Here is a 72,089-nt window from a genome sequence, read left to right as displayed (position 1 = left end):
CCCATAGAACCAAAATACATTTCTGGTTAGTGTGAGCTCTAATGTTTGCATGAAAAAATGCAAATGTGGAGATTGATAGTGCTAGTTCTCACTCAAGTGGCTAATAACCCCTAGGTAGGTTGGGCATATACTAGAGATGTTCACTGACCCCGTGTTCTGCTTTTGGTTTTGAATCTGGATTAACTTTGTGCTTTGGTTTTGGTTTCGGTTTTGGCAAAACCGCCCTTGCGTGTTTTGTTTTGGTTTTGGATCCCCATTTTTTTTTTCTAAAATCCCTATTTTTTGGGGGGTAAAATCACATATTTTTGCTTTTTTTTTGCCCCCTACATTATTATTAACCTCAATAACACTAATGTCAAGTCATTTGCAGTCAGTTTTGACCACCTCACAGGTCACAATATTATTTTCATACACTTTCAAACAAAGACTGCAGATTTAGAAGACCAAGCCTGCCAGACCTATTATTTGTATTTCAGCAACGACAATTAGCAATGGAGCAATGGAGCTCTCCTGAATGTTACTGTAGACTTTGAAGAACACTGCTACCCCTCCTCTTTCTTTTCTACCTATGACGCTGCTCAACTGCACTAGAGACTCCCAAGAACTGTGCTCCCCCTTCTGTGTCCCTCTGTGAAATGGCGCTGGATCACCGTGGAGGGCGGTACTTATAGAATCCAAAGCTCAAGAGATCCGAGATCCGACAACGTAACGATGACGTTTTGCCTCATTTTCAATTACGAGGGCGCGCGAAAGTACCGAGCCGGCTTGGTCTGGTACTCGGATCTGCTAAGTCCGGGTGTGTTCGGTTCTCGGGGAACCGAGCCTGAGCATCTCTAGTATATACTACACAAATACACCTTACAAATTAGGCAATTATCCGTTAACAATTATCTGTCATTTTAAAATGTATCTGTTAAGTAGGTTTTTTCTTGTACACAAGGCTGCAAATACATACCCAGATATTGAGAAACTGGTTACCTAATCGCTACATGACTGGTGGTGGGTAGGAATACGCAGGCACCGTCACATTGACTTTAACTTATTGGCTTATACGTGCCCTCATACATCTTCTACTAATGACATTGCTTTGCTTCACCAGCTTCCATCTTTGTTTATTGTCATCGCTAGGGGATACCACACAAACTGCACTCTGGATACAATTGTATCACCTGCAGGAAGCGCGTCAGCTCTGTGTCGTATCCCCGTGCAACTTAAAGAAACAGTTTCTCCTGATGATTTAGGTAAGTGTCTGGAAAGCACAGAAGGAAACTTTAAAGAAAATGCAATATATTTGGTAAAGGTTGCAGGAAGCCACAAACAAGCCGTTATATTAAAGTTATCTGAAGAAGGGAAAATTTCTTAACATAGTTTTCTTAGGTAATATTGAAAAGCGGATAAAGTCTGTTTGGTCCATCTATGATGCCTGTTTTATATATTAATGGTTTAAACTCAGGACACACCTGCGGATATCACAGGAATATTTAAATTTCTTTAAGAATATTCCTCTAAAATGACTTTATATTTATATACTTGTTGTATACTTTTTAATTTTGTTTCCCTTTAAATCTGTGGCTGAAGATCTTACACTGCATTTGGAGGGTAATTTTCTACACTCCTGTGAGCTCCAGGACTAAGATCATGGCTGAGATTTCTTTTTCTTGGACTCGATTCAGCTGCAAAGTGTTCAGGGAGCAGCCCGAAGATAAACACATTGCACCGAGCAGGATCCCGCTGTGGGTGAGATGATGGTTAAAATTAGTATACAGGATAATAACACTGGACTTTGCAGAAGGAAGCCAGCAATGTTGTGTATTCTCATCTTGTGTCACAGCGCCCCTACTGGCCACTGTCTGCATTATCAAACCTCTCGCTTGGATGATGTTCTTTTATTATGGTCTGTATTATTAATGACAGACAGTAGTCTCTGTGCACAATGTGCTGTCTGCAGAAATCCTGGCTGTGTGTAAATCACTGCACACTAGCTGCATTAAGAAGATCTGAGCACTTTTGTTTCACATGAAAATAAATTTAATTCTCTAGTTTGCAAACTTTAATGGGGAGTATGGCCCCTTTGTGTCGTACTCGATACGATTGGTGCAGTAACATAAACATACTGATATATGATGTGTGTGATCTTTTATGTCATATTGAACTTTGTGTCATTTCCAATTTACTGACAGCAGCAGCTACAACTTTGTGGTATTACAAGTCCAGAGACCAATATTCCAAATCCAGAACCCAATATTCCAAATCCATAGCCCAATATTCCAAATCCATAGCCCAATATTTCAATTCCAGAGTCAAATATTCCAAATCCAGAGCCCAATATTCCAAGTCCAGAGTCCGATATTCAAAATCCAGTCCAATATTCCAAATCTAGAGCACAATATTCCAAGTCCAGAATCCAAAATTCCAAATCCAGAGTCCAATATTCCAAGTCCAGAGCCCAAATATTCCAAGTCCAGAGTCCAATATTCTAAATTCAGAGTCTAATATTCCAAGTCCAGAGTCCAATATTCCAAATCCAGTCCAATATTCCAAATCCAGTGCACAATATTCCAAGTCCAGAGTCCAATATTCCGAATCAAGTGTACAATATTCCAAGTCCAGAGTCCAAAATTCCAAATCCAGGGTCCAATATTCCCAGTCCAAAGCCCAAATATTCCAAGTCCAGAGTCCGCTATTCCAAATCCAGTCCAATATTCCAAGTCCATAGCCCAATATTTCAATTCCAGAGTCAAATATTCCAAATCCAGAGCCCAATATTCCAAGTCCAGAGTCCGATATTCAAAATCCAGTCCAATATTCCAAATCCATAGCCCAATATTTCAATTCCAGAGTCAAATATTCCAAATCCAGAGCCCAATATTCCAAGTCCAGAGTCCGATATTCAAAATCCAGTCCAATATTCCAAATCTAGAGCACAATATTCCAAGTCCAGAGTCCAAAATTCCAAATCCAGAGTCCAATATTCCAAGTCCAGAGCCCAAATATTCCAAGTCCAGAGTCCGATATTCCAAATCCAGAGTCCAATATTCTAAATTCAGAGTCCAATATTCCAAGTCCAGAGTCCAATATTCCAAATCCAGTCCAATATTCCAAATCCAGAGCACAATATTCCAAGTCCAGAGTCCAATATTCTGAATCAAGTGTACAATATTCCAAGTCCAGAGTCCAAAATTCCAAATCCAGGGTCCAATATTCCCAGTCCAAAGCCCAAATATTCCAAGTCCAGAGTCCGCTATTCCAAATCCAGTCCAATATTCCAAGTCCAGAGCACAATGTTCCAAGTCCAGAGTCCAATATTCCAAATCCGGAGCCTGATATTCCAAATCCAGTGCCAAATATTCCAAATTCAGAGTCCAATATTCCAAATGCAGTGCAAAATTTTCCAAATACAGAGTCCAATAGTCAAAATCCACAGCCCAAATATTCTAAATCCGCAGCCCAAAACACACAACCCCTCCCCCCAGGACACTTATCCCATTGTATCGCTAATCCCTCTGGATCTTTTATCTTCCACCTGGAAAAACAGCTGCTTTTGTTTCACTTTCGTGCTATTTAAATGTATTATTATTTTACGTATTACACTATTTTCACATTTATAATTAGGTATTTTTTTTCTTATGAGTACAAGTGTCAAGGGGCATGGTCAACAGTGTGCAGTACTGTGTGCTGAGTAATGGTAACCACTCATAGGACAGACAGATCAGGTGATATCATCTAATGTCCAAATATGGAATCTAGAACTATCCTTCGGAACTCCCTATACAATATTCCGATACAACTCACTAACAACAGAGTTCATAAAGTTACTAATTTCTATAACAATTAGAACAAAACATTGTTACCAAAAATGACAATCCTTAATACCCCAACACGGAAACAATTCCCCAAACCAATGAACACTCACCTATAACACCTTCACCATAAGCTTGTCACAAAAGTGCAGATTTGGGCAGATAGTTTGGTAATTCTTTATTTTTTTACATTAAATACATAAATCAGTATTTATACTGTACATACAATACATATAAGAGACTTTCATGGTCTATCATATTGTATAAAAATGCTATCATCATCATCATCAACATTTATTTATATAGCGCCAGCAAATTCTGTAGCGCTTTACAATTTACTATCTATTGCACACATACATGTAGTTCAGTCACCGCTTACACCTGACCCGTAGCTGGTGCAAATGATACGGCTAAAACCAGGCGTACTTATGACAAACCCAGAACGTGAATCGGCCGTATCCGCGTTCGCCCCTATTGTACATTGTCTGTATTATTCCGCCCCTCCCCTCCCCTGTTCTACACTTCAAGTAACGTGTCATTTGTGTTCAGACATGAAGTGCAGGTATTTGCGCTCACTGGTGTAATGTCCGTTTCTGAGTATGCGCTGAGCTATTTCATGCAAGATACAGCACAGGGACTACTGAACATGGATCAGGCCCAGTATGTGTATTGATTTCTATGGACTGCAGTCCCTGGTGTTGTACTTTGACTATGAGCCACCATTACCTATGTGTTCTTCCTCAAGAATCCATTATACAGCTATCTACATTTAGTACATAGTACATAGTACATAGCTTTACATGGCTTCAGCTTCTTGTTAATAGATGTGTGAGCCACAGCGAGCAGAACAATACCAGCGGAAAGGACCAGAAATGAAAGTTTTATAGCCTGATTACAAAATTGTAGAAGATTTACATCATAAAACGTTGGACCTTCCAAGCATACATACACCCAACTTCTACACAACAGACATACACACACCCAAATTCTACACAACAGACATACACACACCCAACTTCTACACAACAGACATACACACACCCAACTTCTACACAAGAGACATACACACACCCAACTTCTACACAACAGACATACACACACCCAAATTCTACACAACAGACATACATACACCCAACTTCTACACAACAGACATACACACACCCAAATTCTACACAACAGACATACATACACCCAAATTCTACACAACAGACATACATACACCCAACTTCTACACAACAGACATACACACACCCAAATTCTACACAACAGACATACATACACCCAAATTCTACACAACAGACATACATACACCCAACTTCTACACATCAGACATACACACACCCAAATTCTACACAACAGACATACATACACCCAACTTCTACACAACAGATATACACACACCCAAATTCTACAGAACAGACATACACACACCCAACTTCTACACAAGAGACATACACACACCCAACTTCTACACAACAGACATACACACACCCAACTTCTACACAAGAGACATACACACACCCAACTTCTACACAACAGATATACACACACCCAACTTCTACACAACAGACATACACACACCCAACTTCTACACAACAGACATACATACACCCAACTTCTACACAACAGACATACACACACCCAAATTCTACACAACAGACATACATACACCCAACTTCTACACAACAGACATACACACACCCAAATTCTACACAACAGACATACACACACCCAAATTCTACACAACAGACATACATACACCCAACTTCTACACAACAGACATACCCACACCCAAATTCTACACAACAGACATACACACACCCAACTTCTACACAACAGACATACACACACCTAAATTCTACACAACAGACATACACACACCCAACTTCTACACAACAGATATACACACACCCAACTTCTACACAACAGACATACACACACCCAACTTCTACACAACAGACATACACACACCCAACTTCTACACAACAGACATACACACATCCAACTTCTACACAACAGACATACACACATCCAACTTCTACACAAGAGACATACACACACCCAACTTCTACACAACACACATACACACACCCAACTTCTGCACAACAGACATACACACACCCAAATTCTACACAACAGACATACACAAACCCAAATTCTACACAACAGACATACATACACCCAACTTCTACACAACAGACATACACACACCCAAATTCTACACAACAGACATACACACACCCAACTTCTACACAACAGACATACACACACCTAAATTCTACACAACAGACATACACACACCCAACTTCTACACAACAGATATACACACACCCAACTTCTACACAACAGACATACACCCAACTTCTATGCAACAAACATACACACACCCAACTTCTACACAACAGACATACACACACCCAACATCCACACAACAGACATACACACACCCAACTTCTACACAACAGACATACACACACCCAACTTCTACACAACAGACATACACACACTCAACTTCTACACAACACACATACACACACCCAACTTCTACACAACACACATACACACACCCAACTTCTACACAACAGACATACACACACCCAACTTCTACACAACAGACATACACACACCCAACATCCACACAACAGACATACACACACCCAACTTCTACACAACAGACATACACACACCCAACATCCCAACATCCACACAACAGACATACACACACCCAACTTCTACACAAGAGACAAACACACACCCAACTTCTACACAACAGACATACACACACCCAACGTCCACACAACAGACATACACACACCCAACATCCACACAACAGACATACACACACCCAACATCCACACAACAGACATACACACACCCAACTTCTACACAACAGACATACACACACCCAACTTCTACACAACAGACATACACACACCCAACTTCCACACAACAGACATACACACACCCAACTTCTACACAACAGACATACACACACTCAACTTCTACACAACAGACATACACACCCAACTTCTACACAACAGACATACACACACCCAACTTCCACACAACAGATATAGCTAATGAATATTAAAGTTGTGTATTTCTTCTTGCTATGTACCGTAATTACAGCCGGTCTTTCTAGTGCTGCACAGTTTTGTGATGATCTTGGGGGGATTTTGTTGCTTTGTTGGGCAATTTTGTTTCTCCACTTTTAAAATTGGAGAAGTCTTTTGCGACCTCTCAGGCGTGTTTTTTTTTCTTTGAAACTAATGGAAATTCCAGAAGACGAAAACTTTGGATGTCCAATAGTGTCCCTAGAAAGATAAATCTGCTTATTCGTCAACTTTGTTTATAACGTGTCACATTGACAGAATGGCTGCAGAGAATAAATACAGGGTGATAATTCATATTGCATTGCAGTGGGAAAAGATTTAATGAGTGCTTGGAGAAGTTTAGTCTAGTTAAATGTATATTATACATATACTGTATATCTTCATATCGGCCTTCAGGCTAATGGTCCTACCATAAGACCCTGCTTCTACCAGTCTGGTGATCATGTGACTATGATGTCACCGCGCTTTCTCTGACGTCACCCTTTTGTAATGTATTTGATTTAAAGGGAAGTCAGTGGGGTTGTGTAGAAGACCCAGGAGAGATTTACTATGTCACAATGCTTTTCCCAATGTCAGACTTTGTGATGTTATAGTTGTGAGAGAGAAACATTGTCATATCATATCATTGGGGAAATGAGAACAATGCTTTGCAAACTAAAATAAACAATTGTAAAACTGCCTTGTTTGCTACAAGTATGGGACCTCTGGGACCTTGATGTTCTGTGCTGTTTGCACATCGGAAGGTGGAGAAAAGATTTACTATTATTTTATCGCTGTGGCAGGTGACGTTAACAGAATAGTTATCAAGATGGTACAAAAGGGAGAGTAGGCAAGTCTGAGTTTATCTCTGCTTCCTGTAATAAATGTCTAAATAAAATGCCTTATAAGAAAGGCAAGTAGAGCATACTCTCCAACTCTTCCTTGTTGGCTTCAGGGAGATCCCAGGGGAGGTGGGTGTGCGGGGGCTTGACGAATTGCATAATTTTGGCCCCACCCCCCAAACGATTGTCACAGTTTTGGCCAATTACAGAATGGGGCTGGCCTAAGACGATGCGATATTTGAATCATTAAGCCCCCACCACTTATCTATTGCAGGGGGCAAGAACCGGAAGGTCATCCTGCTCTCCCGGGAGGTCTCCCAGAAATGTGGGAGTCTCTCAGACATTCTGGGAGAGTAGACAACTATGCGTTAAAGAAAAGCAGCCTATGAATCTCTAGAGACTGAAGTGTCTTTTACATTTCTGTCTCCATTACTAAAGTCATGTTGTCTTACCTGTCAGTCTTTGATTAAATCTTGGTCTCCATGAAAATGGCCACCTCCATAGGCATCAATACATGGACATAGGACACAATTTCTGAACTGTGTCATCATGCCACAGATGGTGAAGCCAACCACGTCTTGTACTGGCTCAGCATCAGGGAGAATGCCAGACTCTTCAGGGAGTGAGGGAGATCACCCCTATTTCAGGGAGTCTCCCGGACATTCTGGGAGAGTTGGCAAGTATGAAGCAGAGCATGCTGGGACTTGTAATGTCACAACAGCTGAAAAGTTGCAGATGTCCTGATCTGATCTAATATACATGAGAGGGAGGCGGGGGTGCCGAAGCAGGTACAAAGTCACAGGTGCCCTGGCTTGTCAGCGTAGTGGGAGGAGTCACCAGCCTGGTGTGGCCCTGCCCAACTTTGGTGGCTATGGAAGAAAAAGTCGCTGTATCGGTGCCCATAATTTCTCTTGACGTCCCAGGATATACACAAGGATTCCTTATAATTAATAACCCACCATTTACCGGGCTGCATTTAATTTTAGAGCTGACATAAGTCATTGAAAAAATAAAGAAAATATATACAAAAGAATATCTCTGCCGACTGTACAAACTTCCAAAACACCTTTATATTATGAATGGATAGTGCATTCCTGAGATTTATTAATATAGCAATGCTATTTATTTTAGAGCACCTCAAATTCAAGTTGTGTCAATAATATAATCCATTAATCCGTCTGTACTCAAAAAGCTGCTGCCGCTGTTTCTACAATAACTACTCTGTGTTGACATTTAAGGTCGTTATTGAAGTGGTCATTAATTACTTGGAACCTGGTACCGTGCGTGTTTAGTCCAGGAAGCAGGCAGGAGGGATTAACGCAATAATAATCTGCACCGAGGTTAGTGTGCTATTAACTAATGCACATTAATTAAAATGATTTGCACAAACCATCCCAAGAAATTCTAATTAAAATTATCGGCGTTAGGGGAACTGATTTGCAATTAACAGATAATGGAACAAAGAGGTCTGAGATGGACCAATCGGAGGCTCCGATAATACTTTAATGAACTCACATCATGCCAGCGCACAACTTGGAAATGCCAATTGACAGATGTAGTAACAATGAATTTACCAAAGATAAAGTTAAGTTATTGGAAATATATTCAAAGCTTTATGAAAATATGTTACTCACAGCCACTAGATCCAAAAGACTGTTTGGAGTACGTTTTCTCTAATATAACCAATAATTTATTTTTCTACAGGGAAACACTCTGTAATGCACAAAGCACCTCTTAGACGGTTACGTTATTGCTCATTTGCTATAAACACAATACAAATGAATTCTAAAATGTGTAATTCATCACGCTCAGGATAAAGTGAGATTTGTCCTCTATTGATCGCAGGGTATATTAAGCTGCTTGAAATGCATCTTATAATACAATGACCTATACACAGAAATATCAGGCTTAACAGGAAAACGGCAGCATGGAGAAAATCGATACAATGAACATGTATTATAGCTTTGGTTCATTATTTTCTTCCTGTAAGTACAGTTTCACGTATCTGTACCAGGGGTGTATTTTTCCTGTTAGATTTAAAGCCCAAACGTCTCATTTTCAGTTATTAGTGTTATTTTTATTATTATGTATTTATGAGATGTCACAGATTCCGCAGCGCCGGATACAGAAGCAAGTCACAAATAGATGAGGTAATACGTGTCAGTAGCACAGATGAGTGTGAGTAATACTATGGGGACTCACAGAGTGCAGCAAAAGACATGACAGGATGTACGAGGGAGTCAGACAGTAGACAGACGTGGGACAATATGTAGAGAGGACCCTGACCTTGAGAGCTTACATTCTAGAGGGAGGGGTGAGAGACAGTAGGAACAACTGGGAGAAAATGGAGATGGCAGGTGAGGAAGAGGATGTGATGGATAGAATGGTTAAAAGGTGGTAGGATAGGCGAGGTTGAAAAGGTGATTTGTGAGTGAGCGTTTGATGGACTAAAGGTTGGGGGAGAGTCAAGTGAGGCTGGGTAGGGAGTTCCAAGGATTAGAGACAGCACGGGAGAAGTCTTGGAGGAGAGCATGGGAGGAGGTAATGAGAGGGGAATTGAGGCAGAGAGCGGAGTGACCGGGTAGGTATGTACCTCGAGACAAGGTCAGAGATGTAAGGGGGAGAAGTGTTGGTAAGGGCTTTGCAAGTGAGGGTAAGGAGCTGGAACTGAATTCTGAACCTGATGGGGAGCCAATGAAGGGATTTACGCAGAGGAGGAGCAGAAGAAGTGTAGCAGGAGAGGAAGATGAGCCGAGCCGCAGCATTGAAGATTGAAGATCAGAAATGGGAGAGACAGGAAGACCAGTGAGAAGGAGGTTGCAATAGTCGACGCGATAAATGATGGGTGAATGGACCAGGATTTTGGTTGCTTCCTGAGAGAAAGGGACATATTTTCGAGATGTTACGCAGGAGGAAGGGGCAGGATTTGGTGAGGGACTGGATATGAGAGGTAAAGCTGAGGGCTGAGTCACGGGTGACTCCAAGGCAGTGGGCTTGGGTGACAGGAGAGAGAGATATTCTGTCAACCAAGAGGGAGATATTGGGAAGGATAGTGACATTGGCAGGAGGAAAGATGAGGAGCTCGGATTTGGAGATGTTGAGTTTCAGGAAGCGCTGTGACATCCAGGTAGTTACAGTAGATAGACAGCTGGATACCTGGGTTAGGACAGTGGGAGAGAGGTCAGGGGAGGAAAATAGATGTGTGTGTCATCAGCATAGAGGTGGAACTGATTGAATAAGTTCACCAAGAGAGTTAGGAGCAAACTTAATTGAAATGGTGCAAATTTGTACCTGGACAAACTATATTGCAATGTAAATGGTGCAAGTGCAATTATTTTTAGCATGCAGGGAAAATGCTGGACAAGTTTTTTTTCATACTGCAATTTAGAGTTGAGCTAGGACTTGTCCCCCACCCCTCCCAACTCTAAATCTGTCTGCAGATTTCTAATCCTCTCCATGCTTGCCAAGCCAGCAGGCTGGTGCCAAAGTGCAAAATTATACATTATAGTTGGATTTTCTCATAACTCTAAATCCAAAGTGTCTGCTTGTGGATCAGACCAGCTAGGACATCAATCTAAGGCTATCTGCACACAGGCTTTATCCATTCTGTAGATATGGAATTAATAATATCTGTGTGCATAAGTCCTAGGAGAGTTACTGATTAAATATATTAATAATACTTGGATAATACTCTGGTGCAAACTTAATTGGTTACTTAAGACCTGCTGGAGACCTGGGGAATCCTATTATCAGCTCATTGTAACTTTGGATAACTTGGAAAAATCACTTTATAACCCTGTGGCTATGGGCTGATCTAGCTCTGTAAATGTTCTAATCTAGGACATTGGTTGGTCTAGCTCTGGTCTTGTCCTGTGATCATTATAATGCTCTGAGGCTCACATTGTCCAACATAAGAACACGGAACATCATGGTGAATCTTTCAGGACACTCCTATTTCCTAGTATATTTTCTGTTTTTTCCTAATCCATCTTATTTTACACTCTGTGCATATTACTTGGCAGATTACACCTTGCTGTGCATATTTTTCTTAACTCATCTGGGCACCCCTTACGAGATAACTTAATTTGAAGTTGTGTAATGAACGGCTGACCAAATGTTTCTGTGGGTTGTGGGCACTGCCTAGCAGACAACAGTAAGACAGCATGGTGCTTTCAGAAGCTTGTCAATTTGTCTCCTATATAAAACCCAAAAGGCGTTATATCAGGAACATTTATTCACAATTGTAAATGCTAGCAGGGCTTTTAGTTTAGAACCACAAAGCAGGAAACCACTGTGCCACGAAATATGCAAAAGTCATTGGCACGTAAACCAACACAATCAATTATCGTGGAGCATTTATCAGTTTCACGAACTAAATATCACCATATTCAGTATTAGATCTACCACAAACTGAGATGTTTAACTTCAATAGTATTTTATTGTTGATTTTTCAAAAATTATGGGGTACAGAAAATAAAAAAGGACATGGGGTAAGGGAAAAGCACACACAAAAAAATAAGGGAAGGGGGAGAGGGGTAAAAGGGGGTACATAGTGGGAGGGAACACATTATACAGTTCAGCTTCTAAACCACATTGTGCCCAAACCCAGTTGGTTGAGGTTCCTTCCGATTTTGTGAGATTTACCTTAATCAAGCAGGCACAAAGGAAATACTACTAATGGGAACATTGGGGAACTTCACTAAGTGGAGGTGATGCAGGTAGGAAATTCACAAACTGAGATGTTAATTCAGAGAACACATTATGAAAATGTTCAATGGATGGAATAACTTATTTTTTTAATTGAGATAGACATGGTAAAATAGGTCTTATTTTGCAGGTATTATCTTTTCCTCTTTTCAGTAATATAGGGAAGGCAGATACGGAGACCCGTAACATAACTATATATTTTCTGTTACACTGACGTCATCCTGTGGAGGGAACACTAATTACTGGAGAGACCAGCAGTAGAGGACTGCTGCTCGCTAAAATAATGTTCCCTCACCATGCAGACCCCCTCTCCCCAGCTTGTGCCACTCTGCCCCATCAATAAGCAACCCCTAGCCCACCTCCCCGCCAATCTTCCATCTGTACAGATTTACATGTCTTCCCTTAATAGCAGTATATATTAAAATGCATAGCAGGGAAGTTTTTCCCAAATAACACACCTGGGATAAACCTTTATTCCAAACCAAATAAAGACACGGACACAAAATTAAAGTTGGAATGAATGACGGTATTTATTTATAATTAAACTAATAGGACTGTAAGGCGGACGAGAGCAGGGCAGTCAGGAACGCAAAACCAATAAGGTGGAAAGGTCAGACCATAATACCACCAACCCAGGATCATACCTTATCTATTGGCCGGTGCTAAGATCAAGTCCAACAGCAAGACTACACCCCCAATAAACTCCACCAGTATAAACCATACAAAACTGGCCCAAAGGTCCTACTAACAAAACGGACCAACCATGGTATGACACCATAACCGCAGGGGGGGTAGTGACCTATGACAAGATCACCCAAGCACCATATGCACAGTTACAGACTGCACTGTTCTCCTACTCTCAACAACTACGTTCAAAGTTATGTAACCAATTGTAGGGAGGGCGGGCGGAATCCGGAAGCAGGAAGGGCAGAAGCATCTGCACACTGACTTATAACTGTGTATAAGTCCCAACCCCTTCCTGCACTCATTGGCTGAAACTTACAGGGATCCACAGCTAATAGGTTCTTTGGTAAGTCACTCACCCGCATGATTTTAACTGCGTTTAGTCTGAGGGACACACTTCTCTTAGTCACAAATGGGTGCAACATTAAGTAGATTAATTCCATGGCAGGAAAAAGTTTTCATGAACACTTGCTCCAGACGTGACTGTTGCTGAAGGCAGCTCTGCAAGGTGACAATTTTAAAGGTATTACAATTTCAAATTAAATAGGACAGGAGAAATGACTTTGCTCTAATATGTAAATGTCAATGTTAAATGATAGACCATAGTTGCCAACATTTTTGTATAATCTCCAAGGGCACTTTGCTGCTGGACAGATGTATTTAAATCCATTTTTGACATGGTTACTAAACTTATATATGGTGATAGGGCTGATTTCTATTGCTGCTTATCACTGCGATAGAAAATCACCTATCGCCATAATGATTTAGCTGTCGCCGAGGCCTCTGAGCGATACTCACCTGTCACAGCGACACGGACCCTACGCAGTAAGGATTAATTTACCGCTGTGACGGCCCAGTCTCAGGGGATATACGCCTGTGTGACCCGGCTGACGCATGTTCAGAAATACGCAGTGGAACTGAAAGCCCAGACTTTGGGTTTACATTCCACCAATTCAAAAAACAAACAGTACATTGTAAAAATATAGATACAAATATTTTTTAAAAGCAACCTGAAAATATTTTTAAGATATCGGCCATTGAAAAAAAAAATATTTATTCTAAGAATAAAGCAATTTTTTCATTCATTTTCTTCTGTTATCCCCATCCTGAGATGGCACTGATAGGAGGATTGTACACTTTAATAAATTAACCCTTTGTTATATTTTTTTGCATTTTAAATGATTCACTTTAATATTAACTTATAAAGCTCATGATAGAACACTGATAAATACATTTAATGTGCATTATAAGAAGGAATGTAGTGTACAGTTGGTCAATTCTGAAAATAGGGACAAGTCCAGGGACACATACTGAAGGACTGTGGTGTAAATCAGGGACAGATGGCAGTTATAGGGATATAATAGCTGGGGCACTGGTTGTGGAGGTAATTAGGTAATTAGGACTGGTTACGTCATATGACACGTGGTACAACTGGTTATGTCCTGAAATGAACATAAAACTAGTCACATGGTGCCCTTGGTTCTGCTGTTGCCACGGCGACTGAGCGTCATCACGTGACCACACCCCGCCGCTTCCGGGTTTGAGAGTGCGGTCGTCAAGGTGACGGGTGTCCAGCGTCCACACTACGGGAGCCGGCTGAGGACAGTGCGAGGAAAGAGCGTTCTCCAGGAGGTCTCACAGGTAAGGAGCGGTCCCGGGACATCCCCGGGGTGCTGATCATTAGCCATTAGCTGTGTGTATAACTTAAGTAGGCTGTATAGCTGTATATATCTATCTACGTATATATATATGTATATATATAGATAGATTGTGGAACTACAAATCATAGCATGCCCTACCAGTCTCTGCCTGGTCAGGGCATGCTGAGACTTGTAGTTCCACAACTTTACGAGATCTAAAGGTTACCTGAACCAGGTTTTCTGGAAACCGCTCATAGATGGGCCAAAAGGCTGATGGGAAATGGCAGCTATTAGTATTCCATGATATTATTAGATATTTAATATTAGATTAAGAATATTAGTATTCCAGGGGATTATTAATATTAGATATTTAAAATTAGAAGTTCAGGGGTTAGAGATACAAGAGCTGTAGTAATAAGATGGAGTCCCCAATACTCTGCTGGATTACACTTAAACTGTCTCTGATTATTAACAAATTCATATATATATTATCAGCTGCTGTGAACAATGTGGCTTTTATACTAAGCCAGGGGGAATCATGGTCCATGAAGCCTCAGTACAGAGGAGCACAAACTGTGCTCCTTCCCCACCCCCAGAACAGAGTGTGTGTGTGTGTGTGTGTGTGTGAGATTAGGAAGGTACAATATGAGGCCTCGCACAATACCATCCTGATTTATCATATACCGCTATATTACTAGGAGAAGTGTCTATCATCATCAGATTATTACCTGGTCCATATATACCCATCTGAATCCGGGCACCTGAGATCACTATTTATCAAAGACTCCTATAGTTAGCAAAACAGGGTGATTTCTCTGGCGATATGTCTTATTATCACATCGCTCTATGTATCAAAGGGCTTACCGCTGGTAGTGTTACAGGTGAATGCTCTATCATGTGTATGCATGAGGAAGATCCCATTTTAGGATAGCATTACCACAACAAAGACTCTTTAAAAATGCTTTATTCTTAGAGTAATGCATTTTTTAATACAGTACTGTATCAATTATATTCATGTAGGGTCTGATTCATTAAGGAAACTTAAGTGAAAAAATTAAATAAGTATCTCCTGGACAAAACCATGTTATAATGCAAGGGGTGTATAGTTTTCTATTTTGCACATAAGTTAAATGCTGTCAGTTTTTTCATGGCCTGTAACTATTACAACATTATATATATATATATATATATATATATATATATATATATATAGATATATATATATATATATAATTTTTATTATATAGCTATGGGTGTATGTTTTTTATATATATTTGTTTATATTTTTTGTTAACTAATAGAACTAAAAACCCAAATCTGTGTTTTTGGTCCCATTGCGAATATGTGAGTCGGTAAGATGGCTTTGCACATGCACATAGCGTTTGAGGCTGGCTTAGCGAAGCAGTAAGTTAACTATAGTTTTATAGCTGAATGTTCTCAATAATGGTATATATAAGAATAATACCCCTTTCACACAGAGGTATGGACCCGGGAATAACTCTTGTGTGTCTGTGTGAATGGGGCGACCCGGACCCTCAACCCTGGTAGCGACCAGATTTATTCTCGGATTGGAGACGGATACACTGCTGTCTGGAACATGTTCCCGGGTTATTCAACCTGGGTTCAGTTAAAATCAGCTCATTGGAGGGGCTCAACTTGAAAGTGCTGGGCAGACGCGGATCTAGTGTGAAAGGCGGCGACCCGGGATATGCCCCGGACCAAAGTGCAGTGTGAAGGTTTGCAACATTATCCCGTGTCTGACCCGGCATTTCGGTGAGAAAGGGGTATTACTCTACATTACAGCTACACTTTTACTCAGGCCGTACTATTAATGTTCACTCTGTTAATAATATCATGAAATGCAATTTCCTACCACTTTAGCTGTTCTGTATATATTGCCTTTATGTGATAAGGTGATGTGTTTTCAAAATCCAATACCAGTATACACTCAGTGGTAGATCCAGGGAGAGGTTTGGGCCAAATTATCCTTTAAATGGCATCCTTTGGCATTTGAAATACTGAGAGGTATGTTGTGATGTCCGATGCCTCTGTATAATGTTGATTCTTTTCTCTTCTGCACAATAAACCTTTTATGACAAACCAAACTTATCACTCTAACATTGAAAATAAGGCACGGACACCGTTATAAATTTGGCCAAAAAGTTACAGTTTAATTATAATTCAAAACGAATGGCGGAGAAAGCGAAATGGGAGTTCAGCTAAACAGACTAATACTAAACCGAAACGAGTGGACGGCCAACTGGCCCGGAATCCACTACCACCAAAGATAAAATCCCTTACTGGTGGCATGCGTATAACCTGGTGTCAGAGAAACAGCGCCCCCTCTGGAGTCACTGGGACATGTCCAGAGTACTCTCTTCAAGGGGGAAGTACTGCGGGCAATTACCGAAAGCGTCTTGTATTAGCCGCTGACCGTGGTGCATTCCTGCCAACTGTGCCTCGTCTGTAAGGAGGGAGAAAGAAATTAGTAACATGCATGTATTATACAAAAATGTCAACATTAAAAAAGGGAGGGAGGGATTTTGTGCAACAAAAGAGGCAGAATTTGGAAGGAGGTTTCCTATATAGAAAATCTAAAGTACATCCCCTATGGATCTATTTAGCTGGTGAAAAATGGCCTGACAAAACTTAAGAGAAAAGGGCCTTATAATCACACAAACATATTGCGTTTAAGTGCATTCAACTAGAGGGGCTTCTCTTGTCATACTGCCTAACTAGCTTAAACCATTGGTCAGCTACACTCTCTAGCAGAGTGTACCTAACAATATCTGTTAAGTTGGAGAGTCCTCTCTTCACAAGATGGTCACAGTGCACGCCCTCTGCCATTGCCATCAGGTTTGCATTATACGGTGCATAAAGCTATTTGCGCTGGTCATATGGCCAGATGCTGAAAAACGTTCTTGTCCATTCATCCCGCCATCTTGTTCTTCATTTGCATAGCTGGCCGTTGTCAAGGTCTGACACTGAGATACACTGCTTTTACATGGCGAAAATATATGGAAAAATTAAATAAGGAGGTATTGGGGGAGCACCGAAGGTAAGGGACTGGGGGGGGGAGTCTTGAACTGAATTATTGGGGGAGAGGGTTAAATGTTTGTTCTCTACCATGGAAGACTTAGATGCAAGCGATTGGGCATAGGAATACATTTAATAGACCCTGGGATATGAACCGTGCCTGGTTATATATGGCCTTCTCCATAGAATGCTCTGAGATGAGCTATAAATCAGCGCTGTTAATGTGCCGATTGATTTTAATATGTATTATGTTGTATTGATGGCATCTCTGATATATGTTGAGCTAATGTGCACTATGGGCTATTGATAGAGTCCCCGGCCGTTGAGTATTTTGACTTTAATGTGGATTATTGGCCACTGGATACGTTTATGCTAAGCATGCTGATTTGTATGCTTATTCATCCATTCATCTTGATGCATTGCTGCCACTTCCGATATTTATGCTGACTCTTTGTATTGGATAATAGTGACTGCTCAGTGAATAGGTGGAATTTAATGTGCATTATGGATTATTGATGGTGGTCCAGGAGAGGGGGGGGAGGGGGGCAACCTTCCTTCTATGTAGCCTAAAGCAGAGTGCATTTACCCTGGTATGCCATACAGGAGGTCTTATACATACAGAAATATATATATGTACAGTATGTCTGCTCTGGTTCCAATTTCTGCTTTATCATTTTCCATTTTGCTTCTTGATCCTGATAGAACAGCACAAACTAGGACTCACTCCTCCTGAGATCTGTGATCTATATTTCATAGTGGTCACTAATACACTCTCAGTATTGCATACCGATCTCTAGAATGCTTTCTGTATTGTATAGAGATCACCACTTTGTACTTCGTATTGTACATTGATCAGTACAATGTTTTCTGCATTGTATAGAAGTCACTAGAATGCTTTCTGTATTGTATAGAGGTCACTAGAATGCTTTCTGTATTGTATAGAGGTCACTAGAATGCGTTCTGTATTATATATCATAAGAATGCTCTTGTGTATATGGGTAAATAGATTGTTCCCTGTTGAATATGGGTCACTAAAATTGTCTCTGTATTGTATAGTGCCCAGTAGAGTTGTCTAATTATTGTATATTGGTAATTAGAATGGCCTCTGTATTGTATATTGGTCACTAGAATGCTCTAATTATTGAACATTAGACTGCCCCCTGTTTTGCATATTGGTAGATAGAATGTTCTCTGTTTTGTATAAATCACTAGAATACCTCTGTTTTAAATAGTGATCAGAAGAATGTTCTCTGTATTGTATATTGGTCACTTGAATTCTCTATGTATTGTATATTGTCACTAGAATGTTCCCATTATTGTATGTTGGTCACTAGAATGCTCCCAGTATTGTATATTGGTCACTAGAGTGTTCTCAGTATTGTATATCGGTCTCTAGAATGCTCTCTGTATTGTATATTGGTTACTAGAATGCTCTCTGTATTGTATATTGGTCTCTAGAATGCACTCTGTATTGTATATTGGTCACTAGAATGCTCTCTGTATTGTATATTGGTCACTAGAATGCTCTCTGTATTGTATATTGGTCACTATAATGCTCTTTGTATTGTATATTGGTCTCTAGAATGTTCTCTGCATTGTATATTGGTCACTAGAATGTTGTCAGTATTGTATATTGGTCACTAGAATGTTCTCTGCATTGTATATTGGTCACTAGAATGTTGTCAGTATTGTATATTGGTCACTAGAATGCTCTCCGTATTGTAGATTGGTCAATGAGGATCATAATGTCATGTGCAACCATTTGTTGCTAGTGTTTATCCTTTGTCATCACAACCCCGTCTCCTGCTACACAACGAAGCTATGGGGGACGCAAATTGTGTCATCGGGACCAACAGGATGAGGCCTGATGATACGATTCACATCATAAAGCCGTCGCCTCGACCTTTTTACAAGAAGAGACGCGGGGTCCAAGAGGGTGGCCTACTGCCCTTGGAGTCCGGGAGAATTCCCCCGAAATGTGGGAGTCTTCCTGATGTTCTGGGATAGTATGTGCTTCAGACATCACTGAAATGCAGTTACAGTCATGTCTCACCTCTCAGCTAAGGAGGCTGTAATGTAACAGAGAGGTTGTTATGTAGTCACACCTAAATACATTTCATGGGCCGACTGGAAAGCAGCTAAGACAATATTAGGCAATATTTGCAAATAAAACAGAAAACAAATAAGCCAGAGGTTGGTTAAACCAGGGCTCCAGCTGCGTGGCAATATAAGTAAGAAAAAAGACCAGCGCTGAAAACGTTTTGAGTAATGTACAATGTTGTACTGACAGGTTGAGGACGCAGCTGAGGATCTGCAAAGCTGCCGAGAACAACATAAAGTTTATATAAAAATACCTCCAGCGCCAGACTCAGGCTATGATACACAGATCCACAGTTTGCAATTGAGTTAATTGGTTTTCAGCCAAAACAAAAAACCATACTTGCCAACTTTTCCTCAGCTTCAGGGAAATCCTGGGGAAGGTGGGGGTGGGGCATGATGAATTGCATAATTTTGGCACCGCCCCCTAAACTATTGTCACAATTGTGGGCAATTACAGCAGGGGGCGGAGCTAAGATGTTGCAATATTTGTGTCATTAAGCCCCATCACTTATCTATTGCGGGTGCGAGAACCGGGAGGTTGCCCTGCTCTCCTGGGAGCCCGGGAGGTCTCCCAGAAATGCGGGAGTCTCCTGGACATTCCAGGAGAGTAGGCAACTATGCGTTAAAAGAAAAGCAGCTAATGAATCTCTAGAGACTGAAGTGTATTTTACATTTCTGTCTCCATTACTGAAGTCATGTTGTCTTATCTGTCAGTCTTTGATTAAATCTTGGGGCTAGATTTACTAAACGGCGGGTTTGAAAAAGTGGAGATGTTGCCTATAGCAACCAATCAGATTCTAGCTGTCATTTTGTAGAATGTACTAAATAAATGAAAGCTAGAATCGGATTGGTTGCTATAGGCAACATCTCCACTTTTTCAAACCCGCCGTTTAGTAAATCTAGCCCTTGGTCTCCATGAAAATGGCCACCTCCATAGGCATCAATACATGGACATAGGACACAATTTCTGAACTGTGTACTGGCTCAGCATCAGGGAGAATGCCAGACTCTTCAGGGTGTGAGGGAGATCACCCCTATTTCAGGGAGTCTCCCCGACATGCAGGGAAAGTTGGCCAGTATGCATAAAACTATTTTATACTTTTAGTAGCCACAAAAAAAAAAGATAGAACCACGTGTGTCATTACTATAGATCAGTCCTGGCCACGCCGTGGCTCTCCAGGTGTTGTGAAGCTACAAGCTCCAGCATGATTTACCAGTCCATTACCAGCCAATAGCTGGCAGGTTGTCAGACCTGCAATAGGAACTATGATTCATATAAATGTATTTTTTATATTTACATAACAACCCAAGAGAGAATCTTGTGATAACCGATTTCCTTCCCCTTCACAGATAGATATGGATGTGCCAGAGGGCCCCCTTCCTGACCACTTACAAGCAGAAAAAGTGAGTGTATTACCTTGTCTGTAGGACTGAAATAATCTTTACCATAACCATTTACCGAGGTAAAATTGCAAAACGTTCTATTTTATACAGCTTTTAGTGACTGTCAGAACAGCTTTCTTTACTCAAGGAGCACAGTGTGTAGTCGTTTGCTTCTGAATGCTGCCATATTTGTATACTGTCTAATGTATAAGTCACTGACTAAATAAACTGCTCAGTTAACAATGATCTACGATACAACATATATGGGATTACATCTCACAGAGTTTATAAAGTAAATAATCAGAATTATTCCATTGATTTCCGTTCATCTCTGATGATATATAGCTTAGCACTGTTCACTATAAGAGATTTCTTTAACTGCATTTAATTACAGAAGTCGTATCCAAATAGTTACCAGACTTTTATTATATATTGGGAAAAAGTAATTATCTTTTTTAGACACATTGCCATTCCCCACTATAGCATACATTGTAAAAATCAGATAAATATCAGGTATGGGGGGCATCTGGGATATACCTAATAATTGCCAACTTTTCCTCGTTGGCTTCACGGAGATTCCAGGGGAGGTGGGCGTGCGGGGGCGGGGCTTGACTAATCACATTATTTGGCCCCGTCCCCTAAATGATTGTCACAATTTTGGCCAATTACAAGATGACGAGATATTTGGGTCATTAAGCCCTGCCCCTGTCACTTATCTATTGCGGGGACGAGAACTGGGAGGTTGCCCTGCTCTCTCGGGAGGTCTGCCAGAAATGCGGGAGTCTCAAAGGACATTCCGGGAGAGTAGGCAACTATGCGTTAAAGAAAAGCAGCTAATGAATCTCTAGAGGCTGAAGTGTCTTTTACATTTCTGTCTCCATTACTGAAGTCATGTTGTCTTACCTGTCAGTCTTTGATTAAATCTTGGTCTCCATGAAAATGGCCACCTCCATAGGCATCTTCAGGGAGTGAGGGAGATCACCCCTATTTCAGGGAGTCTCCCTGACATTCAGGGAGAGTTGCCACGTATGATATACCTGAAAAACACCATAATGCTTATGGGTGTGTGGGGAGGTGCTGTATTTAACACATGCTTAAGACAGTATAGTCCAGTGGGCAGCAGGGCAATGACTTTGTTCATTTTATTTACTTTTATTTCGATCTTTACAAATGCAAACATCCTAGAGGCTAATTAAAAAGAGGAAAAATAGATACCATTTTAAATCACATCCACGTATATCGCTAAAGCAGCTTTGACTATAAATTCATCTCCTGTATCCCATAATGCAATGACTCCCGAGCCCGGGCCAATAACAAGACAGTAAGAGAAAGGACAGGGTGCTGTCTTCCTCCAGCAGCAAGCGTTAGTCGTACAGCGATTACACAGTTAACCTAAATCTGCAGCCCCAGCACTTGGAAACCTGCCTCACGGATAATAGAAAATAGCCAGACCGAATCATAAATCTATATGGCAGAAGTCAAATAGATTTAAGATTATAACGACCTTCTGTTAAGTTATGAATCTCGCTGTACACACAAGTGTTAACCCCATCTGCTGTACTACATGCTTAACAAAGCAGAAAAAAGTATTATTTATTATGTGTGCTATTCTATCGCTAGTACACAGGCTTACTAGGCCGTATACCGTGCAGCAATCACAGTGATTACTATATGGAATGATGCTGCAGGCCGCTATCATGGCCTTGGGAAGATGAAATAGTATTTGCATGAAATTCATTTTTACAATACGGATTCTTTAAAATGTGTTGTTTATTTTAAGAACTTATTTATGTAATGGGTTCTGAAAATAAGGCAGTTTCCTCCACATTGGCATTATCCTTTAACATGGTACTGTCACCTAGATCAAGCTGAGGCGGCCATTTTATGGGCAGAACCAATATTTAGCCTATCCGTTCGCTAGGAACTAGTGACATCACTGCGACGTGAGGTATTTTGTGCTTGTATATTGGTTCAGCATACAGAATGGCTGCCTCCACGGTGCCTTGTGCCTCATAGGAACATAGAAATTGACGGCAGATAAGAACCACTTGGCCCATCTATTCTGACCAGTTTTTAACCTATGGTAACCACAAACCCTATTTGATCCTTCGTTCTTTGTAAGGATATCCTTATGTCTATCCCAAACATGTTTAAATTACATCTTTCAGTCTTTCCGGGTAAGTTTTGTGCTGTAGGCCATGCACCATGTTAGTTGCCCTTCTTTGTACAGTCTGTAATGTATTTATATCCTTCTGGAGATATGGCCTCCAGAACTGAACACAGTATTCTAGATGAGGCCGTACCAATGACCTATACAGTGGCATTATTATTACTTCTTTCTTTCTGCTACTGATTTGTTACATTACTTACCTGCCTTTATGTCAGCTGAAATAGTGACTCCTAGATCCCTTTCCTCCTCAGCAGTTTCCATTATAGCGCCATTAATACTATATTTAGCCTTTGGGTTTTTGAGACCCAAATGCATGATTTTGTATTTTTTGGCATTAAACTGTAGTTGCCACTCTCTTGACCATTCCTCTAGTCTACCTAGATCATCAATCATTTGTTTTACCCCTCCTGGTGTGTCTATCCTGTTGCATATCTTTGTGTCATCTGCAAAAAGGCATACATTCCCTTCAATTCCATTTGTTATGTCTCCAATAAAGATATTAAAAAGCACTGGTCCAAGTACAGATCCCTGGAGTACTCCACTGGTAACCTTTCCCTCCTGTGAATGCACTCTACTTACTATAACTCTCTGTTTTCTATTCTGCAACCAGGACCTTATCCATTCAACCATCTTAGAATCCAATCCCAAGCTTTCAAGTTTATTTAACAGTCTGCGATGTGGGACAGTGTCAAAAGCCTTACTAAAATCTAGATAAGCTACAAGCCCCCCTCCTTGATCTATTACTTTAGTCACCCAGTCAAAAAAGTCAATAAGATTTGTTTGACATGATCTCCCCCCAGTAAATCCATGTTGGATCCTGGAAGTTACTGGATTTGAGATATTCTACAACTTTTTCTTTTAAGACTGTTTCCATCAATCTCCCTACTACTGATGTATGGCTCAGTGGTCAATAGTTGCCTCTTCCTTGCTTCCACTTCTGTGCAGTGGGGCTACATTTGCTATTTTCCAGTCGTCTGGATTTACTCCTATAGCTAGTAACTGGTTGAATAATTATGTTAATGGTGTTACCAACTTCCCTCTGAGTTCTTTTAGTATCCATGGATGTATCCCATTTGGCCCCATCGATTTATCCACTTTCGTTTTTGAGAGCTCTGTTAGGACCTTCTGCTTTCTACTTGGAAATTGCAGCAGAATCTCCTTGTTTCAGCTATTTTAAACCAGCAGACAAAAGGCTGATATTAGTCGTGCCTGCACAACACCTCCGCATCGGAGATGAACAAACTCTTCCGGCACGGTTCTTCACCATACATAAAATACATAAAAAAAATAATAATAATTTCTCCACGCTTGAAAGTGCAGACATCAGTTTTCAATCACTGTACGCAATACGGGACAAACTCATTATACAAATATAGTAATGGAGCCCGTCCAGCGTTCAGTGCCGTCAGCTGCGATGCTATCGCTAGACATAAACACTGCTTCATCCTAAATGGCGGCCACCACGTTAAGATATGAATAGGGTACACATTGAAGACAAAAATTTTGCACATGTGTGACTCAGAGGTAAACTGATCCAAGCGTCTCCTGACTCATTACATTATACATGGATGTAAATATACATCGTTATTAAATTTTACCAACCTGTTTGGGATACGTCCTCTCTTTTATTCATTGCATTTTTGACACTTGCTAATCAATTTGCATCGTAGGAAATTAAACTGGCATCACAGCTCGCAGCTCTGAACGCTGGACGGGCTCCATAACTATATTTGTATAATGAGTTTGTCCCGTATTGCGTACAGTGATTGAAAAATGATGTCTGAACTTTGAAGCGTGGAGAAATTATTATTATTATTATTATTTTTTTATGTTTTATGGCGAAGAACCGCGCCGGAAGAGTTTGTTCATCTCCGATGCGGAGGTGTTGTGCAGCCCAATATCAGCCTTTTGTCTGCTGGTTTAAAATAGCTGAAACAAGGAGATTCTGCTGCAATTTCCCAAAATAGAAACAAGCTATTTAAAAATGCGCTGCATAGCAGCAGATGCCGAACCCTTCTTGGCTGAATATTGTCATGTTGTTAAAGAGACTGTTCTGATTATGATTGCACTTTTCCAGCAGTGTGCAGCATTGATTGAGCCAAGATTCGGGGCCGGTGTCAGCGTACTTCAATTCCTGTTTCACTCCAAAAATGGAGAAAATAAGATTTATTTATTTTTTACCCCGTCACTCACAAAATCTGATTGAAAAATATACCAATTGTATCAGGTTTCCAATCCAGATTTTTCTACACTGTTCAAATGCTTTAGCGTACAGCTGCAATTAATATTGGAGGTCGTTGACAAAACAAATGGGCAGTGAAAGTGGGTTTGTGACCTCAAGCAACTATACTTGTGGACAGTGCGTCTAATTCTATAGAACTGGACATGGATTTGCATGGCAGAATTGCATCCATTGCGGAGTATGCAAATGTTGAACACAATGATGCATGGGTCTAACCATACATATGCCGGACTGTGCACCACATCTGCAAACAAAAATTGTTTTGTCAGATGAGATGTTTAACTGATCTGTTAGGAGTAGACATTGTGCATTTCTCAAGTCATTCTTGTTTTTGTTGCATGACGTAGGGTTAATTAGCTAAAGAACATTAGAGGAGGAGGGCGGATTGGTACTTTCTTAATAATTTTAACTATGTACACAAAAACCAATATATATAAAAAAAAAAAGACAGAAGTTTTGTGAGGCAAGTGACAGGCAATGGGCAATAATTTGCTAGAAAGACTGAAACATTGATATAAATTGCGATCAGCAGAGTGTGACAGTAAGTCGTACTTTTTGGGGGTGACTTCACTTATTCAAACTGCAATTATTGGGCAGATGAGATGACTGTAAACTTAAACTTTTCACTCTACGGGACAGTTTTTACATTTACATTGGTTCATGGGCCCATATTACACCATGAAATGCGTCTAGATGAAGCAAAATCTGTCCCAATGCAAATTGCGGCCAATTTCTGCCCTTGTGATCATCAATGATTCTCTCTGAAGCCCCCAGATCCACCTGCAGACGGTCAGTTAGCTCCTGCCTCCTGCCATCATGAAGATCAAAAATGTACTCTTCTCAAAATCGTTGTCATCTTGACACGCCAGCGCATGTGCATATCTGTAAATAGGCATGACGAAACTGGTCTTTGTACTGTACCTTTTATATTTTTTTTCCGGTTGGTAAAAGGTCCCCATAGTTTTATAATCCATAAATGACCATGTTTAGCCTTAGATACATTTCTATTATATCTAACAATGCAAACATAGAAACTGGATAGTTCTATTTTATCTTTTTTTCTCTGTTCATATCAGGCAGTTTTAATTGATGAAAGGGCTGAAACAGACACACCTCTTAATTTATCCAATGAAATGGCGCCACCATTGGTCGAGGGAGCAGTCACCCTTCAACCCAAAGTAGATGACACTGGACCATCAGTAGTTCCAGATGAGACTACTGTAACCTTGGTCCCGTTAAATAAAGTCGTGGAAGATTCCTTACCCACGGAGGATGATTCTTCTCCACTGCCTCATCCACAAGATGTTCCTGCAGTTGTCTCCCAGAAAGAAGACTCTTTAGTCTCTGAGAAAGACGGAGAAAATTCTCCTAAGATAACGGAAGACGAAAGATCATCCGCACCTTCGGAGAACGCTCAAGGACCTGAATCTTATGTGGAAGACACCACAAATCTAATGCCCCAACAAGACGCCAATCAAGAGTATATAAAGACAGGACATATGGAAAATGGACCCAACCCTGGGCTGGACCCAGTAGAGATGGGTATTTTAAATAGCCATAAACAAGCATTTGTTTGTGTTGAAGCAGATGACCAGATAACCCATGAAATTCAAGAAAGCAGTCATGGACACCCAACTGATTTTCCACCAGTAGACGATACAGCACTACTGAACACTACTGAAACTACTGACAAAGAAGAAACAACACAAGTCACAGTATCTTCTACGGAAGATGGAAGTGAACACGTTACTGAAACGGTCAGAGTTCCTACACCTCCAATCTCTCAACAAGAGACCTCTACTTTCGTATCCTCTCAAGAAGCTTCAAGCCTATTCGAGCCCCCTGCACAGGGGGTAAGTGACTTTCTTTCAAACTCTTATTTTAACGATAAGTGAAATTAATAATATTAAGTAACTGACATGATAACATCACTGAACAGTATTATTACTTGAATGCTCAGATAGGTTTAAAGGATTGAAGTATATATTTTGAACTGTGACTTGGGAAGCTGTAGTTATGGCCAAAGATAATGTTAGATGGTATAGTTTACAATGACAAATCCAAAATATATTTAGTGTAGTGTTTTTAGCTATACGTTGCTTTTACTTCCAGAAATCTGTTCTGCTAGGGCACACACAACTTATGTCACGCATATTTATTCGGTACACATGGACCAATCAGAAGAGATTCCTGTCTCCATATACCATTGTTACCCATGCCTCTCAACTGTCAATATTTCGGATGGATCTGCCCTATTAAGCAGGACACAACACTGGTGTGTGACACTACATGTGTGTGGAGGGGGGGAGACTAGCGCTTGCACTTTCAGACGTTGGTCTTAATGGCGGACACGCCCTTCGCAAGTAAATAGAGCAGGCAGAATCCAAAAGATGATGTCATTGCTTTCAACGCCATGCGCTAGAGCGAGCTGGTGTTGGGTCATTGGAACCAATAAGTTCCATCTCTCTATGTGTCATGTTTTCACTAGTGCTTACAATGCCAGTAGAAGCATCATTATTAACGCCAGGAGTGGTCGTACCAAATTATTCTTGAGAGCCCGAGGTACGGTATATCTCATTCAATTCAAGTGTTTGTCCTGCTTCTAAATTAATATACAACTAATATAAATAACTCACCCTGTGTATAGTTGTGAGTTTGTTTGTGTGTATGTTTTCATTGAAATGTGTTTTATGTGAATATAACAACACAAGCAAAAGTGCCAGCACACCGGAGGCAGACATTTTGTGGGCGGGACCAGTATTTATGTGAACACAACTTAACAATGTTCTTGGAAACTGTGACATCACCGAGACACAAGGTGAACTGTGATTGATTGGATGCGATGTCATTCGTGACTCTGTGATGACACTTGTTCTCAGCGACTTGATAAGCTGCTGAACGATGGTTCAGCAAAACAACTGCATTCTCTGTGCGTAGGCAAACGTTAAAGACTTGTAAACCTAAGATACTCATTCATTCAGCGTCTAAAGAAATATTAAGGATCATTTAAGACAGAGATATTTTGTGAGATCATGTGTCTATTGATTTTACACTAAAGCGCATAGATTTTGGGGCCAATTAACTGGTGAAGGGGTATAAAATAGTGAAGCCTTACTGCTCCTGGTGTAAAAATAATACAAAGTAACACATCAAATAAAGACAGTTCCGTTGTTCCCTAACCTCATTAATTAAAGACTTACAGGAAGATAAATCGAGCAGTAATTTAAAAGAAAACGGGAACGGTTTAAATTAATAAAGGGGGTGGTCCTAAACTGGAAGTAGGCGGGGCTTTGTAGCACTGGTTTCGCTATTTCGACATGTGCTGTTTCTGAAGTATACGCAAACCCCCAATGTAGGCTCCTCCCTCTTTTATTGAGTAGTTTCCAAGGACTGAAATCTCTGCGTTCACATTGACATACGTGGTGGAAAAAATCAGACACATTTGCGCAAATATTAAAGCAATGTGGATCCACTTTTTTTGTGATTTATAAATGACCTTGTGACGCAAATAAATATATATGAATTTGTGTTGCAAATTATGCTTCGACGTTCAAGCATCAACACGCAGGGAAATATTGTAATAAAAACTTTACAGTGACATACGTCCCAACATTTTACTCCCTGGCATCGAGACAGGGGGCGTGGCAATGTTACGATGGGGGTGTGGTCACATCCCCCAGAGGGCCGCCACTTAGATACGGTCCTTCCACTCCAAACACTGCAGAGCAGCGGTCAACGGAAGATACATCCGAACACTTCCCAGGCGGGACTGAGCCCTAAAATCAGGACTGTCACGCTGAAAGCGGGACTGTTGGAAGGAATGCTGTGACCATGACAGGTATAAACTCACAGCATGGAGAATTAGCGAGAAGAGATAGAAGAGAGTACACTAGGACTATAAAGAGAGTCTGCACAGTGACAACTTAAGATACAGCGCCACCTACTGTCTCTCCTGAATAGTCAGTGAAGTAATACTTAGCCTGTAGCTGTTGTTATACTGCTAACAATTTGAATCCCAAACAAAGTAAAACAGTTGTTGCAACCAATCTGCACATCTCATATTAATTTGGCGACATCAGGAGTCTGAATGAGGGAAATTTTTAAAATCGTTCCACAGAATATTCGCCTCATTCCGCATTTGTCGCAAAATTTCTCCCGTTTTTTCCTGAAGAAAATGACCTTAAGTGTCCAGCATGAAATTCCTTTGGCCTGAAGTGTTTCCAGTCATAAGCCAACCAAAGAGCAGAATGAGTTGACCATTGTCCTCCCAGCTTTATTCATACACGATAAACGCTGCAACATGCAAACTTTACAAATACAGTGTGGAACGGCGACGCAAAAGCGTTATTCCTATCGCTGGACCTTCGCATGTCTGAGAAATGACCTGTCCCACAGAGAAATTCGATTTACGTCTAATTCGGCTGCAGCTCTGCTCGTATCTCAGTCTGCATTATGGAGAAACAAGCATGTTTGATGGTAATTGAAGTGTCCCTCTTTTTCTGTTTAATGTTGAAGGTCTGATTATTCCCATGACATTATAAAGAGTTGTGTATACCAATGGCCGTGTGATAACACTCCGGTCCTCGCAGATTATGTTTTACCTCCTGGTGCTTCTGACTCCGTGTGCTGTTCTCCAAACTCAAGAAACAAATTTAAGCTCTTTCGATCCAGGGCACAGCCAGGGTTTCGGTTGGCACTTAGCACAGGCCAGAAGCTTATAAAGAGCACTGAGCGTTTTTATCCCATTTATAAAAGTGGCACCAGGAGTTGCTATGTTGTGTCTATTTTACTGCAGCACGTTGTGTGGATGGACGGTACATTACCTCTGTCTATGCTTCTTGGTAATGCCAGTGGAAAAATGATTAGGAAAAATAAAACGGCTTCTCGGCTACATCGCCGACCGGTAACATTTCCATCTCCTTCTAAACTTATCCCCCTGCAGCTAGACCATAAATACTGCATAAAAGCGTTTTATTTCTAAAAAAATAAATACAAATTAAGTAAGTTTTGAAAGTGAATAAAAAAATGTAGCAAATGTCTTTTTAACTTTATATACAAATATAAGTTGCAGGAAGTAAAACATAGAATGGTTAAAGCAACAATTATTGGCTTATTTGTGTAATAAGATTGTGTTTATTGTGGGATTCTTCACTTTCCTATCCTATAGGTTTTTATAACCCACTATACTCAGTAAATACTTTATTCGGTACATCTGTACAACTGCTTATTAATGCAAATATCTAATCAGCCAAAGTGTCAGCAACTCAATGGATAAAGACTAGAGATGCTCACTGACCCCCGTGAACTGGTTTTGGCTTTGGATATGGATTAGCTTCGTGTTTTGGTTTTGGTATTGGATTTTTTAGAAAAAATCCTAAAATATGCTAAAATCACATAATTTTGCTCTTATTTTGTTCTTACATTATTTTTAACCTCAATAACACTAATTTCAAGTCATTTGCAGTCAATTTTGACCAGGTCACAATACTGCAGCGACCTGGCTGGATGGTAAGCGACAGAGCAATGACTCAAACACACGGCAGTTCCTAGCACATCTAGGACACATTGGCACACAGCAGTGGCAGAAAAGAAAAGTGGTGCAAGATGGAATTGTCTTTGGGCCGCCCTTCATCCCACCCACTGTTATGTTGAATCTTAAAAAGGAATCCAAAAATCGCGAGATCCGACGACGTAACGATGACGTTTTGCCTCATTTTCAAATCCGAAAATGCGTGAAAGTGGCTCGGTATTCGGATCTGCTAAGTTCGGGTATGTTCGGTTCTCGGGAAACCGAGCCTGAGCATCTCTAATAAAAACATACAGACGTGGTCAAGAGGAGAATGGAGAGACTGATGGAAAAGGTGACAATGACTCAAATAGCCATGTGGAACAACAGTGATGTGCAGATGACCATCGTTGAACACACAGAACTTCAAACCTTGAAGTGGATGGGCTACAGCAGCAGAAGACCACATTGGGTCCCACTCTTGTCCTCTACAAGCAGGAAACTGAGGCTACAATGGGCACAGGTTCACCAACACTGGGCAGCTGAAGAAGAAACAAATGTTGCTTGGTCTGATGATGGTCTAAGGAATGTTTCCAGCACCTTGATGAATCCAGCATCCGTACCATGAAGATACCAGGCTGTTATAGTGGCAAAGGTGGGTCCTACCCAGTACTAGAATGGCCTACCTAATAAAGTAGCCGCTAAGTGTTCTAATATAGTTCTAATATAGTGGATACAGAGAAACATGACTGGATGAGGAATTTGAGTGGGCAGCAAACTCAGGGTTTGTGAAGGGTGTGTGTGTGTGTGTGTGTGTGGATATATATCATCATCATCACCGTTTATTTATATAGTGCCACTAATTCCGCAGCGCTGTACAGAGAACTCACATCAGTCCCTGCCCCATTGGGGCTTACAGTCTAAATTCCCTAATATACACACACACACAGACAGAGAGCCACACTGACAGAGAGACAGAGACTAGGGTCAATTTGATAGCAGCCAATTAACCTACCAGTATGTTTTTGGAGTGTGAGAGGAAACCGGAGTACCCGGAGGAAACCCACGCAAACAAGGGAGAACATACAAACTGCTCACAGATAAGCCACTGTGCTGCCCAATAAATATATATATATATATGTGTGTGTGTGTGTATGTATGTTGTGTGTGTGTATATATATATATATATATATATATATATATATATATATATATATATATACACACACAGAGAGAGAGAAGGAAAATGTCCTTATGGTTGGATATAAATGGAGAATAAGACAACAATAAAGTGCTGCTTGGGATTAGAAGCCACAAGCATGACATCGAGTGCAGGAAGTCAGTTATTGATACAAACAGAAAATACAGCAAAGCATAATGCAGTATCAATCACAGGGGGGTTTAACTATCCAGATATAACGTGAGACATTGAACTTAGTAGTTTCAAGTTTTTAAATTGGGGAATTGGTAAAATGTGTAACTCAAAATCCAAGACTAGCCATGAATCTGTCAGCGAAGGCTGTTATAGTACCATCACTGCGGTTATTGCCTTTTCAGTAATGCCCACCAAGGCAGCAGTTGTCAGAGTGCTTCTGAGCTTGAACCATCACGACGATTCCTCGGCGGGCATTGCTGCAGAGTGTGTTGCCACCAAAGCTCCACTTTACACAATTATGTCGAAACATAGTTTTCCTGCCGCCAGTTAATGGCAGACTAGTGGTGAACAAGTGCTGGTCCGCCCCCAGCCACCTCCAAAGCACCCTTTCAATGCTGTACACCGCTCGGCACCCGTCCGCCGCTACTCTGCCATTAGAGAAACGTTTTGTAAGTGGTAGGAAAACTAAGTTTCAACGTAATTGGGTGAAGTGGAGCACGGTGGCACCACACTTGGCAGCAATGCCCCCCCGAGGAACCAGTTGTTGTAGGCAACAACCGTAGTGATGGTTCAAGCTAAGAATGACGACAAATGTATCAGGATCCTTTCTTGTGTTTTACCCTGGAAAATATTTGCACAGGGTGTTAGTAAAGACATCTTGATACATGAAGATTTGATTCCAGATCGATAGATTGTAAAGAGATAAACCTGGGTAATTCACTGTAACATTGACCCACATGACAGAAAATCACACGAAAACAAGTTTTGAAATGAAATTTGAACATATTAGTAAACTATCTCATAAGAACTAAAGGCCGGGAGGTTTGTAATCAGATCAGATGTTTAAGTAATTGCATTCTGCCTCGTCCTCTAGACAAACTCTGACTCTGAAAATAATACAGTAGCTGAATTAAAAGATGATGGGATGAGTGTAATCTGTTTAGGGCAATACAGCCCAGAAGCATTTGTACTCTGATCCCCTAGTGCACAAACCTGGTTATGTGCTGATAAATGACAACACGGCACAGGATACAAGTCAATAGATCGCTCAGGAAGAACTCTGATGAGTTGGGGAATCACTTTCACTTGGAATCTGACATTGAGGATAGTTGTGCTGTTTATTACCTGCGGTTTGTAGTCTGAACCAACATTCAGCCTTTTAATTCACTGGGAACTGGTGACATTACTATGACACGAAGCAGGAGGTTTCTAGTGATGTATAGGCGGCAATCTCATGGACATTGTTTGAGTCCAAAAATGAGTTGTGTCTTGTAGGTGTTGGGCCCACTGTAATACATTAGGACTAAGGCTGAGTACACACTACAGATTTTTACCCGATTATCAGACGATAAACGACCGTTCGGCCCGATATCACATTAGTGTGTACGCTCCAATGATGAACGATTATCATTCCAAAGCTACATGAAAAAACAGTCAGCATTTAACTTATGTGCAAAATAGAATACTAATTTGCACCCCTTGCATTGTAACATGGTTTTGTCCAGGAGACTGAAATAAGAAGTTTCTCAAGTTAAGATCCTTAATGAATCAGGCCCTATGTAACTAAAGTACAAGTTTAAGGGGTTTGTTTATAACCAAACAGAAATTGCTTATGTTCATTTTAATTTCTTATCGCAATGCTTAGAAATAAGTTAACGTGGCAATTTTATTAAAATTTACTATTGGGTACAGTGGCTCTGATAGGAGCCTGTCCCAGCGAATAATATATAGTAAAGTGATCGCAGTCGCTGAATTTGCGATGAGGGGAGCACAGAGCCTACCGGGGCGGGATCCAAAGACCCCTCCCTCTTCTGCGCTGCTCTCCCCATAGGTTATACCTGGTGATAGCGGCCGGGATCAGGATCCTTAATAATTATGGCAAAATCGCAGTTGGAGATATCTGCCGCAGTCCTCCATTAATAAATAGCCTCGTTACTATCTCTATGCTGTAATTAGAGGATTATAGGTTGATAAATAGGCCCCTAAATGTTTTACATATTGATAGTGTCAGAATGAGAGATGTTTAAACTGTTGACACCAGTTGAAGATTCGATCAGACTGTCCCGGTTCATTGAACTTTTGCACCAAGCAATCTAGAAATTATATTAAAATTCATGGTATGTATTTTAGAACTGCTAAGCTGCCAACTCCAATTAAAAGTTCAGATTAGTAGTCTAGATTTGCAGCTCGCATTTAATATACATTAAAATAAACCAGAAAGTGTGGGGGGGGGGGGTTTCCCTTTTCATAATATGGCTTTATTTTATAGGATTTTTGAAAGTTGTTTCTTTTTTATTTGCATTGCGAACATTACTGTGTATGGTGGAGATTCAGTTCGGTGCGAGGTGTCTCTGGAATGTCTGCGGAGACACCTGGTGCCGATGTTCTGACCACTCCGTAGAGGTGCGAGAACACATGTCCAGCAGTGTGCGCAGCGCGGTGAACGCACGCCAATTCAATCTTCCCCTATCCGTTCAAATTCACCACTTAAAAAAACATTTTAAAAATACAGCACATTGCAGCCATTTAAGCTCAAACCTGTCCTCCTTCCTTGAATTTAGCTCCTATTTTTTAGACTAAAGTTCGAGATGGCAGAACTACCATTGATGCACAGGTGCCGTGCACCGAGGGCCCATGGAGATAATGGGGCCCACTGCATGTCAGCTGCAGAGGGTCGGGGGCCCTGGTTCCCTCCACCGTGCACTGCGGCCCATGGAGATAATGGGGCCAGCTGCAGAGGGTCGGGGGCCCTGGTTCCCTCCGCCTTGCACCGGGGCCCACATCTCGCTAGTTCCACCTCTGGTTCAAGAATTTATCCGGAATTTTTACTCTTCAGAAATGCCTGGATGCACTTGTTAGATGATCACTTCAAGCACCTCTCTACAATGTCTACATCTGTATTCATAAATGTCAATCGATAATGTTTTATATTGAGTCAATCTTTATTTACCTTGTTTACTGCATTGCTCAGATTATTGTTCTTGCTGAACTGTAAAGAAGGTGCAATATAACAATGGGGAGGGAAATAGCTGCTTTCCTCCTGTTATTGAAATACCAGTCTCCACTTGTCCATGCTGGGCAGGGCTGGCATCAGGGGGGGTACAAGGAGTACAGCAGATGTATTAGGGGAGGGGGCCTTTGCAGCAAAGTAAAGGACGTAGCGGGTTATGTTATGAGGCACCAGTTGCTCCTGAGATGTGAGGACAGCGGTTCCCCTTTTAGGCAGCACATCCACTTCCACTGCCAGGATTATTATTATTATTATTATTATCGTTTATTTGTAAGGCGCCACATGGTTTCCGCAGCGCCGTACACAGTACAAACAGTAGACCATACAGGGCAAAACAGTACAGAACATTAAACATAAAATACCAATACTTCGTAAACTCCGGGCAGGCAAATACAGTAGAGACGGAGCGGAAGAACAGGTATGGAGACAGGAGGAAAGAGGGCCCTGCTCATACGAGCTTACATCCTAAGGGAGGGTGGACAGAATCAGGCACAGAAGGGAGCCAGTGAGGCAAAGGGGAGAACCGAAGAGATGAGAGGTTAAGTGGATGGTTGGTAGGTCTTAAGAAACAGGTAAGTTTTAAGTGCCCGTTTGAAGGAGCACAGGTTAGGTGAGAGACGGATGGAGTGAGGGAGGTTGTTCCAGTGAAGAGGGGCAGCGCGGGAGAAGTCTTGGATTCTAGAGTGGGAAGAGGTGATCAGAGTGGAGGAGAGTCGGCGATCATTGGCTGAGCGCAGGGAGCGTGCAGGAGTGTGAATGGAGAGGAGGTTAGAGATATAAGGGGCAGTAGACTGGGAGAGAGCCTTGTAAGTGGTGGTAAGGAGTTTTAAAAGGATTCTATAGGGGAAGGGGAGCCAGTGTAAGGCAAGACAGAGAGGGGAGGCAGAGGAGGAGCGGCGTGAGAGGAAGATAAGTCTCGCAGCCGCATTGAGTATAGAGCGGAGGGGGGCGAGGGGGGAGCAGGGGAGGCCAGTTAGGAGGAGGTTGCAGTAGTCGAGGCGGGAGATGATGAGAGCATGGATGATAGTTTTGGTGGCCTCTTGAGAGAGGAAGGGACGGATGCGGGCAATGTTACGGAGTTGGAAGCGACAGGCTTGGGCGAGGGATTGGATGTGGGGGGCAAAAGAGAGAGAGGAGTCAAGAGTGACTCCCAGGCAGCGGAGTTGGGTGACAGAGGAGATAGTGGAGTTGCTAACAACAATGGAGAGGTCATGGTGGGAAGGGAATCTGGGTGGGGGAAAGACAATGAGTTCAGTTTTGGAGATGTTAATTTTAAGAAAGCGTGAGGACATCCAGGAGGAGATGGCTGAGAGGCAGTCAGTTACACGAGAGAGGAGGGAGGAGGAAAGATTAGGAGAAGAGATGTATAGTTGAATATCATCAGCATATAGGTGATACTGAAGACCGAATGAGGAGATGAGAGCCCCAAGGGAGGAAGTATACAGTGAAAAGAGTAAAGGGCCAAGAACAGAGCCCTGAGGGACTCCTACAGGGAGAGGGGAGGGGGTGGAGGAAGAACCAGACGTGGGTACAGAGAAGGAGCGGTTAGCAAGATATGAGGTGAACCAGGCATGGACAGGACCAGAGAGGCCGAGAGAGAGAAGAGTTTGCAGCAGGAGGGGATGGTCCACAGTGTCGAAGGCCGCGGAGAGGTCAAGGAGGATAAGTATAGAGAAGTGACCCTTGGATTTGGCTGATAGGAGATCATTAGTGACTTTAGCCAGGGCTGTTTCGGTGGAGTGGAGGGGGCGGTAGGATATGGGGGCCCCATGGCTGCCGCCAATTGCTCCAGTCCCAGCCACCCAGGTACCTGGCTCCCGGTCAGAGATCCAGGCAAAGAGGCTCCTGCAGCATTGCTGACGTCATGTAATTAATAACTTCACAGCGCTGTCGAGAGGAGCCAAAAAGGAGCCAACAAGAAGACGCAGAGGAGTAAGAAAACTACTGTTGGGGTTAGATAGAACTGAGGATGGAGGGGGTGACTGAAGAGAATGGGGGAAGGCCATTGGGTAGATGAAAACTGTGGGTTAAATGAGAGAAGGAAGGAGGGGGATCCTGCTGTTACATTTGTACTGGGCCCCGCAATTTCTGGTGGCAGCCCTGATGCTGGGACTTGTTGTTCAACAGCAGTTGGAGATTCACAGGTTGCCCAAACCTGCAAAAAGATGCTGTTCACAAATGACGGGGAGAGGAGCTTAATAAGAACCCACCGTTGTACGGCTGCCTTAGGCACGTACAATATAGTGGACAAGCACTTGGGTAAATGAAGGCGTATTGAAAACAAGGACTTCCACACAGTGGGGACTAAAGGGTTCATTAGATTATGTATAGGGTCATGTATATAAATGCTAGATAGCCCTGTTTGCTTATAATTATGACTATTCTGGCTGCTTGGATAGTGGGGTGCTTGTTGGGATGCACAGAAGATACCGCAGCCTGCTCACGTTTCATGAGCAAAGGAAGGACAGCCTGGAACTTCTTCAGTAATAGGTCAGACATGGGCAAAAAGACAAACTCTAGGATATGATGGACATACATTAATTGACCTGTGATGTGAGCAGTTTAATAAAAAAAAGATGATCCAAAGAGAACTGCACAGAGCAGGGTAACAGTCATCACCCCTGGTAATGCACTTTTGCAAGCTGAGTGGAACACAGAGCACAGTGCCCTATACACTGCTCCCCCTAACCGGAGCTGCAGGAGCCACAAAATGAAAACTGTTTCCCCCCAAGGCCCCTTCCATTCCGTAATATAAAAACCAATCATGTTTATAGTTTACCAGTTTGAATCGACCGCTGAGATGGGTGTGAGCGGAAAGACCAATAGAAAGATGCTGTCTCCATGATTCCTGCTTCTTATTGGTCCACTTGGTCACTCCCCCCTCCAGGGCGTCACACGGGTCCCAGAGGGCGGTGTGATAGGGGATTTTGTCACTATAACCGTGAATGCTGCTTTAAGGGATGAGCATATAAATATCTGCTTATTATAGGGCAGAGTTTCTATGATAGTAGGTTTTATTATTGGTCTCACTCAGGGCCTGGTTATCCAATAGGCTGACTAGGCTGCAGTGCAAAGATTTTATTGGTGGGGGGGGAGGCAACATTTCTGGGGTGCAACAAAAAATATATATATAAGCCAGTAGTTGTTCTCCACAGTAAAAACAAAAATGTAAGGTTTTAATCTTGACGTATTTCCATGGTAAAGAATGAAGACAATGAGTCATCCTTGGGCAGGCATTGGGGATCAGCGAGTAGGAGAGATAAAGATGGCGACAGGCGCAGGCGTGACAGCCCCCCCCCCCCTCCACCTTCACCCTCAGTAGTGTTCGTTCATCCCTCCGTTCTGCTATTCCGTTCTGATTTTAAAGAAAATGAGTGACAAGAATTGCCATGACCCTTTTTAAAAACCAAGTGGAGCCAAGATTCAAAAGCACTGGAACATAAACATTGGTGGACGGTGACGGAAGCCGGATTTTAAATTAAAGATGAGTTCACTTTTACCTACTGTGTATTAGCCTGGTGTGGAAGCCGAGGGGGGGTGGGGGGGTGGGGGGCGCTATATATGTATTAGCCTAGGACGGCCTGAACCCTACATCAGGCCCTGATCTCACAATCTAGTGTAGGTCCATTGTTTGCTTTCTTTCACCCAGAATCCCTTTATCTTGTCCCAGAATCCTCCTGGTATAATAATCCAATCACAATCCAATGGCTTGAGCTGTGGCTTAATAGCAAGGGACATGTGTGACATCATTGGGGGGCTATTACAACATTGGGAATGAAGAAATAGCAGTTACCATTCCATAAGCTCGTGACCTCTATCACTTTTAATTTAAAGCGGCAATGTCAGGACCTCGCAGGTTAAGTGTTTAAACACTTAACCCGAGAGTGCTTTAAATTAAAAGTGATACAGGCCGCGATGACGTGAAAATCTACTGACGGACACCAGACTAGTCGGTATAACTTCCAGTCCCCATCCTGCTGCGATCGGAGATCTATAGCGTGGGTTTGGAGGTAAGTCTGCTTATATTACAATCGTTTTTTCCCACATTCGGAATTTAAGTGTAGTACTCCTCGGTGTCGTAATTTTCCGCACCGTTAAACAGTACCCAACCCATTATATACAGTGTCATGTGCTAGATACATTTGCACAGAGAACCTATTTCAGCTAAATATCTGTTTAACTACTTCATCTCCATAGCGCACGGCTGATACCGCGCACGACTTTCATCTGGATGCAGAATAATCCTTCAGTAGTTCTGTCATGTTACACAGATGGCCGTTTACCTCTCTCCCTGCCTGTAGGATAATGTCACTCCAGGGAATATTTGTAAATACGTCTCCAGCTGCAATTACAGCCCAGCACTGTCTGCCGACCATCGTTATATAATATATCACCCCTTAGTTCCAGCGCTCCAGCGCGCACCTGATTAACGTGCAACTCACAGGTCTTCACATGATCAAATTATAACAAATATGTTTCAGAAATTAAAGTAAAAGGTTCCGTAGACAAGTAGGATTGAGTTATTGCTGAAGAGTTCATTTGTATCTATTGTTTTCATAGGATTATCCACTAGCACTAGGTAATGTCACAAGTGATTAAAACGCAGGCTTTTAAGTGTGGACTTTAATTGCTGAAGCGCTGACAAATAGTAATTAATGGAGACTAGGAACTAGTGATTGTATTTTTGAGTTCTTATTCATTAGGACATTAGCGATTAGGTTTTGTCTTAAAAACTGGCATTTTTATAGCTGGTGTGACATCCCCATTAGGATTAAAAAGGGTGAAACTGGGTTTTTGGAGGTGATTAGGATGAAAGAATAATTATCAATCAGTGTTTTCAAATAGAAATTACAGAAGGGCCGTTGTAGCACAGGAGGTGGAATATGAGTTTAAACAAAACCTGTAACATTATAAATATTTTTTTTTATTTGTCATGTATTTGTCGAACGGTTGTCATGCATTTAAAGTTAGGGATGCACCAAATCCAGGATTTGGTTCAGATTTTAAAACAAAAAACAGAAGTGCCACATCATCATCATCTAATAATATAGCGCCACTAATTCCGCAGCGTTGTACAGAGAACTCATTCACATCAGTCCCTGCCCCATTGGGGCTTACAGTCTAAATTCCCTAACACACACACACACACACACACACAGACCGAGACTAAGGTTAATTCATTAGCAGCCAATTAACCTACCAGTATGTTTTTGGAGTGTTGGAGGAAACCGGAGCACTCGGAGGAAACCCACGCAAACACAAGGAGATCATACAAACTCCACACAGATAAGGCCATGGTTGGGAATCGAAATAATGACCCCAGTGCTGTGAGGCAGAAGTGCTAACCACTGAGCCACCGTGCTGCCCCACTTTACTGCTGACCTCTTGATAAAGTCTGAAAGGCGAAACGCGTCTAGGTTTTCCTTCTTTGTGGGGACTCTTGTCGCGGCCATGGGATGGTTTCTTCTCATCGGGACAACTGTGGGGTCATTCAGATAAGCTGTGGCTTTTATGTCTATAATGTATGGGCATTATTATTAAAGATTCTCTTTTTTATTTCTACTGGCAGTTCTTCTTTGTTTTATGCTTCATATTTAATATATTTCTGGTATGCCTATATTGATACAGAATGGTGTAGGTGTTTTAATATTAGGACCTACTACACTATATTATCCTTTGTCTGTGAGCTCTAGTTTGTCCTGAGACCCTCTGATGTGATGTGAGAAATTGAGAAGATAGATTCTCCTACAGAAACTGTATACATCAGATAAGCTTCTAATTATTTCATTATGGTACAAGGCTATATTGCAGTGTTGGCTAACCTGTGCCACTCCAGGTGTTTGTGAAACTACAAGTCCCAACATGCTTTGCCAATATATAGCAGCTTATTGCTGGGAGGGTATGCTGGGACTTGTAGTTTCACAACACCTGGATTGTCACAGGTTAGCCAACACTGTTTTTGGATCAGAACTAAGAAAAAAACATTTGTTTTGTTATATGAAATACATTATGTGTCACACTTCTGTTTTTTGTTTTACAAACCTAGGGGTATATATTCTAAACTGCGGGTTTGAAAAAGTGGAGATGTTGCCTATAGCAACCAATCAGATTCTAGTTATCATTTTGTAGAATGTACTAAATAAAATGATAACTAGAATATGATTGGTTGCTATAGGCAACATCTCCACTTTTTCAAATATGCAGTTTAGTAAATATACCCCTAGGTTTTTGCAATTGCAAATAAATACCACTTATTACTTGTCACCTGGTTGGTTATTTTGGACTAAATCACGTGTTATCACTTTAGCGCCTCTATTGCTTATTATTTTTACACTTCGGTTTTAATTTGTTAACAAAATTCAGGTTTGGAAAAACAACTGAATCCTGATTTCCCTGTGATTTTTGCATTCAAGATACAGGTCATATTTGTGAATGGGCGAAAAGCCCTTTTGCCGTGAAAAAAGAGGGCTTATGTTTGTTTTGCTGAACATATAAAATTAATTACTACCAGCAATGACAATTTTTTGTCTGGTGATCAGCTTGCCGGCAGTACGTTTCATCTGCAAATGCTTCCCCGTGTATGAACGATGACCGGCGCCATATCTGTACTGTTATCTCCATCTGAGAATGGCAATAACAGACCTAAAGCATTTATACTTTGAACTTTGCCAGAATATTGGGATCTGGGAGAATAGCCTACTCCTTGCGGAAGAACACCTCAACATTCTGGAGTCTCCCGGACATTCCGGGAGAGATTTAGTGAATTCACACCCATAGTTCACACAAGCCCCGCCTCTTTCAAGGTCTTTAAATCAGGACTGTCCTACTGAATTCTGAACAGTTGGGAGGCACGGCTACTGTGATGGGGAACATCCTCTCCATGCTGTCATCACATTAGGATCATTAATCATTCAGAGGCAGCTATTAGTACAGAATACTGAGAAGGACGAGGGATCAAGCTGGGAAGTGCATTGGAAACCATTTAAGGGAAAAAAAAATATATAGCTGTTGTAGTACCACTTTTGACCAACATGTGGCACTAGAAAACACATTTACTGCAGATAGTTTTGCAGACAGTTATGAAAACGGGTGAACAGGAAAAGATGCTATAACACTCAGCAACCAATCAGATGGCTGCCTTCATTTTCTAATCTACATTTTCTTAAATGTCTCGATTTTCTCTGCTTAACATTTATTAAGTGAAATACTTTGTATTCAGTTTATTTTTGATACCTCATCCCCTTTTCTGCTTTGTACAGATGGGGAGAGATAAAGTTCTAATTACCGAGCTGAGTCACCAAACTAGCGCCGTACCACCCGCCACTCCGATTTACGAGGACCCCTACGAGCGTTCTCTGAAGTACATGGAAAAACACAACATCCTGCAGATATTCCAGGTGAGAGGCACGCGTGTCCTGCAATAATGTAACCAGAATAATATATATATATATATATATATATATATATATATATATATATATATATCTGCATAGATGTTCCTCATATTCCTTGTACACAGAGCAGTGGTTTGTCTGTGGAGCATTACTGCCCCTTAGTGTTATTATTGTATATTGCAACCCTGCATTGTTCTTTTATATAAGGTACTCTGCATGCAAACAAGTAAAGTATAGATTTTATATAAGTTCTTTCCTGCTGCGGTTATTGGGTGTTTGTCTTAACTTACACACATAACTCTCCAAATGTTTCCATCACTTGCTGTGCAAAATGACAAACTCCCAGGATATAAAGGTGATTTAAAAGGGACGTTATCATGATCCAATATATAGAGCACGATTACAACAATGTTATATTAATGTGTTCCCCTCAGTGTTATGGACACGGAATCGCTGTGTGTGCAGATCTGTGCCTCTACAGGAGCAGCCAGGTCTTACTGTCTGATATCTCTTTCTTCAGTCACAGATGTGGGCGGGATCTAAACTATAGACACCACTATTGGTTAATTAGTTATAGTCCCTATTTTTTTGTAGCACAGTGAAAAGTGACAGAAGCAACAGTTAAAATAACAGCTTCAGCTTCAACAATAAAGCAGCAGACACGGAGGCTCTGTGCTTCTCCTTTATTATATTTTCATCCAGAATTTTGATATTTACTTTTCAGGAGATCACAGAAAATCTGGCGTATGAGAAACCAGCGGATCCCTTGGAGTTTATGCTTGAGAAGGTGAGTGATAGACCTATAATGCACTCACTTACATAGCACTCACACTGCGCGTACATAGCACTCGCGCTGCGCGTCCGTAGCACTCGCGCTGCGCGTACATAGCACTCGCGCTGCGCGTACACAGCACTCACGCTGCGCGTACACAGCACTCACGCTGCGCGTACATAGCACTTACTTACTGTAACGAGAACGCGGAGTAGAGGGAGCATTTTTCTTGAAGTTGCTGTAAGTAGCTGTTCTCACTCCGCTCAGAGCTGTTGGAAATCAGGTCTCATTATATACTTAAAAAAATCAGTCCCCATGCACTTCACTAGGAACACCTGCACTACACCTACCTTCCCCCTCTGCTATGCAACACTGGCTAGAGCATCAGTTCACTACACACATTGAGGCCCATCAAGTCTGACAGTACCGTGATGACTCACATTGTGGGTGTATAGTGATTTGATTACTGTTCTGAAGATTGTTGTTATATCCTCTCTTTGTGTGTGTGATTATGGCTTTATCGACAAACTTTACACCTCTTGGAGGGGATTGGGTGTTCTACATGAATGTCTTGTTTTCCATTGTTTTATAGGTCTGAAAACTATTACAGACCTCTTACTATAGCTGCTTGGATTATGTTTTCATTTGCAAACCTGTAGAACTGAGTTCCCTGCTTATATTATTATTAGAGGCTGGGCTTTTTGGTACTTGAACATTGAGTTCAAGTTCGGCTTATGCAACAATAGGAAATAGTAGACAGCAATATTGTTAGCATGTTTGATGTAGGCCCTCCTTGCCCATCCAAAGAAGAAGATCTTTGTTGTCCATCCAGAGAAGAAGATGCAGATCCTCGTTGTCCATCCAGAGAAGAAGATGCAGATCCTCGTGGTCCATCCAGAGAAGAAGATGCAGATCATCGTGGTCCATCCAGAGAAGAAGATGCAGATCCCCAATGTCCATCCAAAGAAGAAGATGTAGATCCTCGTTGTCCATCCAGAGAAGAAGATGCAGATCCTCAATGTCCATCCAGAGAAGGAGATGCAGATCCTCAATGTCCATCCAGAGAAAAAGATGCAGATCCTCAATGTCCATCCAGAGAAGAAGATGCAGATCCTCATTGACCATCCAGAGAAGAAGATGCAGATCCTCATTGACCATCCAGAGAAGAAGATGTAGATCCTCATTGCCCATCCAGAGAAGAAGATGCAGATCCTCGTTGTCCATCCAGAGAAGAAGATGCAGATCCTCATTGCCCATCCAGAGAAGAAGATGCAGATCCTCAATGTCCATCCAGAGAAGATAGTGCTGCACTCTATTGTCCTGAAAGAGAAAAGATTGTTCACTCAAAGAAATGGCAGCGCGGCTGCACAGTGGTTAGCATTGCTACCTCTCTGTGCTGGGGCCTTGGGTTCAATTCCAAGCTAGTCACTGAAAATTTGTATGTTCTCCGCATGTTTACATGAGTTTCCTCCAAGTGCTCCGATTTTCTTCCATGGTCCAAAAATATATGAGTATGTTAATTGGTTTCTAAGCATTTGAATCTGTCAGTCACGACAGCTGAGTTTGGCAAAATAAGACTTTGTTCATAAGATACTGCTCACATCCTGGTACTGGAGAACTTTGGAACTGAGTGTCTTAGTGAGGAGTTCAGGTGCTTCATTAGTGGGTATTTAATGTAATACTTAGGGGGGAGATGGCTTAAAACTATAGATCCCTTTGAGCCCCTAAAGAAAATGAAAACTGTATAGGTAATAGTGTCTGGATAAGGAAAAGTTTAAATGCTATGTGTACATACGCTCAGTGTCTGACTGGGGCATGAAGGGCCCACCGGGGGACTGCAACGCTAGGGACCCACCAGAGGGGGTGTGGCCAGCCATCATAGAGGTGAGACCAGACACTACAGGGGGGAGTGGTCAGCCCATGAACAGTCACCAAAAATCGGGATTGTCTTACTAGACCAGGCTTGGGTAACCTGTGGCACTCCCAATGTTGTGAAACTACAAGCCCCAGCATGCTTTGCCAATATATAGCAGCTTATTGCTGGAAGGGTATGCTGGGACTTGTAGTTTCACAACATCTGGAGTGCCACAGGTTAGTCAAGCCTGCACTAGACTCAGAGCATATGACAGACTGGCCATACTAGTTCTTGTCACTTTTACCACCTATGGCTGCTGGTTTCTTTAGTTGTGGCTTGTCTGGATCTTGGAATGTTGGGGTCCCTATTTGGAAAAAATAATGGGTACATTTAGAAACGCCAACCATCCCTGCTATTAAATCAACAGCACCCACATTTAATAATTAGGCCTCTCTCCAGCCTCAACATTAAAGTAATAGTGCTCACATTTGACAAATAGATCTATTTCCCTCCAACCGACCCCAACATTAAATTAATAGCATTCCCATGTAATAAATAAACCTATTCCCCTTCATCCAAACAGCCCCAGCAATAAATTAATAGCATTTACGTTTAATACATCCATTTCCCACGACCATTCCCTGCATTAAATAATTAATATTCACATTTAATAGATAGCCCTCCTCCCCACACTCAGCCCCACATTCAATTATAGATCCAAACCACCTCAGCATTAAATTAAAGGTCCAATCAACCCCTCCCTATAGTGTTCTCTGTGCAGCCCCCCCCTATAGTTTAGCATAGGCAGCCCCCCTCACTATAGTTTAGCATAGTTAGCCCCCCTATAGTTTAGTATAGATAGGCAGCCCCCCTATGCCACATAGTAGTGCCCCCCAAACAACGTTATGCCACACAGTAGTGCCCCACAACATTATGCCACACAGCAGTGCCCCCAAACAAAGTTATGCCACACAGTAGTGCCCCCAAACAACATTATGCCACACAGTAGTGCCCCCAAACAACATTATGCCACACAGTAGTGCCCCCAAACAATGTTGTGCCCCAATGTTATGCCACACAGTAATACCCAAAATTCACATATGCCATGCTATAGTGTCCCCAATTGATATTATGCCCACAGTAGTGCCCCCCAAATCGCATATTCCATATGCAATAGTGCCCCCAATTCATACACGCACATATATATATATGTATAATATATATATATATATATATATATATATATCTATCATCATCATCATCATCATTTATTTATATAGCGCCAACATATTCCGTTGCGCTTTACAATTGGGGACAAACATAGTAAACTAATAAACAATCTGGGTAAAACAGACAAAGAGGTGAGAAGGCCCTGCTCGCAAGCTTACAATCTATTGGACAATGGGAGTTTGACACATGAGGTTAAGTCTACATTTGCAGTCGGCCAAGCCAGACTGCAAAGGTAAAAGTGACTCATAAGCTAAATGATCCTGTCACACAACAATGGTGATCAAGGGGTAGTTGTATAACGGGTGGTAATAGGGTAATGTACTGAGGTTAAGAGGGTGGTTGACAAATATTATAAGCTTGTCTAAAGAGGTGGGTTTTCAGAGAATGCTTGAAAGCTTGTAGACTAGAGGAGAGTCTTATTGTGCGAGGGAGAGAATTCCATACAGTGGGTGCAGCCTGGAAAAAGTCCTGTAACCGGGAATGGGAGGATGTAATGAGTGTGGATGAGAGACACAGATCTTGTGCAGAACGGAGTTGCCGAGTTGGGAGATATTTTGAGACAAGAGAGGAGATGTATGTTGGTGCAGCTTTGTTGATGGCCTTGTAGGTTAGTAAGAGTATTTTATATTGGATTCGGTAGAAAACAGGCAGCCAGTGTAGAGACATACAGAGTGATTCAACAGAGGAATAACGATTTGCAAGGAAAATCAATCTTTCCGCAGTGTGCAAAATAGATTGTAGGGGTTTGAGTCTGTTTCGGGGAAGGCCAGTAAGGAGGGAATTGCAATAGTCAATGCGGTAGATGATAAGTGCATGAATTAAGGTTTTTGCAGTGTCTTGTGTGAGATATGTGCGAATTCTGGAAATGTTCATTAGATGTATGTAGCAGGATTTAGAAATAGAGTCAATGTGGGGAACAAAGGATTGGTGTGAGTCAAGGATTACACCTAGGCAGCGAGCTTGTGGGGTGGGATTTATGGTCATGTTATCAACAGAGATAGAAATGTCAGGTATGCTCTTGTTGGTGGGTGGGAATATTATTAACTCTGTTTTAGAAAGATTAAGTTTGAGTTGGCGAGAGGACATCCAAGATGATATGGCAGAAAGACAGTCAGTTACACGGGACAACACAGATGTCGAGAGATCAGGAGAGGATAGATACATTTATGTATCATCCGCATAGAGATGATACTGAAATCCAAAGGAACTTATTAGATTTCCAAGAGAAGCGGTATAGATAGAGAATAGCAGAGGACCTAGCACTGAGCCTTGTGGTACTCCAACTGATATAGGAAGTGGAGCAGAGGTGGCCCCAGAGAAGTTAACAGTGAAAGAGCGATTAGATAGGTAGGATGAGAACCAGGGTAGAACAGTGTCTTGAAGACCTAGGGATTGCAGTGTTTGTATGAGGAGAGAGTGGTCAACGGTGTCAAATGCAGCCGAGAGATCCAGGAGAATTAGGAGAGAGTAATGGCGTTTAGTTTTAGCAGTGATCAGATCATTGACAACGTAGTCAAAGCAGTCTCTGTGGAGTGTTTAGAACGAAAGCCAGACTGAAGAGGATCCAACAGGTTGTTTGCAGAAATGAAGCGTGTGCGACGAGTGTAGGCAAGTCTCTCTAGAAGCTTGGAGGGGCACGGCAGCTGAGAGATGGGACGGTAATTTGAGAGAGAGTTTGGATCGAAATCTTGTTTTTTTAGAATAGGAGTAATCACTGCATGCTTGTATAGTGACGGAAAGATGCCAGTAGAGAGCGAGAGATTACAGATTTTAGTTAGAGGTGAGATGAGCACAGGAGACAGGGATCTACCATTTTGCGAGGGAATAGGATCAAGAGGACAGGAGGTAGAGTAGGAGGATAAGAAGAGAGTAGAAATTTCCTCTTCATTTGTGGGGTCAAATGAAGAGAGTATGTCAGAGGTTGGTGGGAAGGAATTGAACCAATTGCTTGTCAAGAAAGAGGATACCAATTCTAGTCTGATCTTGTCAATCTTGTCCTTGAAATAGGAAGCAAGATCCTGGGCACTGATAGTGGACGGAGGGTTTGGGGTGGGAGGATCAGAGTACATGTTAGGTCCACTAGTACACCAATTTTGTGGACCATCTCGGAAACGAGAATATTTGCTGCCATTGTTACGCCATATAATCAGAAAAATAATAAGAAGTTTAACGCTAATTATATCTTCGAAACCAGACCATAATGTTATTTGCTGTATACTGTTTTTTTTTTTTAAACTCTGATATTCAGCTAAACTCCTGTTTATCTTTCTGATTAAAGGGCTTATTTTCATTTCAAAGCCTCTCTTCTCCTCGCTTTGCCGAAATCTTGGGTCTCGGCCATCTGCGAGCAATTGCACGCGCCAGAACTATTCTGAGTATCTCGTTGTGCTCCAGTAATGTTCAGTATCTATTACCAACAGTATATTTTTTAATGTAGCCGCGTTGTCTACAGATTACTTGTAATGTCCTCGTGGAAAAATATTGAGGTTGTCTCGCAGTAAAGACACTAACGAGCTTATTAAACATGCTGCTTTATGTCTAATCCCAGTAGCTACTTTGATATTTACTTTAGGGGTACAAGGTAATAACAGTACAACGGCAATAACCGTATTTTAATTATGGCTGACAAAAAAATCTCGTTCAGGCAGTCTAGAGATTAACTTGGAGAATTGACATCATTTTGTTGCTGCAAATCCCATCCGCGGAGACCGTTTGTAGAAAGGGCTTATTTTTGGGCATGCAATAATAATATTATCTCAGCGTTAGTCATTTATATTGACTTTTGTATCATTTAGTCATATTTCGCCAATAAACAGACATAAGATCCTTGATTACAGCATAGCGAGGCTGCCATTTAGGTCGGGCTGAGGGAATATCATGAAATAAATGCTAATACCTGGCTTTGTAGAGACTACTCAGTAACTGCCTCACAAGTGCAGAACGTAAACTTCATAGGGATATTGTGCTGCGTTACGGGATCATTTTAATTAACATTGGAAGCGCACAATATGTAAGTAATGTGTCAGATGTTAAATCTCATTAAGCCGCCGCGTGCTGTGTAACACCAGAGATATGAACAGAGGGAAGGTTTGTACGATAGAGAGACGATTACCGCTTTGCTTATACAGTAATAGGAACACTGGCAGCTTCCTTTGATACATTTTATATTATTTCCTTCTAATTTTATTGGTGGAATTTCAGTCTAGTTGTTGGCTTTACAACTAGAGGAAGGAACATGTTTATGTAGTTTTCATCTAGTTGACTGTAGGGTCATTTTCTTAGGTTGGACGTAACAGGCATCTGCCTGGGGCGGCTAGCTAGCCAGGGGCTGTGCAGATCGGTGTTTCTCTTGTACAAGTGTAAGGTCCATATCGTTACACAATGAGATGATTTGAGCTTTTTGTTATGTAGCCAGTATCATACCCTACATTGTAGCCACCAGGGCATAATAGTTCTCTGAATTATCTTATTGGGCACAGTCTCCGTGCTCCTTCATCTGGTGAAGCGTATGTTGCGAAATCACATTCGGAATCGGGCAGTTGGTACAGTGTTGTTGTGCGTGGCCAGAAAACCACAGCAGTGCCAGATAGTTATGCTATGGGGACCATCTGTAAGTTCCCAGGACTATCCTAGTGGTGGGCATCAAGCTGCCAGCAACCATAGATCCTTCACCCGAGGCCACTGGCTTCCCTATTGCCCCCCCTGCCTCATTACAGTACATGCCTCCAGTTAACGTGCCTTGTTCTTGACGGGATGCGGTGGGGTCCCAGACACAGATAGACTGTAAGCCTGGTGTGCAATGGTGATGTAACTGCATTACTCCAGGCGCTCCCAGCCTATCAGAGCCTGGGAGCCGCCGCATCGTGGAAGGATGGTGGTCACACTAGGGTGTCCGGACAAACGGAGGGGACTGTCCGGGCTCCCTCGTTTTTCCAAACCCCTTGAAACTGTACTGCCTGTACTCCCCTGATAGCGGCCCTGCTAATGACCACTAATTAGTCACTGATTGATAATTCATTACTGACGAAGGCTATTATGGAGATCATTTTGGAGCTTAAGGATAGTGTTTTGCCCTTTTGAATGTTAGAGGGCCACATGTGCGGCCCTTGTAGTGTATTGAGTTGCCCATCACTGATTTATACAGTGCATCCTTACTGGCATTGACAAAATACAAAGACACGGGGAGTTTGCAGGTACCGCCAAAGCACGGCCTGAATCCCCTCTTCCCTCCGCCTCGGTGGTGGTCCTGCTTAGTTGTAAGTAGACAATTCATTTTCTACAGGAAACTATCTGTATAGGAACGGTGGTAATGCCCATAAGCTGGTCCAACTTTTGCTTTTGTTGTCAGAACTGTATTAAAATCCGATTGGCTGCTATGGGCATTGTCATCTTTTCCATAAAGTTACCTATGAAACAGTTTTCCATAAGTTTCACCCATTATTTTCAGATATGAATATTACTTCTCAAATTTGTATCATTGTGTCACTAGTTGAACCAGCCATCTGTTGACGCAAAACTAAGAAATGTACCCTATGAACTGGGTTGATATTACCAGGGTGAGTCTTCCGACAACTCAAGAAGGTACAAGTCCTGTTGGTGAATATTTTTGAAAGGCCAGGACTCAGAGTCTGCTAAGTGGTGGAATCTCTGCAAAAGTCCATCACAATCAGAGCTTGAATTTGGAGGTTCTGAGACAATTGCTCATCTGCAATTATTCTCTGCTCATATGAATGAGGACAATTGTCCAATAAGCAATTGTACCACCTGCAGCTGCCCCGTAGTTTGTTGGCCACAGAAGTGCAACTTAGGATGAGGTGGAGCAGCTTGATCGAGCCACTCGATTTTACTATCCCAATTATCAAGAGCATCTTTGAAGGTAGCTACCAACTTGACCACAAAGAGTCGTCCTGTATAACCTATGAAATGTTTTATAGCTGACTCCGTTTGTTGAGAGTTTCTAATTGAATTCTTACTTTTATCTGGATATCGTCCAGTGTTACCAGTGATTTTGTGATTTATTAGCGAGAACGTGATTCGTGTTTCTTCAGTGCTCTCTGCTGCAAGTGTCAATGTTGGTATAGGGGAAGAAGCTGTCGTTGCTATCCCAGTTGTCTAGTAACCCACAGCCATCACTCGTGAACAAAACTAAGTGTTGTAAACTTCCACGTTCATAGACCTTTAAATAATGGGTTTTCAGGTCACCGCTCCTCTCATTGTTCCTTGTTTAGGGTTCTCATTCATTTCACCATCAGTGATAGAGCGACTCCAACATCCATTAAAGCAAATATCTATTGAATATCATTAGGTGTGAGTGCGATTATGGACACAAAATAAATCCGGAGAGGGCAATTTGTGTGTCCCTAACTTGTGGTAAACTACAGAACCCGCAAACTCCTCTCACAGAGGCACGTAGGATGCTGGGAGTTGTAGTACGCCTATATCTGTGACATACATATCTGTGAGGACTAAATATACACATTAACTTCTGACCTCTGATTTTGGAAGTTTGCAGACTCCGGTGCCGTCACTGTAACACAATCTAACAGACTGTCCTTATCTGCTCCTAGGTCCAGTCCATGATAGACAGCAAGAAGGAGCAGTGCTGAGCCCCACGGAGTCGGCTGTGGAAGACTTCACTCCATCTGTGGCCTTTACATCCAAGGATCGTGTAACATTACATTGTACTGGTGCTGATTCAGCTGTGTGTGTTTACTGGTGGTGTCAGGGCGTTTACTAGAGGACACGCTACTTATTACAGGAACACACTTGGGTATCTTCAGTGCAAATCTTGACGGCGGGTTTACTGATCTTCCAACATGATCCATTTCACAGACACAAAATGCTCTGCTCCCAAACTTCTCATTGATCATCCTATTGCAGTAACCTGAGGTAATTAAAGTGGACAAGTGACCTGCACAAAGTAGAGGCAGCCATTTTGTGAGCGGAATCGATATTCGGGAGTTTATAGAGTATGATGTCACTAGGAAACAGCACCTCATGAATATAAGTCAGGCCTCATGAATATTGGTCACTGCCTCAGTGATGTCACTGGCTGGCAGCAAATTGATTGGTCAGATAGTGGTACAGCCCACAAAATGTCTGCCTAATGTGTATGTAGGTGATCAGTCACCTTTCTCATCAATGAATGAAGTCTGCCGCGGTTACCACACAAGGAAAATAAAGTGTTAAAATCAGGAGAAGAGAATTTTGTGATGAGAAAATGGGTCATGTTTGAGGGTTCTGGTGATATTCGTAGGTATTTTAATTTTACTGTCCAGTACTGTACAGACATTTTCCATTTCAAGGATTCAAACAAACCATCCGTTCACCACCTATAGCTGTTACTGTCACTCATCATTATGACCATATACAAACGGGTGGCCTGACATAAATACTAGTATCTGTTGGTCCAGCCCTTAAAATGGCTGCCTGCACCGATATCCTCTATGATCAGTCTAGTGCACATCAGCCTAATGAACGCTAATTTTTGCTGTTTTGCCAAACTGGTGTCACCCTTGGTATATCTGTAAACCTCTAGTCACATGATCTCTCTCTCACCCCATTTGTCGAAATCTATAAAATTATATATAATTTTATGCCACACCCCTATCCACTCAAACCACACACCCAAATCGCTTGCCCATGCTTACAAATTGGAAAACTGGACTGCATACCTTGCAATAATCCCTATTTTGGCAGGGCTGCACCCCAGCATGGGCGGGGCCTATCAGAAAGTGGGCACAGGTTTGCTGGAATATAGGCAATGTTGAAGAGATTGGATATGGATATGGCAGATCATGGATGGGGTTGATTTTTGTCCCTGTTTTGCTTTTTTAAATGTTCAGAGGTATGATTGGAAACAGGCTTGTACAACCAGTAGCGTTCCACCAATTGTGGGACTACAAGTGTCAGCATTCCCCATCAACCAGAGGAAGTGAATATTTTGGCTGAAGTGCCCCCCCCCAGAATGGAGAGGTTGTCTATACAACACCTGCAGTGCTCCCTGTCCCTCTATAATCATGTATAATGCATGTTAATAGACAGACACTGATTTTCTCCTCACACCAGGTATCTGTGCTGATAGACTTCACACAGTGTGTTTAATCATGTAGTCATGTGTTGCTCTAATTGTCTTGTACATCAGCTTACTATGCAAACGAGCCTTCTGATTGTGCCGTCTCCGGATTGGCAGCTTATTAGCACATGGAAAGTAGGACATGACAAGCAGAGCGATCACAGCGGTATAATTACGCATCTGATTACTGTACAGGGCTGTTATTGTGTCACTTGTTTAGCTCAATGCAGAAAAATCCAATTATTCTTCAACGTCAATAATAAAAATGACTTACAATGCTTTTATACTGATATATTTGTTCAATAATTCAAGTTTAATTAAACTGAGATCTCTTGTTTGTATTGCTTATTTTTTTCTTTTGCAATCCCAGCGCTGTTGAAATTTACTTATACGAGGAGTAAGCTGTAAGAGGCGGACGTGGGAGTGGTGGGGAATTGCTGATTTTATAGTAAATGGAATAATGGAGTTCATTTAAAAGACACCAGTTGTCTTGATGTATTCTAGTATAAGTAACGCCAACCCATAGAACCTGGGTTTTGTTTTGAGTGTAAAATGCAGAAAAAAAATATATGAATCTATTTTCATTAAGCATTTTAATTCAGGTGCTTTTTCAATGTTGCAAATTACACGTCAGAATACACATTTCAGTGCCAACAGTCTAATGTCTTGCGTATTTATATAAGCCCTAAACCACAGCATTATACAGTATATGTGAGTTCAATTCCCGACCATGACCTTATCTGTGTGGAGTTTGTATGTTCTCCCCGTGTTTGCGTGGGTTTCCTCCGGGTGCTCCGGTTTCCTCCCACACTCCAAAAACATACTGGTAGGTTAATTGGCTGCTAACAAAATTGACCATAGTCGGTGTCTGTGTGTTAGGGAATTTAGACTGTAAGCCCCAATGGGGCAGGGACTGATGTGAGTGAATTCTCTGTACAGCGCTGCGGAATTAGCGGCGCTATATAAATAAATGGTGATGGTGATGATATATGTACACCTATTCCCACAACGCACTGCATCAGATTGTGTTACTATAGAACACACCTGGTTGTCACTATGTGAATAGGACAATACAGATGTGACTGCCTGTGCCGTGCATTGTGGCTGGAACTAAGGAAGCAGTATGTGGCTGCATTGTAGACTCTGCAGTGTTAATCCCATGGGGAGATTTCTCAGCAATGTCAGAGCTTCTGGACTGAGCATCTTGTTTACCCATTGTCCGAGCTGCCTGCTGTTTACTAAAGGTGGAACATATAACTGGAAAGCATCAGATGAGCCAGACACAATGTACATTATTATACATTATGATTATAGAGAGCTGAAAATAATTTCACATTTTGGATCAATTCGTTCAATAGTTAAGTTGGAAAATACTGATAAATCCTCAAAGCTGCAGTACTGCCCATCACCAGCAGGTGGACACGTAGAGCTCATCCTTCTTCCATTGCCTGTATATTGGACACAGTGACTTTCAGATTAAAGACTGAAATACATAGTATTCAATTACTATTTGTGTTTGACATTTAGGATCTGATTTATGTTCGGAAGTTATTTGTGTAGCTTATCTTGCGTGAAATTGCTCTGTGAATGCTCAGAAATGGACATTACGCCAGTTACATACAATACATGTCCACACACAAATGACATGGCAGGGGAGGGAAGGTGCAGACTGACAGTAAGTGGGTAACGACGCAGTTGTGGCCGATTCAAGTCCTGGGATTCCACTAAGTACGTCTGGTTTCAGACATATCATTTGCACCAGCTACAAGGTGGGTGTAAGCGCCGGCTGATAGTGATGACCAACACGGCATAGTATATGTTTTAAAAACTACACGTATGCATGCCGCTAGAGAGCACATGTGTATGAAAGTAAGATAGACCATAACAATGCATTGTATGTGCAGTAGGCATTTTTAATTACATATTTCTATAAATGATTATACTGTTTAGAGTGCTTTTATTTTATATTAGAATTTATTTTTTTATGCGTTCTGATGTGACCTAACATTGTACATACGTAAGTGCGTATCCTGCGGTCTGCTCGGCCTGTCTACATGCGGCAAGCACTGTGTACGTAGGGCAGTACAGTGGCTCAGTGGTTAGCACTTCTGCCTCACAGCACTGGGATCATGAGTTCAGTTCCCAACCATGGCCTTATCTGTGCGGAGTTTGTATGTTCTCCCCGTGTTTGCGTGGGTTTCCTCAGGGTGCTCCGGTTTCCTCCCACACTCCAAAAACATACGAGTAGGTCAATTGGCTGCTAACAAAATTGACCCTAGTCTCTCTGTCAGTCTCTCTGTCTGTGTACGTTAGGGAATTTAGACTGTAAGCTCCAATGGGGCAGGGACTGATGTGAGTGAGTTCTCTGTACAGCGCTGCGGAATTAGTGGCGCTATATAAATAGATGATTATGATGATGATTTGTACGCAGAGCGTACTTCCAAACAGATTAGTATCAAATCGCATCTTGAGATACAGGTGGATTTGAATACGGTCGGAACTACGCATAATTCTCTGCTCTTTTTTTGAAACGCTCCTTACGTGCAGGTTGCGCTTTGACTTGAATCAGGCCCTTATACTGTATGTTTATATGCATGTTACACAGATATACAGGGATGGGGTAGTGTCACGGGCACTAGGAGTCTTTACCCAGTATCACCCGCTGATGGTCTTATCAGAGCAGTAGAGTTGGTATATGATACTCTGATGGCAGGGTGATAATGGAACTGGAAACAGCAGATGGTTAGAGAATGCTCAGAAAGTCTATGACTAGCAGCACTGGTAAACAATAGGTAACTGAACACGAGGATCTGGATGGACAAGGACACGTGAGGGTAGTCAGTGGTCTGCGCACGGCAAGTTGTACCACTGCTATAGTGAGAAGAATGTCCAGGAGTAATAAGGAGGTGGAAGTCAGCGGTCTGCGTATAGCAAGTTGTACCGCTGTCTGTAGTGAAGGAATGGAATCCAGGTGAAGGTAACGGGGAAGTCAGTGGTCTGCGTGTAGCAAGTTGTACCACTGCTTATGTGAGAGGATATATGCAACTGGTGACACAGGGAAACAGGAATCAGTGGTCTGCCTCTAGCAAGTTGTACCACTGAATATATATGTGAGGAAGGACACGAGGAGATAAATGCTATGCAGAGTCGACACGGGTACACTGAACTTGATCCCACGTTGAACTGCACACAATAATAATAATGAATGAACAGCACTGCACAGATAAACAAAGTCACTAGAATAGTCCAGCAAAAGGAAACACAGTCAATAATAGCAATAGTCTCAGAGGATGGAAACTACGGAGGAGAACAACTCAGTCCAGATGGATATGCAATACACCAGCACAGTCAATGAGAAGTATGCATACCGTGGTTCAGATGAGCAGGCTGTTAGGGATAGCTGCAGGGATACCTGAGCGGCAGGGAACAGACGAGATGAGAAGTCCTTGCAGAATGGAAGCGGCAGGTAGGTGCAGCGCACTGTAGGTAGGCCAGCAAGGACGACAAATACTCAGGAAGCAGTAGTATATTGAATAGAACAGCAGGAGACCACGGGAGAGTTGAAGCGATGTAGCAGAGCTGGAAGCAGAGGAGCGTAGACTCGATGCTAACAGGCAAGTTGACACAAACGGACACACTGTAGAAGCAGTAGGCAGCGGGTCAGCTGACGGCAGGTAGAATGCAGACTGGAGCGCTGAGACGAGCAGGACTCTGTAGACACGCTGAAGTAGCTAACAGGGATCAGCTGGAACAGTAGCGATGTAACACAGGAGAGTTTGAAGTAATCTGTAACTGTAGATATACGGAGACAGCGGATAGGAATCAGCTGCTGGAGTCACGATGAAACACAGGAGAGTTTGCAGTAATCTGTAACTGTAGATACACGGAGGCAGCGGATAGGAATCAGCTGCTGAAGACACTAGGAACACGAGAAATAGAAGTGGTCTGGAAACCACAAACGGCAAACAGGAATCAGCATAAGCTGAACACACGAGCAGGCACTGGAACACCTTCAGAGACTCATGAGGAATGAGACTCCAAGATCAGGCAACGTGGTATTGACCACAGGTGCTTAATATAGGGAGTGTTGCCTGATCAGCCAATTAAGTTAAAGGAACAGAACTGAAGGTTAAAAGGGACTGCACATGCGCAGTACCTCATTATAATGGACGGACACGGTTCCTAGCTACCTTAGAAATAGCACTCACAGTCCGGTGAGTGACAGGTAGTTGAAATCACCGATCTAGACCACAAATATGGATTAAGCTGTTTAATATAGAAAGCTTGTATGTTCCATTAAAATTTCAAGTAATGGAGAGACACTTCAGTGGTGTTTCTCTGCAGTGCAATGTAATCTATACACTTAACTGCTATTATTAGTTTGTGTAATAGTCATATACAGAAAGGAGCGTTTTCATGAAAGGAAAAGATGAAGGCAAATTAGATTTATGCTAACCCTAATATATTCAATATGTGTTAGAGCATTAATAGCACTGGTTATAGGTTTAATAGGGAAACAGTCATAGAAAATGGACATTTCTTTGTGTTGTATTAAACCCAATGTTTGTTACTCAACTATAATGACAACAGGGGGACTGGTCCTGTTTTTGATTGTTCTCCGTACACTGTTACAAGTATGATTAAAAACCAGCCTTGTACAGAATTTCCATGAGCACCTCTACAGGATGTTGCATCGTCGGAGTGCTTTGGCGACTATTCCAGAGTTGTGGGTCCCCAGCTTGTTGCCCGACTGCGCTGAATAAGCCGATTGGCCAAACGTCACCACACGTCACTTACTATAGACTCATCACGAGGTCTGTGACAGTGCAAGTGAGACCTAATGGTCATAAGTACTCGAATATCAGAGCTCCAGCTTGTTGCCCCTCTTCTGTTTTACTAGTTAACGCTAGAGAGGGATTTGTTTTAAAATAAAAACATAACTCGAGTCCTGATTTAAGCTGTTTGTACTAGTGATTTGTGCAAATTATTTTCTAGAATAATAGAATATGTCTCATCCCTCAGAAATAAATGTACTGGTCTGTGATATATGCCTGTTATCAATAGATAATAATTCATTATTAGTGTTGTAATAATTCATATTGCAGCCACCATGCTCTGTAAAATAATATTGCTAAACATAAATTTACCACTTGGTGGCAGCAGGAAGACGTGTTATCCTACATCCTTATATATCAGCATTATCCTCTACTGTATGAATATGTAGTGCTGATTAGTTATCCAAAGCTACATTTCTTTGCACCAGGTCACAGTAACAGTACGGATGTCATACAATGGATAGGTGCAGAGAAAAGCGTGGACATCCCATATCCGCCCTGTTCGTTATCAGTTAAAGTACCCTGGGGTAGAGAATGACACCTCCTGATACCTTGTGCCGGTCTCTACTGAAGAGAAGAAAGGGTGTCAGGTCATCTTTGAATAAATAATATATATACTTTTTTGAGCGTGCGCAGAGCTATTGCACGCAAGATACAGCGCGCAAACAGGTGAACGTCCGACCATGCATCAGCCTTTGTGTACAGTCTCTTGTCTTTGCATCTGAGAACATGTTGCAAAATCAATCACTTGTTCACATTGGTATTTTTTGTAAAATAAACAACAATTTGCAGATTAGACAACCTGCATCATCCACCGTTCATCAGGCTTATCGGGAGATAAGACGTTCACTTGCCTCCAGAACAAAAACACATCGTGGCACGGTCACTCGTCACCTAGGTTCACTCCGCTTGCACTGGAGTATTTAGGTTTCTGGTCACTGTGTTCCCTAAATTCTGTCTTCAGAACTACCTCAGGCTGATCCTGCAGAGTAAGGCAGCTCGGAGTCCTTACATGCCGACATGGAATCCTCCCATGCTCTTTGTTACTATGCTCAGCGGCAGGTACCACCGTGCTTGTGGCTGACCAAGAGACTGGAGCCTTAATTAGCACTATTTATTGAACAGTAGCACCACACTGTCATCGTCATAATCAGTTATTTATATAGCGCCACTAATTTCACAGCCCTGTACAGAGAACTCACACTATGCACTTTTCCTGTATCTTCCCTTTGTGTATGGCACATTTTTGTTCTGGGGTTTATGAACGACCCTCTCCCCTATGCATCAGAGGCTCCCACCTTCTGGGAGGAGCTAAAGAACCAGTTCCCCATGGGGAGGTTTGGCCTACCTTTGGAAGAAAGAGGGCAACCGGAGCCTTGCGGTGAAGTGGTCTTTAAGACCCTTGCCCCCTAAGGGACCTTATTGCTCCAGGGATTGGGGACCTCAAGGGGCCTCCGTAGTTTCATCAAAGTGGGGTCTGCTCTACTGTATTAGCCTCTACCACCTCTGATGGGAGGCTATTCCACTGACCCACTAAGCTTGGTGTGAAGTAGTTTTTCCTCACATTTCCTCTGCACCTACTTCCCTCCAGTGTCAGTGCATGTCCTTGTGTTCTAATACTTCTCTTCCACCAGTGTCAGTACATGTCCTCGTGTTCTAATACTTCTCTTCCCCCCAGTGTCAGTACATGTCCTCGTGTTCTAATACTTCTCTTCCCTCCAGTGTCAGTGCATGTCCTCGTGTTCTAATACTTCTCTTCCCTCCAGTGTCAGTACATGTCCTCGTGTTCTAATACTTCTCTTCCCTCCAGTGTCAGTGCATGTCCTCGTGTTCTAATACTTCTCTTCCCTCCAGTGTCAGTGCATGTCCTCGTGTTCTAATACTTCTCTTCCCTCCAGTGTCAGTGCATGTCTTCGTGTTCTAATACTTCTCTTCCCTCCAGTGTCAGTGCATGTCCTCGTGTTCTAATACTTCTCTTCCCTCCAGTGTCAGTGCATGTCCTCGTGTTCTAATACTTCTCTTCCTCCCAGTGTCAGTGCCTGTCCTCGTGTTCTAATACTTCTCTTCCCTTCAGTGTCAGTGCATGTCCTCGTGTTCTAATACTTCTCTTCCCCCCAGTGTCAGTGCATGTCCTCGTGTTCTAATAATTCTCTTCCCTTCAGTGTCAGTGCATGTCCTCGTGTTCTAATACTTCTCTTCCCCCCAGTGTCAGTGCATGTCCTCGTGTTCTAATACTTCTCTTCCCTTCAGTGTCAGTGCATGTCCTCGTGTTCTAATACTTCTCTTCCCCCCAGTGTCAGTGCATGTCCTCGTGTTCTAATACTTCTCTTCCCTCCAGTGTCAGTGCATGTCCTCGTATTCTGATACTTCTCTTCCCCCCAGTGTCAGTGCATGTCCTCGTATTCTGATACTTCTCTTCCCCCCAGTGTCAGTACAAGTCCTCGTGTTCTAATACTTCTCTTCCCCCCAGTGTCAGTACATGTCCTCGTGTTCTAATACTTCTCTTCCTATGAAAAATGTTTCCCTCCTGCACCTTGTTATAACCCTTGATATATATGAAAGTTTCTATCATGTCCCCCCTTTCCCTTCTCTGCTACAAATATACATTTTAAGATCTTTTAGTCTTATCATTTCCATTGCGGAAATAATGACTTCTGACACTGCAAATATTTGACACACAGCATTATAATCCAGCCTAGCGTTAAGGACCAAGTGCGTTCATGCAACGTCAATGTTAGGTACAAATCATCGCTTTTAAGGAATTGTTATTTGACACTTCCTGAAGACCTGAAAAGTCAACAATACAATGCTTGTACAACTGGGCGTTGAAAAACAGAGTTGAAGTGAACATGAAATCTTGCACTTTGTCCTGACTTTAACAGAGCATTAGACACATATCCTCGAATCCTCCCCACAGACTTGTGTGCGATGTTTTAATCAGCGCTACCATAGAACTCTATTGTCTTGTACCGAGCGTTAACACTTTCAGAAGCTGTGTGTGTACAAGGCCAGTGACAGTATCAGTTGCCGAAAGTTGAGGTTGTAGAACTATTTTCTACTCATTTTCTTAACCCAAAAATATTCTTAACTCAAATTTCCTAATGACAGCAACCTTCTAAAAAACAGTATAAATTGTGCTATGGTACCACGTGATAATAAGCGCTACATTTATTGCATGATTGAATTAAACATGAACATTGTGTAATGGAATTGACTGAATCTTTTAACCTTCCTTACAAACAGCAAAATAGGTCACAGAGAATGTTCTCTGGGAATTGCAGACAAACAAAACATACAATTCATTAGTGAGACTTCAGTGCGTAGAATTTAATAGTCTATTATTGAATGAGTTATAATGAAGCAGGACAATTGCAGCTGGCTCTATAAATACTTTATTTGGTGTAATAAAATAAGAGCTTGTGAAATTGTCACCTAATTAGCTATGAATGGAAATTGTAGAACATATGATTCTCCTGGTTGGCGTTTGGTTTATGTCTTCTTTATCACATGTCTCTGCTGGCATCTATCTCTAAATCATTCCTGGACAATCTGTTGCTCTCCAGGTGTTGCGAAACTACAAGTCCCAGCATGCTTTGCAGGTTATAGTTGGAATGGTATGCTGGGACGTGTACTTTCACAATACCTGAAGAGTCACAGGGTGTCAAGACCTGGTCTAGATTAGACCTCCCTTTCTGCAGGGTCATCTTTGACATGGAACCATGCTTTCATCAGGAGCTGTTCCATGTCTGGAAATTAGGATGTGGGGAATGTTTCTTAGATGTGTGTAACGGGACTTGGATACAGATTGGATGGTGGGGGGGGGGAGGCAAAGGACAGCTTTGAGTAAAGGATGACACTGAGGCAGCGAGCTTGAGGTGTAGGGGTTGTGGTTGTGTTGTCAACAGCAATAGAGATATCAGGTGGGTAATATCTGTTGGCTGGTGGGAATATCATTAGCTCAGATATCCAAGAAGAAATGACAGAGAGACATTGAGTAAGGTGGACCAACACAGATGGTGAGAGATGTGGAGAGGATAGATAAATTTGGAAGTGATACTGAAACCCAATTGAGCTTGTAAGTTTTCCAAAAGGAGTGATATATATAGAGAAGAGGAGAGGATCTAGGACAGAGCCTTCTGGTGCTCCAAAAGGACAGAGGAAGCGGAGAAGAGGTGGATCCAGATAAACTCTGAAGGTTTTGTTTGGTTAGTAGCATAAGAACTAGAGATGCTCAGGGTCGGTTCCCTGAGAACCGAACACACCCGAACCTAGCAGATCTGAGTCGCAGCTCTGTACTTTTGCACACCCTCGGAGTTGAAAACGAGGCCAAACGCCATTGTTACGTGTCGAATCTAGCAAGTTTTGGATTCTATAAGTACCGCCCTCCACAGAGATCCAGCCCTATTTCACAGAGGGACACAGAAGGGGTAGCACAGTTCTTGGCAGTAGGTAGAGCAGTTGGGCATGTCATAGGTAGAATAGAAAGAGGAGGGGTAGCAGTGTTCTTCAAAGTCTCCAGAGACATTCAGGAGGGGGAATGTATTTTACTCAAGCACAGTGGAGAACACTTTCCGTGTTGTGCAAGGTGCTGAAACCGTTCAAAGTCACCTGTGAAGTGAGTTTAGACACTGATAGCTTGAGTCAAGTGATTCCCTTAATTAGACTTTTGGAAAAGCAGCTTGAGAAACTGAAGGAGGAGATGAAACAAAGCAATTACGCTAAGTATGTTGGACTGGTAGATCAAGTACTTTATTCGCTTCGCCAGGATCCAAGAATTATCAAAATCTCGGTTTAAGAGCTATGTCTTCTCTTTGTTTCCAACTGACTCAGATCTGAAGAGATGCAAGGAGCTCCTGGTGAGCAAGATGACAGCTCAAGTGTTACGTGACGGGACAGTGTTTTCCTCCTTCAGTTTCTCACTCAACTGCTGCTAGGACAAAAAAAAACTTAGCTTTCCCAAGAGACCCATTGATGATGCAGATGACTCAGCACAACATTTTGACATCTGGGGGTAAGTGAGATGTTGCCTATAGCAAACAATCAGATTCTAGCTTTCATTTCGTAGAATGTGCTAAATAAATTATAGCTAGAATCTGATTGGTTTTTCAAACCCGCTGGAAAACTCTCAGCTTGATACATTTACCCCCTGGTCTTGTCTACTGTAAAAGAATTGACCAGAATTAGTGACACCTCTGCTGTAACTCCACCTGATCCTACTATCAACATCCAAAAAATGGTGGAGGATTATTTTAAATTTTTTTGAACGGTATAAAGACAACAGTTTTATTAAGAAAGAACAACATTGCCTCCAGAAGTCATGTAAGCATGGATGTGTAAATAGACGTGTGTATATATTACCTTCCACTTTGCTGTTATTTCATCAAGTGTTTGTAATCTGCATTTTACATGAAAGGTACCTGACTATATTATAATTTTGTGGGAATTAGAGCGGATTCGAAGCTCAGTGATGAACTTGCTTTTTGCTGTGAATAACAATGGCTCTTTTTAGTGCATTGTCTGGCACCCTGGATTGGTCTGGGTCTGATAAAAGCACACATCCTGGGGGGTCAGCGCTCGTTGCCATGTATTAGCTGTACAATTTTCTCAGTTATCCAAGAAACAGGTAAAGCGATCAAATGAACCATAACTGGTTTCATGATCCATGGACAATTCCATCTTGCACCACTTTTCTTTACTGATACTGCAGTCTTTGTTTGAAAGTGTATGAAAATAATATTGTGACCTGTGAGGTGATCAAAATTGACTTTAAATTAGTGTTATTGAGGTTAATAATAATGTAGGGGGGCGGGGGGGAAAGGCAAAAATATGTGATTTTAGAAAAAAAAAAAAAAAAGATTGGGATCCAAAACCACAACACGCAAGGGCCGTTTTGCCAAAACCAAAACACGAAGTTAATCCAGATCCAAAACCAGAACACGGGGGTCAGTGAATATCTCTAATGAGAACTAGGATAAGACTGTGCTGAAGACCTAGGCAATAAGCTTTAGTAGGAGAAGTGAATTATCAACAGTGTCAAATGCAGCAGAGGGTTCTGGGAGAACTAGTAGTGGCCGTTAAATTTAGCAGTGACCTGCTCTTCATGGGCCGGATTCACTAAGGCTCGCATTCTAAGCGCACCGTGCGGTTGTTTAAAAATGCACGTAAATCAGCTCTGCAAACTCCCAAATTCAACAATGAACGGATCTGAAGATACGAGAGGTAATGAATACAGGTGTAGGTCTGTTCTCCTCTACCTCACAAGACACTGCAGGATACGTTAAATGCTTATTTGAATTATACATTCGCAAGAGAAAGGAACAGAAAATAAACTATTGAAATAATGTCACCAGTTAATAATAAAAGCTTTAATGATAGTTAAAAACAAATATATTTTTATATTTTTTCCTATTTAATACATTAGGATGTTCATAATGTCTACTGAACATAAAATACATTTATGCAGTTGCTCCTGATTACAAACACATGTTATAGCATGCATACGAGACTGTCATCACTACTGATCAGGACTTAGACTAGCCCTGTAGCTGGAGCAAGAGATACGTCAGAAAAACAAGTAACTTTGAGATGCCCAGAGCTGGATTCGGACGTGGCTGAGTGCGCTTGAGATTTGCACGTCCTTACTGTACATTGACTACGGGCGAACGCCCCTTCTCCGTCCCCTCCCAGAAATCGTATGCTGTAGTAAGAGTTCTTGCGTAAAGCCCACGATACGCATAAAACCGGCAGATAGGTGCCTTGATCAATCAAACCCAATAGGTTTTCCCATTTTCGAACACCTCAATACACATTGAGTTTGCAGAGGTGTCTCCGGGGATAGGACGGGCTCCTTCCAATACTCAGTGGGCTGCTGACATTACTTCCCCAGCAACGTTGCAGGCGCAGCGCAAGTGTCAGAAACTCTCCTATATTTCCAGTCTCTCAGCAACAGGCATTACAGCGGCTGTGATTACTCATCCTTTACCTAAACAGCAGAAGGATTTCACTTACAGCCGCTGCATCGGAATCTCCCCATGTACAGAGAAAGCAAAGGTTCTGGCTATATATAAGTGCCAGGACCCTAATAAATACAATGAATTCCGAGGGCCAGGGAAGGACCCTTCCCCCCACCAAAGTAGTATTATCAGGGAGGGAGAAGACTTTGTATAATTCATATTTGAAGTGGACATCCCCTTTAAAAGTTGCCCGAAGGTGAAATTCCTTCAGGCAACTTTTGCAGAACATGCCCCACATATGACAAATCCCACTACAGATGAATATAGTACAAAACATGAAGTGACACGTTCACGTATGAACCAGCAAATTAATCGGGTCACATTAAGAACCTTGACACTCAAGTGCTATTTCTATTATTTATTTAATTATTTATTTATTATTTTTTATTATATTTTATTTTTTTTTCATTGTAGTTTGTAATTCGTGCATTCGGACTCTTACGTGTAATATATTCCACAATGAACACGTCGGATACACATCTTATACTGTACTTAGTCTGTGTGTGGCTGATGTAAGTATATTTAAACTGAAATAATCCCTGCAAATCCTATTTAATAGCAGTGAGTCAGCGGTTTATTCAGTGTAAATCATTATACGGCATCAGGGTCAGTGTATACAGTGAGGATGGTGCCAATCACTGCAATCCGTTTACATCTTGCTCTTCTGTTTCACCATCATTGTTTATTCTCAGGAGGCTGCGTTACACCTCGCACTATCCCACAAAGCTCGGTTCTCAAGTGGTGACTTCATTATAGTGATAAGATGCTCAGCTTCCGTCAAATGTTATCGTTCATTGATTTAAATGGAAATAGAAGATTAAAATCCCTTTATTTAAATCTCTATGTAAGTGACGTGTTATCACACGTGTGAAAGTCATACTTACATCGCTCAGAGGATTACCTCTGCCTTTTACTAACATGTTTATATTCTTTGTATATACATAATCTATATGAGCCCAAAATACTTACGGTGCTGTCAGCTGGCGATCCGGCTCCCTCCCTGGTCTCCTCCTCCATCACGCTCCGCAATGGATGTCAGGCGGGCGTGATGACGTCACGCCCGACATGCACTGCGAGCGCGACGGAGGAGGAGACCAGGGAGGGAGCCGGATCGCCAGCTGACAGCACGGTAAGTATTTTCTTCTTTTCTTTTTCCAGGTTTTTTTTTTTTGGCTTCCTCCGACGGGCCCCCCTTTGCTGCAGGGCCCCCGGGCACCTGCCCATTGTGCCCTATGGGAAAGACGGCCCTGTGTGGGAGGATACCGGAGCACCCGGAGGAAACCCACGCAAACACGGGGAGAACATACAAACTCCACACAGATAAGGAGTCATGGGGTCATAAGTTCAATGAGTTCACTTCTGCCTTACAGCACTGGGGTCGTGAGTTCAATTCCCGACCAATTCCCATGGTCGGGAATTGAACGCACAGTGCTGTAAGGCAGAAGTGCTAACCACTTAGCCACCGTGCTGCCCAAGTGTTATGATAAGCAGTTTTTTTCCCCTGTCTGTTTAGCATTTATGTTCTAGAGGTGGATTACGTGCGTTTGCCTCTACATTAGTTGTACACGCTCGCCCTTTTCTCATAGAGGCCGTCGTAACAACTTTCATGTGGACGATACGGCACTGTATACAGCTAGAGCCTTCCACCCCCTTTGTGCCGCCCAACGCGACAGTCCTAATATCCTGGGCCGCTTTATGACATTGTGGGACCCCCAATCACCTCACACTTTACTACTTTTTTGAACCCTTCTGTGAGATCACAGAAGGGCAAATGTGGGGTCAAGGCGACGCGATTCGCTTCATTTTTATTTATTTATAATAAACAGCGGCTGGATTTGGGGGTGTGGCCTACACTCCCAGGAGTCATGGATGATTCTCCGAAATATTGGAATCTGACAGAAGTTTCAGGAGAGCGAGTATAAATCACCCCTACACTAGGATAATCCTGAGACTGTGTCCCAAATGTAGAAAGATCAAGTCGTCTAGTGATCAAGGGTCACAAATTAGTATTTCTGAGGGTTTGTTACATTTGTAGAGACTTGAAGGACTCAGGACAGTCTGGATTGTTGCATAACCTTATAGTTAAGCTTGGATTAGAGTTCGAACCTGGGGGGTAAATGTATCAAGCTGAGAGTTTCCCGGCGGGTTTTAAAAACCAATCAGATTCTAGCTATCATTTATTTAGTACATTCTACAAAATGATAGCTACAATCTGATTGGTTGCTATAGGCAACATCTCCACTTTTCAAACCCGCCAGAAAACTCTCAGCTTGATACATTTACCCCCAGGACTGTATTTAAACTTAACGTAGGTTATTATTATTTATATAAAATTTAGATATTTAAGTTTATAATTCCACTTGAAGGAGTAGAGCCTCCTCTTTGAAACAAGAGGGTCTCTGATCACCCCCATGAGCTAGAAGTAGGACTCATTGGCTTAGTTGTAAGGAGAATATTATAATGAAATAGACACCTTTATATATTTTATTTTATTTTATATATGTGTGAGGAAGTTACATACGCAATCAATTAAATATGTATTCTTTGGGGTGAAAAAAAACGTACTCACTTCGAGCCTGATCCAGAGTGTAATGCTAGCGGAAGTGTAATTTGCGTTTGAAAAAGTTGCACATAAGTTTGTGAATACCCCTACGATGAAAATGCGTCCGGGTCTGAATGTCCGGCAGATGCGTCTAACTGGCGCACATGTACAAAAACCTTTTATTTTATATGTTATGAACACAGAAGCATCATCTAAACCTGAAAAAAAAGCCTATCTAATACAGTAGGAACAACTTACCAACACGCGTACAGTATATATATATATATATATATATATATATATATATATATATATATATTTTATGTTTCCTTCAACACACTCAGAAAATCCTGGTCTATGGCCCAGCGACTACTAAAGTCTCAATAGGCGCCTGTCAATCATTTGAAAACCTCTAATTACAAGCAGTTCGCTAGTTCGAGTGTTCGTCAAAACCGCTTTTTTTGCAAAAAAGTGTCAGATCTGAGTAGCCGCAGTTGCGTATAGGTCACTATGCAAAAAAACTCGGCACCAAAGTGGCCCTTGAAACAATAAAAACATTTTGGTCTGAATTTATCTCCCATTAGCTTAGCGCTACCCAGTTACTTTGGGCCCTGCTCATTAAACAGAGACATGTCCTATCTCCGGTGAAAACAGCGGCGATAGAACTCACCGTATCTATCTATCTCCACTGGGACAGCTAGATAAAAGATACCAGCGCCTGACTCTTACCTGCCGAGTTAGGAAAAAATAATACAAAAATATATAATCATACAAAAACACACACTAAGTCCGCCTGTCTATAAAATCTTACAAATGTAATACTAAAAACACATGAATAACAACAGTATTAGTTAAACAAGCATAAAGAATGGAAGTCACTAATATTCCAGACAATTTACTTTCAGTCTACAGAGTTTAAGGGGGAACTCAATTAGCCTGAAGCATCTCTCGGGCATCCCGGAGGCGAAGATTTTGCCAGAAATCTCCGCTCATCTTTCCTCGCGCCCCATAGAGGTGCATGGAAAACCCAGTAAAGATTTTTACCGTAGCCAATTAAATCCCCTCCCCTAATTATTATAAAGCAGCTGATAATACTATATATCTCATTCTCTATATCTAATAAAAACTTTATATGGTTTTAATAATTACTTGGAAGAGGCAACACCCCTATAATTGAGATGAAAACTACAGCAACAATTTGGACCAATTCATTAATCCGATTTAGCTGCTATTTTGCATTTAGCTGGAATATGACACTTCCAGTCCTCAGATGAGGCACAGATAATGGGTTTGCGATGTAAAACACAAAAAAGCAAACTCTCAAAAGTGGAGGTGTTGCCCATAGCAACCAATCAGATCGTAGCTGCCGTGTTCTAGAATGTAGTAGATAAATTATAGTTAGAATCTGATTGGTTGCTATGGGCAACACTTTTCATTTTTAGAAGGCTTGATAAATCTACCCCGTATTCACTTTAGTTCTGTGGCTTCTCAGAGCAGCACGTGCATTTATCAAAGTCTAGATTAAATTCCCACGAACTGGAGGGACGAAAGTAATAAAAAAAAGATTGTCACACAAAGTTCTTACGAATACTTCTGATTTACAAGGGAGACACCCTCGGTTTATGTGACAATTAATATATAGCTTTCCAGCCATCTCAACTCATTATAGTCAGTGCCGGGAGCCAAATTTCATCCTAAATGTTCCCGAAGTCTAGCAGAGTGTAACAATAACTGTCCCCAAATCAGGGAGCTGCTGGTGTCTTTATCCCCAATTGTGGACTTGGAAAATATAGAGCGATTTGTTTACCCAAAGCAATCAGATTCCTTACGTTCCTGGGCCGGAAGATAATTATTTATTACAACACTTAACAATCAGGATTCGAATGAAGACGAGATGTAGAGATGGCCACAAACATTCATTAATATTTACAATGTGGCACGTCCCCCACCACTTCCCATCTTAAAGGGGCTCTTGATGTGACTTTTAAAGCAACACATGGGAAGTTTCCTCATGGGATTAGTTACTCTGCTAAAAATTGTAATTCAAAATTTTGTAAAAACACCACAGATGTCAATAACGTGGACACAGTGGTACAAAGCGCGTAGTGTAAATGTCTTTTCTTTCCTCCACACTAAATAACCCCTCCTGTGTATGTGTGTCGCACTGTAACATAACCTAAAATAAAGACACTGACACTTATCTATGGCAAAATAAACAAAAAAACTATGGTCGCAGTTTATTAAGTAATTTAAAATATTTCTCTTTCTGGTGGCGGCGAGAGCAGGACAGTCACCGAATAACCAATCTTTAGACCAAAACAGTGGGAGACAAATCTTCTGACTACTGGGCCAAGACTAAATCTTTACTATTGGCCGGTGCTAAACTCTGGCATCAGCGTGATTGTTCCCCTTCTGGACTGACGGCCCACACAAAGCCGGTCAAGGGATCCTCCAGTCAAAAGGACCAGATGCAGCTCTTCCGGCTCTCTCGCCGGCCCTTCTGGTAGGCAATGGGACGCTATTGAAAGCTCCGGCGACGACGGCACTAATCATAGGAGCAGCTTCCGTAGTTAAGGCAGCCTCTGGCGCCATATTTGTTGTGACCACTCCTCCTGGATCATCCTAGTGCACTTTTACTGTCCGCACGTTAACGTCCTGGCCTGACGGATCACCCCCTACTCTCCGTTACCTCGCTGGTGGCTCAGTTGGAGGACCGCCACCTGCTCGTCTCCCTCAGCGAAACACATACTACCGTGCGGAGCTCCCTAGAGAAGACCAGAGGCTCGTTGGACTCCGCACCTCCCTCTAGAGCCGTGCCAACACCAGCAGGTATACTTCAGTGTCGATCCCGTGACCGTCCTATTTCACAAAACCACTGCTTTATTATACCTAATTGTTGACTAATTCCGAATATGTTTAATTAGACAACTCCTGAGGATTTATGATGAAGTAACCGGTTTGTGAAGTAGGACAAATAAAAATACCAGTTAGTGATAATATATAAACATTAAGGACATATTAATGGAAATATGTGGAAGACTCACGAATCTTAGTATAATTTCCAGGAACATTTTGCTGCCGGGCAGGTAGAGAAGTACCTACCTCAGTGTTACTCACAATTGTGTCCAGTGTATTACACTAGTAATGATATTTCTTATAAATCCCCCTTCATCCGTCTTACACTAGAGTTAGAAACAGCGTATGGGAGGACGGGAGACTCAAATTACTAACACTGTAAATGTAACAAAGGTCATTTAACGGTACATTGCTGCTAATTTTGGACCAATTTTTGTATTTCACTCACTTTTTTATTTTTAAATCTATCAAATCAGAATTGATATTGAAGTGTCTTTCTTTTGATGCCCAAATCAAGTAAATGTCTTATTAATAAATGACCATTATTTAGGTTAAAAAAATAAATCACTTTCTAAATCTTTTCCTTAGCTATTGTCACTATATGGAGGAATTTAACTGACCGCGTTACTCATGAGAGTAATGCGGTCGCCCATTATTAGCGTTAATACAGTAATAGTAATGAATTCAACCCACAAAATGTGTTATTTTATTCTGGGATTGGTAACGTGTACAGAGATACTAAGGGGTATATTTACTAAACTGCGAAATGTTGCCTATAGCAACCAATCAGATTCTAGCTGTCATTTTTGTTGAATGTACTAAATAAACAGTAACTAGAAGCAGATTGGTTGCTATAGGTAACATTTCCACTTTTTCAAACCCCCAGTTTAGTAAATATACCCCTAAGTGTGTATTAATATATTAGACATT

The 72,089-nt window shown here is 41.8% G+C and overlaps 1 protein-coding gene across 1 annotated transcript; it reads left to right on the top strand.

The window, feature by feature from the left end:
* Positions 1-14,658: 14,658 nt before the first annotated feature.
* Positions 14,659-54,250, top strand: TEX55 (testis expressed 55). The gene is made up of 6 exons (XM_075197388.1): positions 14,659-14,766; positions 21,252-21,305; positions 26,773-27,549; positions 42,847-42,984; positions 43,706-43,768; positions 52,406-54,250. Exons 2-6 carry the CDS (start codon positions 21,258-21,260, stop codon positions 52,442-52,444), a joined length of 1,065 nt encoding a protein of 354 aa, XP_075053489.1. The 5' UTR covers positions 14,659-14,766; positions 21,252-21,257; the 3' UTR covers positions 52,445-54,250.
* The last annotated feature ends 17,839 nt before the right edge of the window (positions 54,251-72,089 follow it).

Source organism: Mixophyes fleayi, chromosome 2, assembly GCF_038048845.1.
Source record: "Mixophyes fleayi isolate aMixFle1 chromosome 2, aMixFle1.hap1, whole genome shotgun sequence".
NCBI lineage: Eukaryota > Metazoa > Chordata > Amphibia > Anura > Limnodynastidae > Mixophyes > Mixophyes fleayi.
This window is presented reverse-complemented; position numbering and strand designations above follow the sequence as displayed.

Excerpts from the sequence above, each read along its gene's own strand:
- TEX55 (XM_075197388.1), top strand. The coding sequence starts at position 21,258 with ATGGATGTGCCAGAGGGCCCCCTTCCTGACCACTTACAAGCAGAAAAA. Across the intron at positions 21,306-26,772 it reads ACCACTTACAAGCAGAAAAA|GCAGTTTTAATTGATGAAAG; the intron begins GTGAGTGTATTA and ends TGTTCATATCAG. Across the intron at positions 27,550-42,846 it reads TCGAGCCCCCTGCACAGGGG|ATGGGGAGAGATAAAGTTCT; the intron begins GTAAGTGACTTT and ends TGCTTTGTACAG.